At 25.4% G+C, this 72,089-nt stretch overlaps 2 protein-coding genes and 1 pseudogene across 3 annotated transcripts in view; 1 reads left to right on the top strand and 2 right to left on the bottom strand.

Annotated features, from left to right (window-relative positions):
- Positions 1 to 19,032: 19,032 nt before the first annotated feature.
- On the bottom strand, positions 19,033 to 43,679 carry LOC145843862 (CCR4-NOT transcription complex subunit 2-like). Of its 2 annotated transcripts, none has more exons than XM_082951113.1 (16): positions 43,585 to 43,679; positions 41,764 to 41,814; positions 41,084 to 41,114; positions 39,220 to 39,349; positions 38,610 to 38,726; positions 37,918 to 37,951; positions 34,441 to 34,528; positions 33,226 to 33,318; positions 29,245 to 29,349; positions 28,625 to 28,668; positions 27,988 to 28,021; positions 25,765 to 25,823; positions 25,293 to 25,462; positions 23,567 to 23,779; positions 20,647 to 20,791; positions 19,033 to 19,256 (listed from the first exon to the last, which is right to left on the bottom strand). In XM_082951113.1, exons 1-16 carry the CDS (start codon positions 43,660 to 43,662, stop codon positions 19,167 to 19,169), a joined length of 1,482 nt encoding a protein of 493 aa, XP_082807239.1. In that variant the 5' UTR covers positions 43,663 to 43,679; the 3' UTR covers positions 19,033 to 19,166. The 2 variants fall into 2 exon arrangements, with proteins under 2 accessions (XP_082807239.1, XP_082807241.1); XM_082951115.1 differs by having other exon boundaries at positions 34,441 to 34,504.
- Positions 43,680 to 44,047: 368 nt separating this feature from the next.
- Positions 44,048 to 45,067, bottom strand: LOC145844948 (cell cycle control protein 50A pseudogene; annotated as a pseudogene).
- A 22,338-nt stretch (positions 45,068 to 67,405) lies between these two features.
- LOC145843980 (uncharacterized) overlaps positions 67,406 to 72,089 on the top strand; it is a 5,924-nt gene continuing 1,240 nt past the window's right edge. The window contains exons 1-5 of the mRNA XM_082951280.1: positions 67,406 to 67,531; positions 68,516 to 68,776; positions 69,097 to 69,746; positions 69,918 to 70,109; positions 71,584 to 71,674. Of these exons, the coding sequence (XP_082807406.1) occupies positions 68,521 to 68,776; positions 69,097 to 69,746; positions 69,918 to 70,109; positions 71,584 to 71,674 (1,189 nt within the window). The 5' untranslated portion in view covers positions 67,406 to 67,531; positions 68,516 to 68,520. The remainder of the gene's footprint in view (positions 67,532 to 68,515; positions 68,777 to 69,096; positions 69,747 to 69,917; positions 70,110 to 71,583; positions 71,675 to 72,089) is intronic.

Here is a 72,089-nt window from a genome sequence, read left to right as displayed (position 1 = left end):
TTTGTGATCAGCAAACCATTGTTCAATGCATTCTTTACAAAATTCATGTTTGCAGTCGAGACGTATCACTTTTCTACCAACTTCAACATCTTGAATGCAAACTGAGCATTGACCGCCTACAGTAGACTCATCAGCTACGTAATGATGAAAACTTTCCATTCTTTCCGGAATGAGACCTTTATACATCAAGTCTTGTCTTTTGGTGTGAATTCGTTGAACTGTTGCGTCCATGTGCTGGCATAATTCACTTTTAAGTTCATCAAGTTTGTCTTTAAATGTTTTAGAATTTATGTTTCGAAATTTTCGTTTTAATTCTAAAACTTTTCGTCGGTGCAAGTTTGTACTTGAATGGTAGTTTGTTTCAATGGCGTGTAGTTGGTGAAGTTCTGTTGCGTTTTGGATTTTGTTCTCTATATCTTGGTGTTTAGCTTGAATTAAAACGTTCAATTCTGCCAAGATTTCAATTTGTTGATAAAATAACAATATATAACATAAATATAATAATAGATAAGTTTACATTAAAAGTACTAACCATAACTCCAATACTGACACGTTGCTTGCGAGGAGCTTTTCCTCCAATTGATTTGCGGTTGGTTGGTGTTTTGCGGGCCATTGTAGTTTTTGCTTGAAAATCACTTATAACTGTTACTTATATAGACAAAACCTAGACGTTACGGACGTAGACGAATGTGACCAATTTTGGAATTTTTTATTCAAAGTTTACAACATTGGTTTAAACTTTTTTTAACATAGGCTGAAAAGGTTATGAGTTAGTTTTTAAAAATACATGATTTAAAACACAATTTTAAGTGTTTTTTTAAGTGTTTGTCTACATAAAATTTTCATTAAAATGCAAAAAGTGTTTTGTTAATTTTCCAGAGGTCGGCAGGCAATTGGTGCTCGCGGGCCAAATTTCAAGTTTCCAAAATCTTCGCGGGCCGCAGTTTTAGTTTTAGTGATAGTAACAAAAAAAAATTATTCAGTTTTTTATTTTTTAAGACTTTTAGCTACATATAGAATACCTATTTAAATTATACATAACTAATGGCATACAATTTTCATAAGCTTATATACTCAAGACTTGATAACTATGTACTATCATTAAAAGTTAATAAGGTTAACTTAATACATTTTTTATTTTACTTACAACCTAACTATCTATAAAAACCAAGCTTTAAAACCATCTTTAAGAAACTTTTATATATTTTTTATATTGTCAACCACTTTTTCATATTTTTAAAATTTCAACTGTTGAAAATATTTTTTGTGTTTTAAATAATTTGCATTTAAAAAAAATTCAGTAACTAGTTAACTAAATAAATTTAATACTTATATGTTATGTAGAAAAATATAAGAATTTTTTAACATAACTAATGCTTAAACACTTTAAAAAAACACCTTATTAACAATTAATTAGTCGTTTACATGGTTCCCACTTTTAAAGCAAAAATGTCTGAATTACATAAAACCAGCCTGAGTTTATTAAAAGTTAAAAAAGCCAAAAACTTGATTTAAAAAACCAAAAGCTTAAACACTTAACTAAAGTATAATCATAAAAAAGTACAAATATTTAAAACGAAAAGTAAATTTACAATTAGTAAACTTCACTAAATCCATAAAAACTATTCTGAGAATTCAAAGATTTATTCAAAGTGTTTGAAATAAAAATTTCACACGTACACCTAAGTTTTCTAAAATGTCTTAAATAGGTTTAACCAAGTGTGAGTTTTTCTACTAGTTTGTTTGTTTGGCAGCCCTGTTTTAAATAAAACTCACGAAATATAGAAGATAATTGTAGCAATTATTTATTGCTTTATCAGCAATAAAAACATTGCTTATAAAAAAGAGTATATTAGAAAAATAAGACGATTTATAAAAATCACAAAACGTTAATTAGGAGTTGTTGCGAGAAACGAAAAAAAATAAATCGCTTAAGTTACTTTTAACAAAGCATACTATAATCTTCAGTAACTACAAACTTATCAGAAAAATTTGTCAAGGTAAGTTATAAAGAAGCAAAAATAAATACTTCAAAGGAGACACCATTTAGATTTAAATTTTTTTTTAAAGAACTTGTGTTGGTGATAGTAAAAGTTTTGTGTTAATTTCTTCAGTGACAACAAAAAGTCGCTTTTAGGCAATTTCTGATATTTCAAAGTCAAATAAATCAAATTAGGACTTTAATCGATCTATTAAGATAAAAGCAACAACAAATGCTGCTCATCTGAAAATATTTATTTGAGATATTTTTACCAACTTATTTTTTTTAAGTATTATTTAAAAATGTGGTTTAAAAATGAGCATCTCTGTACATTGATGTGCGTAGAAATAAATTAAAAACACACAGAAAACTTATAAAAAGGTTATGTCAAACAAAAATAATTGTGCTATTTTTAACTCTTAGAAAAAATGTAAACAGTTTCAGGGCTGCATAAGGTTTTTAAGAAACTTTTTCCAGGATTTCTAAATATATTCCATGTTTTTAAAAGTGCAAGTTGTTTAGTCTATTTTTAGTATAAAACTAAGTTTGAAGTAAAAAAACTTTCTAAAATAGTATAGCAAGTTAAAAAGATACTGTTAGGCGACTTTAAATGTGTTTTTTAATAAATAAAATTGTTGAGAACAAAAAACGTATTATATGATAGATCTTTTGTGTAAAGTCAAAATTTCATTAATTTACATGTAAAAATTGTTTAAAACTTATAGTTTTTTTCGAAAATTCTCAAGTTCCAGATTTTTTAGCCTAAATTGTCAAATTTCAAGTTTTTTCAAAATTCAAAGTTTTTTGGCAACAATGATTATTCACATTTATATGTAAACAATAATAAAAATTAAATTTCCAATTATAGCAGCTGCAAGACTTAAAACTTAATATATATCATGATTAAAACCAAAGCTGTGAAATGAACGAAACATACATCATAAGTTTACTTTGTTACTCTTCGAAGCAAAAATTCCTGCCTGGCTGATCGAAAAACTATCGTTACATTTTAGAATAAAAAATAAACAGTTTAATTCATAAACTGAAAAACGGCTAAACTTGCATGATATTCGAGAGGTTTATAAACTAGCCTGACTTAGCCTGAGTGTGTAACAATGTTAAGTTGTTTATTTGCTTAAATTTAAACAATTTTAATTAATAATACACAGACTAAACAAATTTATCATCCCTAAATCTAGTTTGTATTAAATAGGTATTTCCAAAAAAGATCACCCGTGTATATAAGTGTGCAATAAAATGCAAAGAAATTAACTTAAATTGTCAAAAGTTTTGTTTGTAAAATTAAAATTTATACTGAACAAAAACTAATTTACTTATGTCATTTTTATTGATTTAAATGTGTCTGTACATTCTTAGATATTGTATGTAAAAACAATTATGATCGAAAATTATGCTTAAATTGAACTTAATCTAACTTAAATAATGTTTTAAAATTGTTCTAAGAATGACCATTTCTGTACATTGGTGTGCATAGGAATTAAAATAAAGTGCACAGAAAACTTATACAACATTTTAAATATGTTAAAACCAAAATAAAACAAACCATTTTATCTTACTTTTAATGATTTTGTGTACACTTAAATATAGTGATAAAATATTTTAGGTGTAAGTTACATACTTAGAAAAATATATAAACTGTAAAGAAATGACATTTTTGTTAACTATTGTGCATTACTTTTGTACACAAGGGAAAACATTTGCATTTTATTGATTTACTTAATAGGTGTTATATAAATAACTTTTTAGTACTTTTAAAACTGTTTTTTTCAGACTATATTTTGTTATTGTAAGAAGAAAGTTATTATAAAACTAAGAAAAAAAAAACAACTCAAATGCTAATCTGTCTTTTTTACATTTTTAACACAAAGCAGTGAAGCCTTTTAATAGTTTCAAAATGTTATACAACAATTTCGAAAGAAACTAATAAAATTCAAATAAACTACAACATTTTTACCATAATATATTGAACTTAGAATATATTTTTGCTCAGCGGGCCACATTTACATGCTCACGGGCCGCAGAAATTTCTTTCACGGGCCGCATTCCATTCAAAAAAAAATCGTGCTCGCGGGCCGCAGATTGACCCTTCAAGGGCCGCAAATGGCCCGCGGGCCGCAGTTTGCCGACCCCTGTAATTTTCTAAACGCATTCAACCAAAATTCATATACTTTTCAATAACTTTAGATCTTGTTAAACCGAGTTCGTATTTAATATTTTTAAAATGTTTACCAATAAAAAAACACGAAGAAAAAGGTACTGAATTTATTAAAGCGACAAAGAAAATAAAACGTATAAAATAAAATTATACTAAGAATTTATAACACTTATAATAGAGTTAATGTTTTTATTAAAATGATTGTCTACAATTAGGACAAGTTTTGTGATCAGCAAACCATTGTTCAATGCATTCTTTACAAAATTCATGTTTGCAGTCGAGTCGACTTTTCTACCAACTTCAACATCTTGAATGCAAACTGAGCATTGACCGCCTACAGTAGACTCATCAGCTACGTAATGATGAAAACTTTCCATTCTTTCCGGAGTGAGACCTTTATACATCAAGTCTTGTCTTTTGGTGTGAATTCGTTGAACTGTTGCGTCCATGTGCTGGCATAATTCACTTTCAAGTTTATCAAGTTTGTCTTTAAATGTTTTAGAATTTATGTTTCGAAATTTTCGTTTTAATTCTAAAACTTTTCGTCGGTGCAAGTTTGTACTTGAATGGTAGTTTGTTTCAATGGCGTGTAGTTGGTGAAGTTCTGTTGCGTTTTGGATTTTGTTCTCTATATCTTGGTGTTTAGCTTGAATTAAAACGTTCAATTCTGCCAAGATTTCAATCTGTTGATAAAATAACAATATATAACATAAATATAATAATAGATAGGTTTACATTAAAAGTACTAACCATAACTCCAATACTGACACGTTGCTTGCGAGGAGCTTTTCCTCCAATTGATTTGCGGTTGGTTGGTGTTTTGCGGGCCATTGTAGTTTTTGCTTTAAAATCACTTATAACTGTTACTTATATAGACAAAACCTAGACGTTACGGACGTAGACGAATGTGACCAATTTTGGAATTTTTTATTCAAAGTTTACAACTTTAGTTTAAATTTTTTTTAACATAGGCTGAAAAAGTTATGAGTTAGTTTTTAAGGATACATGATTTATAACCTTTTTAAGTGTTTGTCTACATAAAATTTTCATTAAAATGCAAAAAGTGTTTTGTTAATTTTCTAAACGCATTCAACCAAAGTTCATATACTTTTCAATAACTTTAGATCTGGTTAAACCGAGTTCATATTTAATATTTTTAAAACGTTTACCAATAAAAAAAACGAAGAAAAAGGTACTGAATTTATTAAAGCGACAAAGAAAAAAAACGTATATAAAATACTAAGAATTTATAACACTTATAATAGAGTTAATGTTTTTATTAAAACGATTGTCTACAATTAGGACAAGTTTTGTGATCAGCAAACCATTGTTCAATGCATTCTTTACAAAATTCATGTTTGCAGTCGAGACGTATCACTTTTCGACCAACTTCAAGATCTTGAATGCAAACTGAGCATTGACCGCCTATAGTAGACTCATCAGCTACGTAATGACGAAACTTTCCATCCTTTCCGGAGTGAGACCTTTAGACATCAAGTCTTGTCTTTTGGTGTGAATTCGTTGAACTGTTGCGTCCATGTGCTGGCATAATTCACTTTCAAGTTTATCAAGTTTGTCTTTAAATGTTTTAGAATTTATGTTTCGAAATTTTCGTTTTAATTCTAAAACTTTTCGTCGGTGCGAGTTTGTACTTGAATGGTAGTTTGTTTCAATGGCGTGTAGTTGGTGAAGTTCTGTTGCGTTTTGAATTTTGTTCTCTATATCTTGGTGCTTACCTTGAATTAAAACGTCCAATTCTGCCAAGATTTCAATCTGTTGATAAAATAATGTTATGTAACATAAATATAATAATACATAAGTTTACATTAAAAGTACTAACCATAACTCCAATACTGACAAGTTGCTTGCGGGGAGCTTTTCCTCCAATTGATTTGCGGTTGGTTGGTGTTTTGCGGGCCATTGTAGTTTTTGCTTTAAAATCACTTATAACTGTTACTTATATAGACAAAACCTAGACGTTACGGACGTAGACGAATGTGACCAATTTTTGAATTTTTTATTCAAAGTTTACAACTTTAGTTTAAACTTTTTTTAACATAGGCTGAAAAAGTTATGAGTTAGTTTTTAAAAATACATGATTTTTTAAGTGTTTGTCTATATAAAATTTTCATTAAAATGCAAAAAGTGCTTTGTTAATTTTCTAAACGCACTCAACCAAAGTTCATATACTTTTCAATAATTTTAGATGTGGTTAATCCGAGTTCGTATTTAATATTTTTAAAACGTTTACCAATAAAAAAAAACGAAGAAAAAGGTACTGAATTTATTAAAGCGACAAAGAAAAAAAAACGTATATAAAATACTAAGAATTTATAACACTTAAAATAGAGTTAATGTTTTTATTAAAATGATTGTCTACAATTAGGACAAGTTTTGTGATCAGCAAACCATTGTTCAATGCAATCTTTACAAAATTCGTGTTTGCAGTCGAGACGTATCACTTTTCTACCAACTTCAACATCTTGAATGCAAACTGAGCATTGACCGCCTACAGTAGACTCATCAGCTACGTAATGATGAAAACTTTCCATTCTTTCCGGAGTGAGACCTTTATACATCAAGTCTTGTCTTTTGGTGTGAATTCGTTGAACTGTTGCGTCCATGTGCTGGCATAATTCACTTTTAAGTTTATCAAGTTTGTCTTTAAATGTTTTAGAATTTATGTTTCGAAATTTTCGTTTTAATTCTAAAACTTTTCGTCGGTGCAAGTTTGTACTTGAATGGTAGTTTGTTTCAATGGCGTGTAGTTGGTGAAGTTCTGTTGCGTTTTGGATTTTGTTCTCTATATCTTGGTGTTTAGCTTGAATTAAAACGTTCAATTCTGCCAAGATTTCAATCTGTTGATAAAATAAAAACATATAACATAAATATAATAATAGATAAGTTTACATTAAAAGTACTAACCATAACTCCAATACTGACACGTTGCTTGCGAGGAGCTTTTCCTCCAATTGAATTGCGGTTGGTTGGTGTTTTGCGGGCCATTGTAGTTTTTGCTTGAAAATCACTTATAACTGTTACTTATATGGACAAACCCTAGACGTTACGGACGTAGACGAATGTGACCAATTTTGGATTTTTTTATTCAAAGTTTACAACTTTGGTTTAAATTTTTTTTAACATAGGCTGAAAAGGTTATGAGTTAGTTTTTAAAAATACATGATTTATAGCCTTTTTAAGTGTTTGTCTACATAAAATTTTCATTAAAATGCAAAAAGTGTTTTGTTAATTTTCTAAACGCATTCAACCAAAGTTCATATACTTTTCAATAACTTTAGATCTGGTTAAACCGAGTTCGTATTTAATATTTTTAAAATGTTTAACAATAAAAAAAAACGGAGAAAAAGGTACTGAATTTATTAAAGCGACAAAGAAAATAAAACGTATAAAATAAAATTATACTAAGAATTTATAACACTTATAATAGAGTTAATTTTTTTATTAAAATGATTGTCTACAATTAGGACAAGTTTTGTGATCAGCAAACCATTGTTCAATGCATTCTTTACAAAATTCATGTTTGCAGTCGAGACGTATCACTTTTCTACCAACTTCAACATCTTGAATGCAAACTGAGCATTGACCGCCTACAGTAGACTCATCAGCTACGTAATGATGAAAACTTTCCATCCTTTCCGGAGTGAGACCTTTATACATCAAGTCTTGTCTTTTGGTGTGAATTCGTTGAACTGTTGCGTCCATGTGCTGGCATAATTCACTTTCAAGTTTATCAAGTTTGTCTTTAAATGTTTTAGAATTTATATTTCGAAATTTTCGTTTTAATTCTAAAACTTTTCGTCGGTGTAAGTTTGTACTTGAATGGTAGTTTGTTTCAATGGCGTGTAGTTGGTGAAATTCTGTTGCGTTTTGGATTTATTAAAATGCAAAAAGTGTTTTGTAAATTTTCAAATGAAAGAAAAAACTTTATGTTTATTGCATCATATTAAATAAAAAGTTTGCTCTAAACTTTTATAATAAAATTTATATTGCTAACTTTAAAGTAAAAATCAATGAGTTTTTTTACTAGAGAGGGAAATGATTATTGGTATTATTTTACTTATATAAAAAAACCATATAGACAAAATATTGTTTAGAGATCAGTATTTTGTTTAATAAGGTTGATAAAGTTGTTTAATGAAATTTTTATGTTTTGTTTTATTATTACTTAGCAAACTTTTATTAAAATTTCTATAAAAAGCAAACTTTCAGCTGTTTGTTGTTTTTGTAAAAAAATTTTGTTTAATAATACATTCTCAGTGTCTTATAAGTTAATCTTAATAAATCTCTGTACTATTTTATTGTTCATTTTGTTAAAATTTATTATCTCTTTAAAACTGGTTGTCAAAGCAACTTTCTGTTCTACTTGGTTTTTTGTATTAGGATCTCTATACATACTTCACATAATCAATTTGTTCACTTATAAGGATATAAATAAAAGCACACTGTTGTATTTTTGAGGACTTATGTTAAAGCTAGTAAATAACGTTTTAAAGCTAGTTGTTGTTATAATCCATTTTTATGGATGTATAATGTACAAAAAATATCACTGGCAATTTTAAAACATTTAAGGCATTTAACATTTTATTTAAAAAGTTTATTTTAATATGTTAATCTTTATGAGATTTAATCAATTTATTCATTCTATAAGGATATAAATAAAAGCACATTGTTGTTTTTTTGAGGACTTTTGTTAGAGCTAGTAAATAAAGTTTTAAAGCTAGTTGTTATTATACTCCATTTTTATGGATGTATAATGAACAAAAAATATCACTGGCAATTTTAAAACATTTACAGCTTAAAATCACTATGTAAAGTTTTATTTAACATGTTAATCTTTATGAGAAGGATATATGTTTAGAATAAGTTCTAAACTTAATAAGGACGTAAAAGAAAGCACATATCATGTAAACTTGATACTGTAATTGCAAAATAAATTATGACAGATTACCAATGCATGATTTACATTTCAGTAGTTGCAAATCATGTATCATTTCTTCAGTCTTGTAACTTTACAAGTAGTAAGAAATGTCATGTTATTTAACGGCGAACTTGTTAGAGTATAAAAAGTTGTGTAAGTAAGCATTCGGTTTTAAATTTTTGTTACGTCAGTAACTCTTTCAGATGCAAACTGATAATCATTAAAAAAACTCTGCTAAAAATTTGCATAAATCTCTCCATTTCGATCAAAATTCCTCTCTCTTCTTTAAATTTTGCACACAAATTCACACTTGCCACCGAACCGACGCGTATATATACGAGCTTCGGCTTAAAAAGTTTGATAAGAAAACAAGAGGCGTTCAGCATAATCCATAAAATCACAGCCTCAATCCAGTGTCGAAACGCATTGATTTCTTATGTGTCTAAAGGTACTTCTATACAAAAGAGAATATCAATAGACAATAGCGACTTAGCGACATATAACTTGATTACTACTTTGTGAATCATAAGTTTTTTTTTTATTTTAGTGGATATAAATATATACATCTTTCTAACTGCTCTTTTTTATTTTTAGTTGAAGGAGAATATGTTTCTAAAATCATAGAAAAACTTCCTTAAAACTCTCCAGGCCCAGGATAAGTTTCATTTGACTTATTTTGAATTTTTTAAAGATTCAATTGAATTTCGCATGACTTACATTAACCTTTTAAATTTTATTAAAATAAGCTGATTTTTTGTTTGTAATACATTACAATGTGTTAATTTTTATCTATAGATAAAAGTAGGAAATTTAAATAAAGTATTTGTCTCTGATTTTTTTAATTTGCATTTACAAGTTTCGTATTTGAACACGATATAAAATTGTACATCAATTACTAGTTGTTAATTTTTATTTCCTGTAAGCTGTGACTTAGAACAAAATTAAAGTAAAAAATATTCAGACTATCAATAAGTTTTCAAAGTTTTACAATAGTTAAAAAAAAATTACGTAGAAAGATACCAGTGAAATTAAAGTAATAACCTTTTCAATAATAATATTTTAAATTAAAATATTTAAAATAAGCGTTTCAATAACTAATTCATAAATTTTTTGAAACAGTGCTATTTTATAAAGTTATAGATAAACTTACCTTCAATTATTTATGTTATTTTTATTTAAAACTTTTTTAGATGTTTCAGAGCTTTCGACAAACATACATTTAATTGTTTAATTGCATTGATTTAGTAAAAATACATTAAAGATATTTTGCCTAATATTGTATCATGTACGTTTTGAGCAAACAATGGAATTACATACAAAGTAACATTTGTTAGTTGCATTTTTAAAATTTGGTTTTAATAAAATGTTAATTTCTATAACAAGTTTATGTATATTTTCACAAGTTGTACACGGTAACTATAAAATAATTTTCTTTAAATATAACAATTTACTATTTTTGTTAGTTTTTATTAGTTCCTATTATTAGGAAATAAGCTGTTTAAAATTTCAATATACAGGATTATATGTTGATTTTCTGGATATCTACTAGTGATGCTACGTAAAATGCTTTTATTTTCGTGTTAAATCTTATAATGAAAGTGTTTTTTCATTTACTAATTAATGTCAATTGTTGCTTACTAAGGTATTTTTAACTTTTTTAACAATTTTTTTTTTTAATTTTCAGAACATAGATTTTTTTTATAAATTTTAACCTAGCATTTTTGTATCAATGTAGTAGTAGAAGATAAATTGAATTATAGTTTTCTTAATAAAGATGTTGAGTTCATAAATTATAGCACTTATATTTTTCTAACAAACAACTATGTAAAATATTAACATATACAATATTGCTTTATTCATATTCAGTTTGTTTTTTCTGCTTTCAGTCAATGTATATTATTTTAACCAACTGAGTTATGTTATAAATACAAATATGCACTTTGCATAACTTATTATTAAAAGATGAAGGTGTTTTCAATAATATAAACTATGATAAGATGAACGTAAACTTATTGAATAGTGATACTTTTTGACTAATTGAACTGTTTCATTTAAATTTATTTTTTATTTGAACTATTATCAAAATATTTATCTGGACAAGAATTGTATACTCTATGTCTCGGTCTAATTTATTTTACTCTGTTCCAATGTTGACAAGGAAAACATCATCTTAGAGTTTAAAAGTTGCTATATACAAACTAACATGCTGCAATCTAAATCAGTGTGAGTGTCGGAGGAGAGAATTTTAAAGGCGTATTCAACTGCAATGACTTATAGCTATTGTAAAATGAAACCTAATCAAAACAATTTACTAAATATTTACGAAATAAAAAGTTTAATTAAGAGATTTAAGATAAAAATAGCTATAGTTATTACTAAGCCTGATAAAGGCAACGGTTGTGTTACTTTAGATAAGCATGCCTATCTGGAAGAAATGCAAGTCATCATTAATGGTAACTCGAAATTTAAACTTTTAGGTTCACTTGACAAATTTGACAACACTGATAAATAATAAAATAATATTGTCAAGTTTTTAAAACATTTAATTTTAACTAAGAAAATCAGCCATGAGATTTTTTAATTTTTTGGTTGATTCAGTTAGACCTAGGATCTATGGTCTTTAAAATATTCAAAAGAAAATAAACTTACTATGACCAATTTTATCCATGATAATAAACATAAAATTTCTATACTTTAATTTTATTATAAGTAGAACATAATTGAATTTTTTTGGCCAAACTAGTTTTTTGTTAAATTATCAGTAGAATAAGCTAATTAATATAGTGATTTTTAATGTAGAAAAACGCTTTTAAACAATTAAATTAATAAAATTAAACATTATTGTTTATTGAACGAAAAATAAAGCGTTCAAGTATTTGGTGTAAGGGCCTGGTGTACGAAAAAAGTGTTTCGCTTATCGAGTCATACACCAGGATACAGTTTAAAGTCATGTCCATGACATAATTAATAGAATACCAACCGTTTTATTTTGTTTTTAAGAATCTATGTGGTTTGCTCACTTCGGATTTTCTTTGGGTGGCTAAGGGTGAAAGAATTTTTACATAAATGTAACAGAACAAAATTAGGAGAGTACCAAAATGGTCGTTTTATTAATAACAAAATGGTCTAGAAGATATCAAGGTTGAATATGTCTTAAATGTAGAAAGATTTAAAGAAAAAACTTTAATTTAGTTTTTGTGCGAAAAAAAAAATCATGTACCCCAAAATAAGTCCTATGCACCCTACAAAAAACTTCATGTACACTAGTGTACACCGTACCGACCACTGGTGTAAATTATCAAAACTTTAAGTACTGTACCAACATGTGTAAAACATTTCTTTAAAACTTTTGTAAACGTAATTTTTAAAATAACAATAAAATATAAACAATAAAAAACCGTAGAATAAGCTTTTTTAACAAAACTTTCACAAGTTTTTACAAAAAAATGTTACAAAAACTGGTCCAGATTATAAAACTAATTAAAAACGAGCTTTAGTACCGGTTAATATTTCATATGTTCTTAACTTTTGTGATTTAAACTAAAAAACAGCATACATACAAGAGATAAATTCTTTATGAACAAGAATTAATCAAAAGTAAAGTATATACATTTAAGATCGTTTATAAGCATATAAACATAATAACCAAATAAGACATAAAGATTAGATAAGCTTTCAAATTTGTTTGATTTATAACTAATAAAGCAACAAAACAAATTACACTAAAATGTTAAAGCTTCTATTAAAAAAGAAAATAAATAAACGATTTTAACAGATGCGGGCCAGTTTTTGTCTTTAATAAAGTTTTTTTATTAACGATTGATTTTTTAAAATATTTTTTTATTTTCAAGGATTAAGATTATGTATAGTAGAGTCGATGTACGTAAATAATAACACAAAAATTGGCTTGCATCTGTTAAAACTTTTTTTTTTAGATAATAACTTTAACTTTCTGTTGTAATTTGTTCTGTTGTTTTATTAGTATTTATGTTTGTTATTCAGTTATTTATATTTGGAAGTTATCGTATTTCTCCTAGTGTTGTATTATAAAATTAAAATAACTTCTTTTACTAATTGGTTTAACTTTTAAAAATTATAAACCTACCTTTTAACAAAAAAAAACCTTTTAAAACTTAAGTTGTACAGATAATTTTTCTATAAAATTGCAAACTTTTATGTTAAAAAAGCATTTTTATTTAGTGGCTTAATAGTGAACTGTTTTTAAATTTAATTGTTTTAAGACAATGCGAATTTTTTATCAGCAGTTTACAATAAAACTACATTTTCAAAATTTTCTAGTTACGATTTTTTTCCAAACCTTCATAATAAAGGTATATGAAACAGTAGTAATAAGGATGGTAAAAATAAAAGAAAATAAAACATAACATTTGTAAATAGGGAGCATTTTATAAGTAATAGACCAAAACTACAACAAAAAGTATTTCATGGATAGATTTGTTAGAATAATTATTTTGTGGGTGCTTTTATCAAAAACTAACTAAAAAATTAAAACTAAACAATAATTAAATAAGCAATGACACTGTTTACTCATAACTTTATTTAGAAAATATTTGTAAATAGTTACTAAAACATGAACTTGTGTTTCAAAACTTAAAAAAATGAGCATTTATTTTCGTTTGGTTTAAAGCGAGTTATCTGGATCATGCCGTTTATTAAACTGCTTTGTTTTTTTGTTTTTGATAAGTCTAATGAGCTTACTTTCTTTACTGATAAAAAAAAAATCTTTTTTGTTTTAAATTGTTGTAAGTTATATTTGTAAATAGATAATGATAGTGCTTTTAGTGTAAACAAAAGTGTGCTATAAATTCTTAAAGGTAGATGTACAAGTTTACTGTTTCAAGTACTACATGATTTATTAATAGTTTTAACAGCTTTCATGGTATTATAGTTTTTTAGATCTGCAAAACTATGATGTCATTTAAAACTGCTGTACTGCCGCCTACATCTAATAAAGAAAAAAACTTAGTTAATGAGTTATACTTACTAGAATAGGACTTATCAGACGTTATGTTTTAGATCAAAACAGCGCCTTAAAAACATAGAACATAAGAAACAATAATTTTAAATACAAAATATTTCTAAAACGTAAGCAACTTTTTAGCAAGCTTAAAATTTTTTTTATAATTTCATTTTCAAATTGAAAACGTTTATTTTATTAAAATACTGTTTTAATAAAAACCAACTACTGTGTTACCAACTGTAATTTATGCTTAAAATAATTTTACTAGTAAAAAACTTTTCGTATAACAGTCTTTATATATCAATCAGCTTTATCTTTGTCAAGGCTGGCACGTTTTTTATAACCTTGTTTGCTTTTTCTGTCAAAAACTTTTGATGATGTTGAATAAGTTTAAGGATTTTTTTATCCATTATTGAACTGTGTCTGGTAAAAGTGTTTTTTGTTGAAGAGTAAACCAAAAATAAATACCTTTTCTATTTGAAATAAGTTTGTACAAACTTTATATTTTTTTTATAAACTTTTAATTGTAATGTTAACTAGACTTATGGAAATGTAGCTTAAGTAATTAAATAAAAATATACTGTAATATTTACTAGATTTTATTTTTATCTAATTACTTAAAAAATATTTTGCTACATTTCCTTACCAAAAGCTATAATCTAAAAATTTGTGTAAAAAACTAAAACACTATGAAAAAATTCAACTGCTACATAAACTCCTAAACATTTTCATTTATTTTTATAAAATAATGCAGCTAATCATTTGCTGTTGGTCTTAGCTTTAAGTTTTATTTTTAAGTAGACCACTAAACTAAGTATCACATAATCGTTTTTAAAACCCTATTGCTGTCATTTTAAAAATATTGTTTATTGAAAGATGATAATAAAAAAGCGCTAAAAAAGTTTAGTCCAAGGACCTAGTGTCGAAAACACCATAATAACATTAAAAAACTTAAGTTGAAATGTTTATTTCAATAGTGATTCAATTATGTTAATAATGTTTGAAGCAGACCATAATACTAAATAATAAATTTATTAGCATGGTCAATGGTGTATTAAATCTTGTTTAGTAAAGTTGATATTGTTGTTGCTAAAAAAAAGTTGTTACAGTTTATTGTACAAGAAATGTTAACAAGACTTTGGTGTTTTAATGTTTAATTTTCTATGTTACATATAGTTTTAAGTTAGATTTTGTTTACTGAATATATTTGAAAAAAATAGTTCATTAAACAATGTAATCTTGCTTACGCTCAAGTTGCAGTGTTTAAAAAATAATACATTTTGGTACTTTTAAAACTTTTCGAATATATTTTTTACACAATGTTTTAAATAAATTTACTTTATAAGTTAAATAAAAAATTTTGGGAATTTTTCTACATCTTAAAAAAAGTAGTAAACGATGCCGGATTTTTCCTTGATTCTAACAAAACAAAACTATTTTTTATATTTTTGTTGCTATAAATATAGGAATTTTTTATCGTACAACTTGTATAGTCCCTTAAAAAGTAACTATATTATTAGTTTCTAATAACAGTAACATGCAGTGTAATTTCACAATCAAAAAAATTGAGTTTTTCAGAAATAATGTTGTAATAAGCGTTAATAAATTGTTTATTTGTTAGACTAAAACTTGAATAAAGTTATTTACAAATTTTTATTATGTTAAAAAAAACATTATTAAAACTAAATAATTGATATTTTTCGACTAAAATAAAATTCCTTGTGAATTTATAACTGGATAATGTTGTAATGAAATATTTCATAGTATTCATTTTTACTGAAATCTTTTACTAAAGTTTGATATGAAGTAAATAACAGAGGCCAAAGTCCATTGAAAATAGTTTTATAATCCAAAACTACCGTATAATTTTGAATTTTCTCCTAAGTTTAAACTATTGAATTGTGCGACAGGTAACTCTAAGAAGTTAGTGACCTACATATACTTAATCAATTTAGTTTTTAACAAGTAGATAACAGGGTGGCAAGGTTTCTAAGTAATTTCTTGAAGATTTTTTAATTAAAAATTTTCTTTTCCTATTCTAGTATAAAATAAAACTTACTAAGAAATTAATTTATATGATCACTAAGAAATATTGGAGTTCTACTTTAAATTCGTTCTAAAATAAATAATACTTTAAATAGTATATATCAAATGTACCAAAAAAAGATTAAATTTATTCTGGGTTTTCTGATTTTCTGAGCATTCAAGTTTTTTCTTTATAGTTTTAGTATAAAACTATATTTATAAGGATTACAAAATATTTTTGTTCGAGTTTTCTAAACTTCTTACGGGTTTTTGAAAATAAAACGAATTGTTTTTTATAGTAGAGGTTGGACAGCTTTGAACATTGTGATCTACATGTAATAAAGTTGATTTAAAAACCATATAGAAAAACTGTCTCATTCTTTTAAAAAAACAAAATATATTTCATTTACTATACAAACATTTTCAATGCTGTTAAGTACTAAATAGCTTTTAGATATAATTAATAAATGCAATAAATAAATACTTTTTATATGTGATCTACAAGTAACAAATTTAGTTGAAAAAATCATAGAAAAAACATCTTTTTAGTACAAAATTTCATTTAAAGTGATCTTAAATGGGAAACAAATATTAAAAAGATGTTGCAACCCAACAAACTTTAAACGTGTTTTATAATTTAAAAAATTAAGCAATACAAAATACTTTTTTTTGTATACTTTAGAGTTTTTGTATGTATTCTAAACTTTACATGCAAAAATTATAAAAAAAATTCTAGGTTTTTCAGTTACTTTTGTTCATAGTTCTAGGTTTTTTATAAAGTTTCTCAACTTAAGGTTTTTTGCCAATCCTGATAAGCTAAAAAAAACTGTCTTAAATAGTACAAAAATATACTGTAATGCTACTTTAAATATTTTTTATAATAAAATTGTGAATGGTACAAAAATTATTCTACATAATAGGTTTTTCGTATCTATTCTAACCATAATTGTATCATGTAAAAATTGTTTAAAATTTCAGTTTTTATTCAAAACTTCTCAAACTATTGTTATTTTTTTAATTCTTAAACTACAAGTTCTTTTTTCCTAAATTGTCAAGTTTCAGGATTTATGGCAACCCTGATATTTTTTGTATATACTAGTTATGTCTTACACGACCTAAATTTTATAATCTTATATATAAATCTTTAAAAATTTAAAGTTTATTCTGCCAAAATTTCCAAGTTCCAGGTAATGTCGTTAATGAGTTAATTAATATAACAAAGAAAAAAACTATTTTTCTTTTAAAATAAAATGTTTATTGAAAACTAAACTAATAACATGCACAATTTTAGAGTTTTTTAGCTTACAATTATGTTTGAAATTAAAAAAAAACTTTATTTGGTGTTAACATTGTTAAACTTGAAAATATTATAAAACTAATGTTTTGATAAAAAAAAACTTTTTTTCGAACTTAAATGGTTAAAACCTTTGTATAGAGTTCCTACTCGTTTTTTAATTATAAAGTTTTTTCTTGTGCTTTATAAAGTTTTTAACTTGAAGAACTTTTCTTAATTATTCATTTTAATATTTTTGTGGCCGCATAAGTTTTTGTAAAGTACAACAAGCTTCGCTTGTTCATAGAAAATAGAAAGTTTACGACAAGTCTTTGTATAATTAGCGTCGCCACTCATTAGGACGAAAAATGTCCCGAGTGATCTTTAATTGTCCTGATTTATTCCAAATCCTTTAAAACAAAACTTTCAAAAATGAATAAAAATTAAGTTCTTGAACAAAACTGGATATAAAATAACAAAATATTGCAACTAATTTTTATTCTAAATCTATAAAAAACTGCCCTGAGATTTTTAAATAATCTTAAAACTATACTGAGGTTTAAAACAATTATCCAAACTCAGCCAGAGTTAAAAAAAATCGAATTATCTTGAGTGCGTGGTAACCCTGATATATATATAAAATGATAGAGCTTTCATTAACAGTCATTAGTTTGTTGAAATATATTTTTTTAATTGTTACATTCAACTTTACAGTTACAATAACAAGCACTTTTTTTGCCTATCATATCTAATAATCCTAGCTGAAAATATATGAGAAAAGTAATAATTTTTTCGTGGACCTTATATTTGAAAGGTGTTATTCAAGTGTTTGTTTTTAACCATTTTAAAACATTTTTTACTTATTTAAATCAAAAGCTATGTACTTAATGAATGATAAATCTTTTTATATTTTCTATTCAATTCTCTTAATCTTAAATTAAACAAAAAAACTTACAATTAATTTAAATACCAAATAAAAAAGTGAGATAAGTAAAATTGAAACCAGCTTTCAAATCATGTTTATTACTTTTGTGCTGGAATTAGTGCTTCTCAAAAGATAGTGAAGTTTAAAAAGTGGTGTGAAGAACAAAACTCCAAAGTTAAACAACTGGTTTGAATAAAATTTCTTATTTATGTAGTATATCGCAACAACTTACTTTGACACCATAAAATAAATTTCATAGAGTTGTAAATACTTGAATTACTAATGTATTTCTGTCAGGATTAAAAAAAACAAAAACTAAGATTTTATACGTTTATTAGAGCTTGAACAATAATCATTGCCAGCTACAATACACATTGAAAACTTGTAATAATAATAATTTTTCCTGAAAAACTTTTTAGCTGAACACCGCTTATTTTGGTCTATAATAACTATATATAAGCTAACCGTTGATATACCATATGAGCTAAACTTTTAAAAGAAAAAAAAAGAATAATAAAATAAAAATGATTATTCATAAACAATTTGTATTCAAACTCAGCATAGGGTATATGCCACGACAAAGCTAGCATAAAAATATTTTTTTTAACAATATTTTAAAAATTATATCTGTAGCTATGTAAAGAACTGTAATAAGTACGGGTGTTTCAGGTATGTATGCGTCGTTTTCAGTTTAATAAAAAAGCTTGTCAGCCAGCCAGGAATTGCGCGGGAAACGTCGTTGCTGGTCGCACGACGCCCGCGCAAACACATAAACACGTAGCATATGAATGAGAGACGGGGGAAAAGCCGCAATCGATACACACACCTGATGAGGGGTGTTGTTTTGACCCTGGTGACTGTCATATTCATCCGTGCTGGTTTGGGTTGTAGTGTAAGGCGGACATGTTGGGCAGGACGGGCCGTTGCTCCAACATCGAGTACTCCAAAATGAAGTCCTGATTAAAAATGAATTATTTAATGTAGAATTAATTATTACCCACTAAAAACCTTAAATAATCTCGAACATTTAAACTCCTAATAACAAAAAAAAACTTGAACTTTTACCAACATGTTCTGTAAAATAGCTTAACAGATTTTTGAAAGTGTGAAACAACTTTAAAGTTATTTTTTATTATAAACTTTAACTTAAAATATTTATAAATCCTCAAATCAAGATGACACAACTTGTGATTTTCCAAATCAACCCACACTCATTAAATTTAAGACAGGGACTGAACCCATGTGCAACTGAGGACTACAAAGTGTATTAAAACGTCTATTTGTGCTTACAAAATAGTAAAAACTAAGTTATTTACTATTCAGTAAATACTGTTCCTAATGGAAAAACCTTCTTTTTATGTCAACTATGGTCTGCCCTATTTTCTTACAAATTAAAACATTTTTTTTGTGAAATTAGCTTTAGTAATTTCCTCACGGATATAAGTCGATAAAAATTTGTTGGTTCAGGAATTCATGTAGAGAATAACTAATTTATATAAAAACACTTACTTTGGTTGTTTTTGTCCACATTTTGTAGTCGAAAAAAATGTAATTAAATATTTAAATAATATTGCATTAATTATTTTATTTACTTTGGTTGTTTTTGTCCACACGTTTTGTAGTCGAAGAAAATATACTTAAATGTTTAAATAATATTGTATTAATTATTTTATTTACTTTGGTTGTTTTCGTCCACGTTTTGTAGTCGAAGAAAATGTAATTAAATATTTAAATAAAATCGTATAAATTATTTTATTTACTTTGGTTGTTTTCGTCCACGTTTTGTAGTCGAAGAAAAAATGTAATTAAATATTTAAATAATATTGTATTAATTATTTTATTTACTTTGGTTGTTTTTGTCCACGTTTTGTAGTCGAAGAAAATGTAATTAAATATTTAAATAATATTGTATGTATTAATTATTTTATTTATTTTGGTTGTTTTTGTCCACGTTTTGTAGTCGAAGAAAATTTAATTAAATATTTAAATAATATTGTATTAATTATTTTATTTACTTTGGTTGTTTTCGTCCACGTTTTGTAGTCGAAGAAAATGTACTTAAATATTTGAATAATATTGTATTAATTATTTTATTTACTTTGGTTGTTTTCGTCCACGTTTTGTAGTCGAAGATATGTAATTAAATATTTAAATAATATTGTATTAATTATTTTATTTACTTTGGTTGTTTTCGTCCACGTTTTGTAGTCGAAGAAAATGTAATTAAATATTTAAATAATATCGTATTAATTATTTTATTTACTTTGGTTGTTTTCGTCCACGTTTTGTAGTCGAAGAAAATGTACTTAAATATTTGAATAATATCGTATTAATTATTTAATTTACTTTGGTTGTTTTCGTCCACGTTTTGTAGTCGAAGAAAATGTACTTCCCCTCTTCCCTCGTGTCCGTCTTCACCCTCGCCTCGGTCCCCGGAGCTCTCGTGATCCACAACCCCTGCTCCTTGTGGAACCTCCAATCCCGGTTGTACCTGTGATAATTATGAGAAGCTTGTCAATATTATTTAAGTGTGTATGATTAATATACTTTATAATGAAAGCAGTAAAATTAATAGCTCTTTTGTTTTGTTGATGGAAAAATGTTTTCATACTATAATATTGTTGCTCTAGTTTGTACTGTAATTTTCTAACGTGTAAAATATACAAGTGCGAATAATTTAACAAATTGAAAGCTATTCAGCAAATGAAGTTTCTACTGTTAAGATGTTTTTTTTTTTTTTGCTTTTCAAATGTTGACCAAGCAAATATATAAAAACGAGATTCGTAGAAAAATCACTGATTTCAAACAATTTTTTCTGACAATTATATAGAAGTCTGTTCTTTCTAGTGTTACCCTTTTATCATGCTTTTAAAAACAGTACTCTGAAGGTCCACAAGCCAAAATTTAATTTGTTTTTTTATCTCGTTTGGAATTTCGTTAAGACGAGTATAATCAAAAATATTTCAACTTTGAATTGAAAACAACGTATCCATAAAACTTCGAATTTACAGAAAAATACTTATTAGTCTGAGATGGTATTTAAAAATATTTATAACCGGCCTAAATTCTTTAGACATGAACAACTTTAAAATATCATAAACTGTTTACTTAAAATGTCAATTATAATTGAAACAATTTTAATTAACAAAACTAATGAAGTTAAATAGTAAATGGTAGGTGACAGAAAAAATTTACGAAAATCAGCAATCATCATGCCTGTAAACCTTGTATACACACAGATTTAGGAAATAAATAGTAAATTTAGTAACAAAAACATCTTTAAAATCGAAAAGTTATATTTATTTAAATATTATTTACTGAACTGGTTATTTAAAACATAAGCTTCGATGTTTTTTTTCTGATGTACATTATTGATTAAAAACTACAAATTTTTCAATACATCTTAATTAATTTTAAATTTATGAGTCAAGGCAATATTGTACTGTCCATTGCAATATATTCAATTTATGTAGCTACATTCGTGTTTTGTAAATTTTAAAAATAAAAAAGAAAGTCTGCCAGTTGATAGAAAATACAAAACAGAAAATTTTACATAAAAAATTAAAAACTGTTTAAAAGTATTCATCAACACTCACAGACCGATTTACCAAACACATTTTTGAAACCAGAAAACCATTAACAAATGTTATATTTTATTTAAAGCGAAAAGTTACAAAATTGTAGTTTGTTTGAAAAAAAACACTTTTTTTTGAGAAAAAATAAATGAAATGTTGAGTTGAATAATGGATAACATATCGTGTGATTGTGATAAAATAAAATACTTGTTTTTTTTTATATAGTATTAATTTATAAATACTTATTTACATACAAAAAATAATTTAAATTGATTGACTTAGCTTTTAACTTGTACATATTTATAAAATAGAAACTTTGATTACTACTAACAAAGGGATCATGTTATAAACAAAAGAATATAAATAATAAATGTATTGTCAATAGTACATTTACACCTGACAGGGTAACTAGTGCAATTAGTTTAACGCACAAAATACTCCTAAAAATTAATACTTTAACATTAAACAAATGAGAAAAATAAAACAAATAAATAAATCTTTTGAAAAGTCTTTTAACCTTAAATCAAATCATAATTCAGCTATGAAGTTATAATAACAAAGAAAAACAATTATTTTTACCTAATTTACTATAAACATTTTCTTTTGTGTGGTTTGGATTTAAAAATAAACTCATCTTAAAATATAATTACTTCAATCAAGTTTAAAGTAATATTAAAATTTATGTAAGATGTATTAAAATTTTATTAAATATGTGAAAGTTTTTTAGTGATTTTTATATATACTCAATAATTTTTTTTTAACATACAATTTATTGAAATTCTTTTTATATTTATTACAAGTTTAGCAAAGTTGAATATTGGATAGAACAAACTAAACTATTTGCTTTTATTGAAACTTATTTATAACAATTGAATACTAATCATAAACATTTGTAAAAAAATACAAAAGCTGCCAGCTTTAAGTTAACAATTTATATAAATTTTATTTTATTAAATACACATTCTTTTGTATAATTTTAATTTAATCACATAACTTAAAAACTCGCATGTTTTAAAATTTACAGAAAAAAGTAAAAACACGTTTATTTTTTACATATGATATATTTATGATTTTCAGTAGTTCTTTTTATAAATACTTATTTGTATAAAGTGTTATGCACCTAATGTACTAGATGCTCGCTTATATACTGAGATATTTTAAATTCAAAAATAACGTATATTTTATTATACTTTTTATATATTATACATTTATCTACTTGATAGATTTTATACAAAAAAAACGTTTTTTTTTATTTTATTCTTCATAAATGGCTTATATTTTGATGTTAGTGTTAAACGCTGCACAACAAACTACAAAATAATAACAATCATTTGTTAAACAGTTTTTCAAAAATACTAAATTCTGAACTTAACAACTTGCAAAAATTTACGCATATTTATACTTGATAAAACAAAAAAGCAAATCATTTTTTATAGATAACACCAACAGTTCAACAGCAACAAAAAATATTCTATGAACCCTTGAAGTGATTAAATACTTTTTTATGTCAAAAGAAAATCTAAAATGCTTACAATACAAAAAAAAAAAACACAACTAACATCTCATCAGCGGCTAAAGAACCTCAATAAGAACATTAACAACATTTAATGATTAACAACTTTTATGTTCATTAAAACATAGTGCAAAACAATTAAGTACGACAAAAACATATAAATCAATAAAACACTAACAGCTCGACAGCGGCGGCGAACTGCATGATGTCTCCCGGGTAGGAGTAGAATACGAAGAAGAGCAGGTCGTCGCCGTACTTGGTCAGCTTGATGGGGGCCAGCTTCTCCCTCAGCTGCGCGTTCGTCTTGTACTCGGCCGGCACGAAGCAGTCCAGGTCCTGCAGCCGGCACATCTGCCGCGAGAACGGCGACCGGTACCGCGGGTGTAGGTTGCTGTGAAAATTGTGTTGTGACCTTGCGTATAATTTATTTATTTAATACTAATATTTTAAAATAAGGTTTTGACTTGTTTTCAACAGTCACAAAGTTTGAGTATTATCTAAAACAATATCTTATAAAACTTAAATTTAGTAATTGTCAAAACTAGTTAATATGAAAAGTTTTAGTGTTTTTAAACACACTTACAAAATGAACTTGTTTCTTATTATAAACATTGTAAGAAAAGTTTAATGTTTTTAGCTATAAGTAAAGTCTGTATTTTTATTTAAAGAAACCAAAAATTGCATGTACAACTTATTTTTTTAAATCTCAATTGTCGAACTGACATTCCAGAAATGTTCCTCAACAAAACTTACACTAAAATAAATTTAAATAGAAAACCTTAAAGAAGTATTATTCAACAAAAAATTAAATCCTCAACGTTTATTAAATGTTTTTGATATTAGTTATATGGGAAATCGCACATTTAGCTATAAACACTTTATTTTTCTAACTAAGAAACAAAACCAAGTAAGAGGCAAAGCAACTTTTATGAGAAAAAAAGTTTTACTAGTATCTAAGTACGTATTTTAGTCGGTGATTATAGTAAAAAACACTATTTAGCACAAATAACTATTCACATTTTTTCTTATTCAGTTAAAAATTTTGAATGACTTCCAAAAAAAAAGTCGTTTTCTTCGAAAATGTCTTAATAAACGACGAAAGTTTTGGACAACATTGTTTGGTACAAATACTAAGACGGTTTGATTTAAAGCTATAGACTATTTTTATAAACTTATCTTTTTAATAACAGGGCGGTCACTAATTTTTGAGAAAAGGTTTTCGAAAGTATACGTTTTTAGGTCTATTTTTACTCTAAAGTTAAATTTAAGGTAAGAAACTGTGTTAATTAGTATAACAAGTAGTATAAAATATTGAAAAGATACTGCAAAACTTCTACTTTAAATGTGTTTTTAAATAAAAAAATCTTTGATGATGATAAAAAATTTTCATCAACATAATAGGTTTTTTGCTTCAAACCAAAATTTTACTACTTTTCAGGTAAATACTGTTAAAATTCCAGGTTTTTCCAGGCTTTGTGACCACCCTGTAATAAGTCAAATACATTAATTTTTATTGTTTAGTGTTTTACAAACCGTATGACCAACCTAAATACGAAAACGTGATAAACACTTATGAAAAATAAACTGTACTTTTCCTTCTTAAACTTTTAATTCAATAAAAAAAAATCCATTTAACCCCTAATTAACTTTTTTGATATTAGAAACTTATATCTCAACTTGAGACTCAAGAAAGTTTTATGTAATTCAATAAATGATTTAATAAAAAATTTAAACAAACACGATTTTTTTTTCAAAAAAAAGGTTCAAACATGCAATACATACACTCCGTATGGCAACCCTGTTATTTATATATCTTAAATTGGATATGATAATCCAAAAATATGGAAATTTGATAACTTTGTTGTAATAAACTTGTGCGTTAACATAAAACTTTAAAATCGTACCTCTGGGAGTTAAGGTTGAGGCCGAGGGTGGTGAGATCGGTGCCCAGGGCCAGATGAGTCAGCTGAGGTTTCTGTTCAGCCGTTTTAATGAAGGCCAACAGCCCCACCATCCCGTACTGATCTCTCAGCATCGACGATGGAATGTTCTGCACTGTGTCGTTCGCTGTTATCTGCATGAATGACTGTGTTATTCGAGGTTAAAACTTTTTTTTTGACTCTCAGTTTAGAAAGAGTAAAACTATTAAACGCTTGGTACAAGTAAGTTTGTTAAGTTTACTAGTGAGCACATAAGTATACATGAAAAAAAAATAAAAAATAAATAGTCATACATGACTTTTTAATATTAATGTTTATTTTTAATAAAAGGAAAAGCTTCTAAACTTATTTTCTGCAAATATTTTCAATACTAAAAATATATAACAAATTGTAAATAGTAAAAATACATGTTTATACTAAAACGGTTAAAACTAACTTGTATTCCTCTCGATTGGTTGTTGCTTGAAGTAGATAATAACCTTTTTGATTTTTCAACTGAAATAAATCATATTGTGATCACTTGAGACATTTATTGGAAAATAAAATTGCTTTGATTTAAAATACTCAACAAATGATTAACCTATATTATTTAACATACAATAAAATAATTACAATCAAACTCATACTTATGTTAAAAAACAAATTTTCAAATAAATTATTGAAATATATTTTCAACTGATTTTGCATAGCAACAAATTACATAAAAATAACTAAAAATTTAACACTTAAAAATTTAAAAAATATTCATAAAATATAACAGTTATCAAATCTAAAAAAAGCAACTGTTGTATACCTTACATATTTTATGCACAAAAGTTTTAACTTTTAAATACGTCTTTATATGAATAATATAAAAACCTTATCATGGCCCATAAAAAAGGGGTCCAACAATATTTTTTTACAAAAATTAACATCAACCTTTATTCAAAAGCTTCAGTATATATACCATGTTATAGAGCATTAAATTTTAATTAAATTTCGAGATATAGTCAGTTTTGTAAAAAATTTCCGATACAAATGTATGGAGAAGAAAAGTATAAAATCTGGGACGGGTCAAATATACATTAAAGGTCATTTTTGCATGAGAGCAAAAAATTTAAGTTAAATTTAAAAAAATAATAAAATTAATTAAATAATTACCGACCAAGGGGTAACAGTGATAGTAAAAAAATTAAAAATAAGAAAAAACTGAATACAAAAAATAATAATAACAAGAAAAAAAAAACCGACAAAAGGTAAAGAGCAACAGTGTTAGTGAAAAAATAAAAATTAAATACGTAATTAAAAACAAGAAGAAAATAGCAATCAAGGGTATTAGGTAACAGTGGTAGTAAAAAAAATCCAACACGTGCAAAAGTGCCCCTTCGTGCATACTTGACACCTACCCACATCTTGAAGCTTTAAATATTTATGAGAAATCTGTTTTATCTTACGATTTTAGACAATTTACCATAAATTTTCAAGTAATATTCTACGCTAAATTAAGAACCATTTTATAAACTAGTGTAAAAAATTTTTATTAAAATAGTAAGAAAAATTTTTTCAATTAAAATTGGATTCTTTTTATAAAGATTAGACTGTGAAAACGTTTTGATGGCTGCTCAAAAAACTTTAGAAGGAGATATATTTCTAATGAAAGTCTTTATTCTTCTTTTTATTATTCAGCGCTTTTTATAAGGAGTCTCAAACATTTATTACTTAAATCTCATAAGTTTTTTTTTAATCGTAAAAATTAATTGCTTAACTATGCAAAACATCAGACTAATTTTAACTAATAAATGTTTTCGAAAAAAAAAAACTACCCTTCTAACTTTAGTAGTACACAATCTATTAACTATATGCAACGAAAACCTTAAACTGTTGATAGTTTAATGTAATAAACACACTCAACCACAACACCGACCAAAAATTTACTGATTTGCTTATGAGTATATTTAAAACAACTTTAAATTTAATAAAAGCATTGAGGTAAACTTAAAAATGTGAAAACAGGTCTACTTATAAACAGTTGGTGTTTACTTCATGTTTTTTTATTTACAAAATTCTGCAACTAGAAACCCTTGTAAAAATAGTGTAGAAATTTCACAGGTGATAATTTTGCTCGAATTAATATTCCGATCAGGTTAAAAAACTAAAAGTAAACGATGTAAAAATTAGTGTTAAACAAATTATAAAAAACAATAAGTGCAACTTTAAATCATTTATATTGCACACAATCAGTAAAATTTGGTTGAAGTTTCTATAATGTTTGTGCTTACTTAGTAGATTTTACATCGATTTAGCTAAATACACAAAATGGTGAGTATCATGCTACAAATAAAAGAACATAGGTATCAATAAGTAAATTCAAAAAGCTTGTAAATAAATCATTTTAAAAACTTTTATTTTTAAATTATTTTTTTATTGTCTTGCAAGATTTATAACAGCTGAATACGAGTGTATGAATAAAAATAAATATACTCTACCTTATAAAAATGTTGTTTTTTTATTGAGTTAGCTGAGAAAAATATTAGAACAAAAAGAGCTTTGAATGCGGAAGTTAATTGTGAAGTTAAAATACAAATACTTATAATTTACACTTTTAAATATACAACAAAGCAGCTCACACATTACAACTTATAAAATTATATTTTTAAACTTAAAAAAAAATTAAACTAACTTCCTTGAACACCGATCTGTACTCCTAATGGATTCTGAAATTTATATTTTACGTTAAAAAAAATAGAAAAAAAAACTTTTTAATTAATGAAAATTACAAACAAAATCATAACTTTATAACAAGCTAGACAAAAAAATTGAATGCTGTGTTATAAACTTTATTAGACAAAAGTACCAAAACCAAACCATTGTTTAAAGCTTTTATACAAACTGCTGCAACTAAAGTAATGGCAGAATAGTCTCGAAAATAAAATTTTTAACTTAGCCCACACAACAGTCGCATAAACAAAAAAATACATAAAAATATAAAAGTACTTTGCTGACCTTTTACAGAAGGTTTTTAATTATTTTAAATATTTTTTTAGAATTTTATGGTAGACAAATCCTTTTTTTCAATTGGTAGTATTTGCTTTTTGGTTTTTATAAAGTGTAATAAAATTCATTACAAAGTTAATTGATTATAAGCTTAAAAAATACGACAACATGGAAAGCAACTGTAAATGAATTTTTACAGTTATACATTTTCTGTGCACAGTATAACAATTTTTGAGCGCAGCTACACAAACCCAGGTTTACACAATCTCACAAAAATACTTTTAATAGCTAATTAACTTTATTTAATTTATTAAAAAACTGACCGATTTATGATTTGATTCGTCTCCTCGACCATCTTGATCCGGAACTGAAAAAATTAAAAATCTGCTTTTTTAATTTAACTTTGTTTGTGGTAAAAGGTTACGAAAAAAATATTTTCTACGAAACAAAATTAAAGTAGCTTAAAAATGGTGGTTTTTGACCGAACACTACTGAATTGAAGTAAATAAACTGAAAATTCTGGTCTGGCTAAACTGCCGCAGAAACTACCACATAGCGGCGTAAAAACCAACAAATTATCATTTGATTAATTTGTTATCGAATGTGTATTTTATAATACTATATTTAATTGAAGATTTCTGTTACCGTATGCGGAAAAGTTTTTCAATTTTCATCACACAACAAATTATTTTATAAAACAAACATTCTACTATTAAAAGTTCATCAAAAGCTTACAGAATTTATTTGGTATCGTTAAAAAAAATACTAAAAAAAGATGTAAGAATGAAGCTTTTATTATACTTTTATAAAACAAATTATAAGTTCTCATAATAACTAAAAAAATAAAAACTGACAGACGGAGTTCATATGATTGGAAACTTGGTTGGTTGAGGTAGCGGGAAATAAAATAATAAATAAAATAAATAATAAAATAAATACTGACAGACGGAGTTCATATGATTGGAAACTTGATTGGTTGAGGTAGCGGGAAGAGCGGGAAAATCTTCGCTCTGCATCGTGAACTCCGTGTTCTCAGCCTTGTTCATCACTGTGAAAAATAATAAAATTAAAATAAAACACACATACGTGAAAAAATAAAAAAATACAAAATATACTTTTCAAACATCACTACTGTGATATAGATTAGTTATAACTTTTTGTTCAATATGTGAAATTATAGTTTTAAAATTTTTAGTTATTCTAATATTTTCGGCAATTTTTCTGCAGGTTTTTAAAAGTACACATTTTTGGGTCTATTTTTAGTTTTAAGTTAAGTTTAAGGTAAGAAAATGTGTTAAATAGTATAACAGCATTGAAAAGATACTGTAAAGCTACTTTAAACTTGTTTTTTTATAAAAAAACTTTTTGATGATGACAATTTTTTTCAATCTATACAATAGATTTTTTGTGTCAAATCGAAAATTTACTACTGAACATGTTAAAATTGTTAAAAATTCCAATTTTTTTTGGTGATTTTTGTTCAAAATTCCAGGTTTTTTGGCAACCCTAAATTAATAAGAGTTTTCTTACTAAATTTCGACACTGTGTTGTATATCAGCTGTAGGATATTTATATATTTTATTTGTCTTGTTCATTACTGTGTTTAGAATGCAATATTGTTGAAAAGAAGTATAACTGTTAATTGCAAACATAAATGGAAAAACTATTTAAATATAACTGTAAATTTATTTGCATCTGAAATCCTGTGTTCTCACCGTTACTCATTTATGTGTAAAATAGTATAAAACTTACGAACTAATTTAATTGATAATGAAACGTAATAATTTAATTATATTGACATTGATATAGCTCATTGCCTAAATACTAAACAGTATCTAAATTTTGATCAAACAATCTAAAGTTATAAATGGTTGATGATCATTGTAATAATACTGATTAAAACACCTTGTTTTTTTATGATAAAAAAAGGAATAAAAAATTCAATGAGCAAAATAAGTGTAAATGAACACAAACTGTTTAAAAAAAATTAAGGATAATACAATTACAAATTGCATTAGTTTTTGTTAATCAATATAATATTTAAGTTGTTAAAAGTCATGTGTTATACTAATAAGTATTAATCGAAAATTATTTAGAAAATAATTACAAAGTGGTTATTTTATTAAGCTGTGTTAAACTTATAGACTAAGTTTACTGATGAAGACGGTGATTGAAAAACGTGCTAAAAAAGTATTCAAAAAATTAATTTAAATAACTTCTTGTAAATATTAAAGTTGGAGTTAAAAATATGCCGACGAATATTTATTTCTAATGTTCAACAAACTAATAAAACTAAAAGTTTTGAAAGGATATTTTTTTGATAAAAAATATATTTGATTTATGCACACGAGTTTGTTATTGAAAATTCACACAAAATTAAAATCAATAACTTCAGTGTAAATTTTAAATAAAATATTGCAATTAAATTAACTACGACTTTTATTCAGCAGTGAAGATAAAAATAGTATTAAGTTGTATACTATTAAAAAATAATTCAAAACCAGTTTAATTGAATTAGCTTGAAAATATAAAAACAATAAACACGAAAAAAAGCTGAAAACAAAACAAATGAACGATATTGCAATAAAAGTCAGTGATACACATACGCATTTACTTGAAAACGGCTATTTTTAATAGATGTAAAAATACAACTCGCAATTTAAACATTCCTAAATGTATACTAACACGACCATATGTTATATTACAAATCACTCATTTCCTTTTGACAATTTTTTGGTATAATTTCAATCTCTACTTGTTTTTTTTAATGAAAATAACTTTAGCGTCACGTGAAATTTAGTTTGTTGTTAATATACCAGTTAAAAAATATCAGAATTAAATACAGCATAGTACGAAATCATGATCAATTGACTACACTTTTTAGAAATAAGTTTTGAAAATAATATTAAATTGATTGCTTTAAAAATAGTTGTATTTTAAACATTAAAAGCTTTTGTGGCAACTAACCATGAAAGTTTTATAAATTAGAACTAGATAATACGAGAAGGTTTATCAGAATTTGCGGTTTTAAAATGAATAAACCGAAAATTAAAAACAATTATCGGAAACTATCAATTAGAAGTCAAAACACTCATCAGTTGGGTCGTATAAACATAATACAAACTGTTTAAACATTAATCATAAAACAAAAAACAAATTATTAATTTCGAACACTCATCAGTTAAATCAAAGCGTAATACAAACTGTTTAAAATATTAACAAAAAACAAATTATTAAATTGTAGGTGATAGAGAACGTATAATAATGCGATTAAAAAGTTGAATAACAAACAACGAACAAAAAAATACTGTTTTAGAAACTAATTAGTTTTTATTAATTTTAAAAGTTAGTTTCTTTTTTACTATATATTTGATTTTTTAAGGTAATCTTTTAAAGCTTAGAAATTATAGTCTTTATTTACTTTTTTATAGTATAACATTAAAAAATAAAATAAAGATTAACTATTATATGTTAAAGTTTTGTAATAAATCTGGTTAAAATAAAGCTTTGGATAATAAACAACTATTTTTTTATAACTTTAAATGTTTAACTTTTTAAATAATATGATTTTTTTTAAACTTCTCTTTTGGAGGTAATTGTGATGATATAATACAGTTCATAATAACACGAAATTAAATCAACAAAAATCTAATAAACTCCAAAAAACATAAGTTTAATTACTGTAACCGTATAGTCATTCACCAAATTATCTATTTAATAACAAAAAATATTTAGTTGTTAAAAACTTTGATCGATTTAATTTTGATGGCAATGGTACACTAATTTGTTAATATAAGTTTTGAACAAATGTTTTTTTTTTTTTTTCAATTTTAAGTATTATTTAGAAAATAAAAACAGACAAAATTAATATTCTTCTTTCTAAAGATTTAAACAAATACAAATTACAGATTTTTTATTAAAAATTTATTAGACATGAGTTTTATAAAAGTTAATTCTAACTTGTATTTAATGGCATTTATTTCAGTTCTTTTATTTTTGCCATTTATTATTATTAATCAACTAATTAGAAACTTAATTGCCTCTAAAATTTATAAAATGAAACAATTATATTAATTATTTTAATCATTAAGTTTGTACTAATCATTAGCTATATTATAAAAATATTAATTGACTTCTAAAACATTATAAAGTTACAGTTAAAACCTTTGGTTTTATAAATTAAATTTTATAGTTAATATTTTACACTTCGTTTTTACTCTACTAAGTATAAGTACTAAAATAATTCTATTTTCAAACTTTTTAAAACAGTTTTAAAACTAACATATTCTATTATATTTTCTATTCAATTATTTATACTAAAAAAATCAAAACTTAGTTTTTGTAAAAGCTTTCATATTATTCAGCATAAACAAAGAATTACAGTAATCCGTAAACACAAAATAAACGTTAGAAACGTGTGAGCCATGCTTTTAAAACGATTTACTGTAAAAACGATTCAATGACTGTTTACATTATTTCTCGTGCTGAACAAATAAGCTGTTCTGTGCGCTAATACGCATCCTACAATGTACTTGAAGCATATCATTGTTTCGATACTTTTAAATATATTCTAACGTTATTTTTAAAACTTATTTATAAATTAAAATTTTTAACTGTGAAAGACGAAAACCTCATATAAACATTTTGAAACTAATGTTCAAATAATGTTTATTTTACACAAGTTTAGACAAACCGTTCAAGTTGCATTGGTTTATAAGCAAGTATTTTTTTAATAAAAAAGTACAAAAATTACTTTAAAAAACGTCAATCTATCTCCTATAGTTTAACAACAAACTATATAGCTAAAACTAACATATATTATTAATACATTACCTTATCATATTACCCGCCAGCGCAACAAAACATTGCGAAGCTTTTTATATTCGAATACACCATTTATTACTACTTATATAAATTATCTCACCGTAACTGGACTTGATGTTGGTGGAGGGGCCGCTGATGACTCCTGGAGGGTGACTCACTCCTTTTAACGGGGGATACTCGTCCTGGTAACTCGCTGTATAAAACATAAATATTAAACTTTCTACAGTTACAAAGTGTATGTGGTTCATATTGGTAAACCACTGCTGAATATCGATGTTCAATTACTAAATATGTATTAATAATCTGTTACCTTGTCATTTATAAATGTTATGCTACACGGCTCTAGTAACTTTCTGTATTTAATACAAATAACAAATCTATTTTTTTCGGAGTTTAATGAAAAAGTTTGTCAATCCATACTAGTAATTTTTTATTGAACTTTATTGCGTAAATTACAAAATAAGAATATTAAAAGTTTTTGTAATATAAGAATTTGTTCATAACAAACAAAGAATTCAAAGTTTTATATCTTATTTAAATAAATTTAAATACGCTTAAATGTTGTTAATTATCACGGGCTCAAGTGTAGTTTGGGATTTTTACAGAACAAAAGTTGATACATATAAAGCTAATATGTATCTAAAGTAAGTGTTTTCTAACTCAAGTGACTATTATAGTGTGCAAAAACAACTTAGTTTATTTTGTAGATGGAGAAAGCTTTTCAACTAAAACTTTTTCTTATTAGAAATTCTAAAAAAAATTGAAAAAAAAAGTCTAATTGGACCAGGTGAAAAGTTAATTTAAGCTGTGAGCTTATTAAAATTGAAAGTAATCACTACTAAACTATTTTTGAAACCTATAAATTCAAACTTAAATGCATTTACACATAAAATAAATATAACTTTGGTTAAAACAAACTCACGTATTTTCAAAGCGTTAAGAATTACTGATAAAATAAACATTATTTAATCCTTCGAATACCTTGAGTTGAAAAATACTTGTAAAGCTGTTTTAAATTTCATATCAAACAAAATTAATAAAACTACAAAAACGCGAAACTTGGTTTTTACAATTAATTCCCAAGCAAAATTTACATTAAAATTAAATAAACAGGTCAAATTTCACATGGCGCACAAATGAAAAAGATGAGTCACTTTGAAAAAAGCGCTTTGCTGAAAAAAAAAGTATAAAAACTATGCTTTTTCAACAATCCAACTTTCCCAGTTTAGTTTTTAAAACTTATTCACAAAACTTCGCTCAGTTTTCAAAAAAATCGTCAAACTTTCACGGTGGCGCGCAACATGAGTCAACAAACCGTTCTGGTTCTGCTGAATATCCTGCTGAAGCTGTTGGGAGTTGCCCATCACCCCGTTGCTCCTCTGAAAATGTTGGTCGTTCATGTGCTGTTCGGATAATAAATAACAGAAATAACAAAACAGTGCACGTTTGTAGTACTAGATTTATGCTTACACTAGTAATATAATAGTATAAAATAATATAATACTATAATTTTTGGCATAAATATTTCAACTTAAAATTTTTAAAGCAAATTTTTTGTTTTTTAGTACCAAATAATATTTGTATGTTTTTTGGTTGTGTAGTCCGAATAAATTTTAGAATTATAGAAGTTTAAGTTTATAAATAATAATAACCATTTAATGCATTGGAATCATAAAGTAGAACATTTTTTGTCCTAACTTTAAATTTTTTCATTATAAGTTTTAAAGGTTTTTATTAGTTTTAAAATAATATTTAGGTTTTTTTATTGTTTGTGATTTATTGAAATGATTGTGACTTAACTTCTAGGAACAACATAAAACCACAAATTAAAAATAGTAATAGTTTCTATAAAAAGTTATTTTTTAATTCAAAACGATGGAAACATAATAGACTTTTATTAAGAAAATAGATAATTAAGATAAAAAAAAACATAGTTAAAACTAATTATACTCTTTAATTAATACAAACATAAAATATACTGACAAAAGAGGCAGAGACTAAAGTAATTTTTTTATTTTTGATAAATCAATTACTTTTAATTAGAATGATAGTTTTATTATAACATTTTGTTTGCTTGTAGAAACGCTGTGAATTAATCAATTAAAATATTAAAAATATAATTTTTTTTTTAATTATTTGTTGAAATTAGAGACTAAAGGCATGACTAATATAAAACGTTTCATTGATTAGGTTGTTTGAGTTTAATTGATATTGATTTTGATAAATAAGCATGTTATTAATCTTCTAATTAACGTTCAAAATAATTACTTATTTTTAGATTAAAAAATATATTTTAAGGTGAAATTTATTTGTCAATTAAGTACAAAATACCATTTCCGTAATAAGATAAAACATACTTTTTAGTTTTACATAATTTCTTTTCAAGAATAAAATTTAAAAAATATTTTAACATAAATTAGCTTTCTACAAATTTCTAACAAACTTTTTAGTGATAAAACATGTGATTAATCCAAACAAAAGAATCAATTAAACTTTCATTAAACAAAAGCTTTGTTTCTCTTTGACAAAAGTTATATTTTATTATTATTATTACTATTATTATGATGACTAAAAAAGTTAAATGATTTGAGCTCTGAATAAGTTTGTTAGTGAACAAGCTAACAAATAATAAAATATAACTTTAACAAAACATTTCAAGGATAATCGTATTTAAAAGAACAAAAGTTTATCAAATGAGTAAAATTCATAAATGAGTAAATAAAATTTTATAAGCTTTATTAAAATCATTTTTATTTTACATCACAAATCTAAATTTTTGTTCAATTGTAGTAGTTTGTCATCCGAAATCAAACTAAATTATATATTAAAAATAAGTTTATTAATTATTTTAAAATTAACTTAAACAAAACAACTATAAAAACAATAAAATTATAAGTAAGTTTTTTTTAACTACTTAATTTTAAAACCAGTTTTCAATGTAAACTTTATGCCAAATAAAATTGAAATTCAATAATTTATTATAAGACCTCTAATAAACATACAATAAAATTATTATTTGGTAGACTTTGGTTTTAAAAGTAAGGTAAATCGAAAAAAAATGTTTAAGTTTTAAATTAAGTACATACCACATAACATTTACATACAAGGTTATTTAAACTTGATTAATGTTTCAAGTTTACATAAATAAAAAAGCTTTAAACTATTTTAAGATATATAAAACAAACTTGTATAAACTACACAGAAATTCTTTGTATTATCAAACAAGTTTTAAGTTACTAACCCTAGGAACAAAATTTTAGAAATATAAAAATTAATTAAGCTCAATAAATAAATATAAACTTGTTTATATTTGCTATGACAAAATTATTAAAATATACTTTTAAGTACATAAATAAATATATTTGTTACTTCAAAATCATACTGATTAGTAGAATAAATTTTTCATAAGTTTACAAAAACTTAACTTTCAATATTATCATCTTTTTCTCAAGTTTAAAAATTAAAAAAAAAATAACTAAACAATATTTCAAAGGTTTATAGAAATATTTTTTGCAAGAATATGGATTTAAATAGTTTATTTAAGTTACACGTACACAATGTGTTTATTATAATTTAAACAAGTGCATCTCAAAAGTTTAAAGCCTTAGTAATCATGATATGATATGAAAGTCCAAACAACAACGAAATAGTATAAATAAGTTTTACACTGTTATAAAGTTTTGACAAAACAGTATTACCACGACAGTAATTAAAAACTACTTTATAATACTGTTTTAAATATTTTATTATAAAAAGTTTACCTATTAGTACAAGCTGAGCACAAAAGTTTGTTTTTGTCGTAGTTTTGTTTACATTTTATAAAACTTTTGTTGCACTTTATCAAAGCTGTATTTATATATATATATATATACATATAACAAAAATACTTTGTTGACCTAACCATTGATTTTAACGTTGAAAAAGTACAACAAATAAAAATATGTTGAAATCTTGGGAGAGCTTTATTGTTTTTAGTATTTTAAGATTACAACGTCACTTTGTATAAAAACTTAAGTATTACTTTAAAGCAACTCAAAACTACCACTATAAAAATTAATTACAAATAAAAATATTTTTCATTTAACTTAATTTACATTATAATTACTGTCATTATTTTTATATTAACATATATGAACTCTAACATAATAAGCCCTTAATTTTTCGGCTAGATGCAGACTTATAAAGTTAGAAATAGCTGGTTTTTATATGAGTACGCTAAAATTTGAAGTTTTTTATTGTTGGTACATTTAAAGTACACAATAAAAGTTTAAATAAAAAACTCCCTCAAACCAGTCCAATTATTACAAACATCACACATTACTGCAAGTGTTTACAAACAGAATAATGAAAAGCCTTAAAAGTAAAATTACAACTTTTTAAATGACAACTATTGGTAAAAAATATTTTGGTTTAAATTTGAAAAAGTAAATTTAAGATATAGATTAAAGTTAAACTATATTTAAATTTGAAAAAAAAATCAATCTACATTATCTTATATTATGAAATTGTGCAAAACACCTTATAAATACTTGGAGTTTCATAAGTTTGTAAAATTTCCTGGGCTAAAAGGACGTATTAAATAAAGGTATACATACAATTTTATTATTAATTCTCTCTGGAAAAACCTTTAAAAACTTATTTTATACTTGTTTTCCTACAACAACAACTTAAAATTTTTCAAGAACACAATTGTACTTCTAAAACTACTTTTATGCTATAAATAAAATATTTTACATAACTATAATGCTGGTATACAATCACGACAAAAAATAAAAACATTTATAGAACTCACTGATTGCGTATGGAAGTTTGACATTTGACTGGGCCTGAAAAAACATTAATAATTTTAATAATTGTGAGATCTCATGAAACAAATAGAAACTGACTGGTTGTTGAAAAAACATTTTAAGTTATAAAAATAAAGATTTCTTCAGGGTTGCCACTCTTTGAGTCATAAAATCTTCCCTGAGTGACCAGAAACTTCCCTGTGTAACCTTAAACTTCCCTGAGTTTTTTTTCAAATCTTTAAAAAACATTTTATTTATTAAAAAATTACCATGTTAATTCTAAGTTTATTGAAGAACTTGCCGCAAGGTTAAAAAATTTATAAATTAGCACTTAAAAATGAATAAAATTTACTTTTTTGAACAAAATATTCAAACTGGATCAACTAAACCTCATTCTAGATCTAGAAAAAATTTCCCTGAGATTTTTTTAAAAATCTTAAAATTTCCCTGAAAATTTTAGATAAAACCAAAACTGCCCTGAGTTTCCCTGAGTTAAAAAATAGAATCAAAATTCCCTGAGATTTTCTACAACTTGAAAATTCCCTGAGTTCCCTGAGTGTGTGGCAACCCTGTTTTTTATAGTTAAAATATACAAACCGATTGAAACATTGTCATTGAAACAGGTTGTTGGATCTGGTCATTGATTTAAATACATCAAAAAAATGAAAATTGAACTTATTTTTAAAACAAAACTGACCGATTGTTGGGGGGCATGCGGTTGTTGAGAATCATCTCGGGAGAGGACATACTCAGGTGGGTGGGCGATTGAATTTGATTTTGTAAATTTCCGTTCCTGAACAGACCCCCCGTCACTCTGAGTATTTGGAAATTTAAAATTATGTATTATGACTCAAGTAAGTATGTTAACAAGTACTAAAAAACCTCTGTTCGAAGAAATACAATTGAAAACTTAAGACTTTCAAGTTAAAACACTACTTGTTCAGATTTAAACAACTTGAACACGTAAACTTTTATGAAACTTAAATATAATTAGATAAAGTATTTTGTAAGATAGTATCATTAAAATATTTCAAATAAGAAAGTTGATTACATGATCAAAACTTATGAAAAAAGAGGTTTTAAATAAAGTTCAAAAATAATCGAAGTCTAATAAATCTTTCATATCGTCCAGTCTTTTGCAGATAATAAACAATAAATTGGCGAAAGATATATAACTTGACATTATAAAAACTTTATGTTGGGCAATTTAAACATACAACTTTTAGGACATATTTTTAAATAACTACTTAAATTTTATTTATATAATAACAGTTTACTGTTTTTTTTTACATTTATTTACAGCAAACCTATTTTGCCCTGATAAAAGGCTGTTTTCATTGTTAGGAGTCGTCTGCAACAGATTTGGACCTCCGTTTGAAAACATTGAATTGTTGTTAGTTTGTAACTGGCCTATAGTGCTTGGCCTTACTCCATTTACTGTTTGTTTAATATTTATTTTTATTGAAAAGTTTTTTAGAAATACATAGTTAAAAGTATGCATTACATGTTCTCATGACAATGTAACTTTAACTCTTGTATTGAAAACTAAATAACAATTTTGTAAAATCTTTTTTGTTCAAACTACTGCAACTCAAATATCTCATTGTTTTGATATATGCCTTTGCTTATTCGGCTGTCAGGTAGCTTGGATTATTATTTAATGGTTATCACGAACTTGTTGGTAAAAGTAATTTGTAGTACTATATTATTATTGCTCGTTTGTTTAGAGCACTCAATCATTTGTTAGTATATCGTCACTAAAAAGATGTAACTTTTTAACAAAAAATGTTTTTGATAGAGCAACTAGTTTTAATATTATTATCCTTTTCAGGTGGCTAACTTTGAAATTTTGAGAACTACTTACAATATTTAGTTACTTTAAATTAATAAATATATACCAAGTCATTTATGTTTAATAACAAAATAAGTATGTAGTTAGCATAAGATTTTCGGACACTTAAAAATATTGTATTTAACCTTTATTTAATTTTTCTTAGTTTTGCACTAAACGAGAATTGTATCAAACACTTGTGTTCAAAAATAAAAAAAAACATTAAACCAAGATGAAATAAATTAGCAATGAAGGTAAAACCTAGTGCTTCTTTTAATAAAAAGATTATCATTACAATGAAATACTTGGAATAAAAAGTAGCAGTTTTGTCAGTTAAAATTGGTCTGAGACTACTTACAACATATAAGTTTCAAAATAAATATTTTTGAGCACTAATCTGTTTAAAACCAATAAGATATGATTACAATTTTTTTATATATAACATTTACAACTTTTTTTAATATCTTGACTGTAATTCTATATTTTCCCAGCTTGGTATAGAATTTAGTTTTTACCGGCTTATTTTATTTCTAGGAATATAAAACTTCTATATAACATTTCAAAACACTTTGCATAAATGATACATATATTTAAAACCAAAAACAAAATACTATACAATTGAAATAATTTAATACATGTTTAAGTTGAAAATCAAGTTCATATAAACAGGGTTGGTTGCCAAATTTTTTTAGCAAATTTTCTCCAGCTTATTAAAATTTCCTCCACGTTTTTTTAAGTACACATTTTTGGTCTATCTTTAGTTTTAATTTAAGTTTAAGGTAAGAGACTGTGTTTAATAGTATGAAAGATTGAGAAGATACAGTAAAGCTACCTTAAATGTGTTTTTTAATATAAACATTTTTGATGGTCGAAAAAATTTTTTTTATATATATGATAGATTTTTTGAGTCAAATCGAAATTTTACTACTGAACATGTTAAATTGTTAAAAATTCCATGTCTATTTTCAAAATTTATTAAATTCCAGGTTTTCACAAGTTGTTTAGCCTAAATTGTCAAACTTCAGGTTTTTTGGCAACCCTGTATAATTTCAAAAATATTATTTTTCTATAAACTAGTGTAGTATTTTTACGAATATATTACAAGAATAGATAAATTAGCTTAAACAACGAAGTTGCAATAGAAGTTCTTCATGGACTAATTGTGTTAATTAAAAAAGTAAAATTCAGATGTTTTTGTTAAAAATTAAAGCAGATTTTATAAAATAAAAACTAGGTATTGAACATTTGATGAATTCAGCTAATTTTATGCATAAAAAAATGTTAGTGATAAACAAATGCAATTTTTTAATTAATAACAAAATTAAAAGTTATAAACTTACCTCCTAATGTATAATGAGGGTTTCTATGCATCTGGAAAATTATTAGTTTTTATTTTAGAAAAGAAAACTATATATTTTGTAAACAAAACTAATTAATTATGATTTCTAAACCTATCTAGACTTTTTATTTGGATAGACATTTTAGGTTATAACTTAAGTTTCTAATCTATGTCAAACTATTGATAATTGAATAATTTTTATGTAGTACATAAATGTTTCTATTTGATAATCTTTTTTCAAACTTAATTCAAATAAAATGTTGATTACACTTTTATAATATAACCTATGTTTTAAAAAACTTTCTAATCAAAATTAAACATACAGTCTAACTAAAAGTATATAATGTTTTATGCAAAAAGATGTCATTGTAATATTTTATTAGTTAAAAAATTGTTTGTAAAAAAATCTGGCTAACAGGAAATGTTGTGCAAGAGTCTGTCTTTTGACCAATTACATTACACATTTTATTATACTTTTAAATAAGATTTAGTTTTTCATAGGAATGAACTTAAAATAGCTAAACAGTATTTTTGATAGATAATAGATAACTTTTTTTTTTGGTTTTAACTATTATAACTATTTTTCATTGTGAAGTTAAATTAATCTATAATCTATTATGAAGTATACAATTGTTCCAAATATTTTGTTTTAAAAGTTAAATTTCATCTTCAAAAACTTACTTCAGAATTACTAAATTGCATGTCGAATCTTGCAATATCATCGTCCAAGGGCTAAAAAACAAAATAAAAACATTTTAAGTACATTACATTGATATTTAGTTCACTTATGTTAGTAGCAAATTAAAAGCTCAAGTATAATAAGGCATATAATATTTAACTAGGTAGTAGGTATAAATTTATAACTGTACAAAACACCTAAAAGCTGTTTTTTGAGAACAAAACTTTAAATTAAGTTTTTATTAAATTCTACAAATTGCACGAACTTGACTAATAATGTCAAAATTTAGTCTTATCAACTAAACAAGTAATTTAAAAATACTTAAAAAAAAAATTAATTGAAAATATAACCAGAACATAATATATAAACTTGAAGTAAATAGTAAACAAGAGCTCCGCAGTCTTATACAACATTTAGATTCGTTAGAGAAAGTCATAGGAAAGTAAATTGTTCTAGTACGAAATTGTTTGGGCTAACATTATTTAAAAAACTGTACTAAACAAAGTTAGATAAATGTTCTACATAAAAAAATGTATTGAAATTATATTTAAATTAACTATACTATTTAGTCAAAATTAAAATTGAAACAAACTTGAAAATATTTTTATTTAAAAATCTTAAGTTTGTATATTCTAAACATGTTCTTTTCAAGCTAAAATATACATTGTGGGCCACAATCCTATTTTCCAATCCTAGGAGTAAACTTAAAATTTTATATACGTTTCAGGAGATAGACTTACTTTATTTATTTTTTTAAATACTTTATGCATACTAATATATGCTTTAATTTAATAAAGCTAACTTAATTTATAAAAAAAACAAGGAGAGAAAAGAAGTTTAAAGCTTTATAAGTAAGCTTTTTTAGTAATAGAAAAATTATTTACAAAAAAAAATCTTAGTTCATATAAAATTTCCTCTTACTTAATGAAATAAATTTTTCAATTTGATTTATTTTCAATAGATACAAAGTCTTAAACTATAAGTGAAAAATATGATTGATAAAACTTTTATAATATATTTTTGTGATCAACCCTTCAAAGTTTGTAGAACTTTTTGGTTGTTATCAGATAAAACATATAGTCTTATTTTGAGAAAGAAGATTTTACTAAACTTAAATCAAAGGTTTTACCTATACCAATTTTACAACTTATAACAAAATCTAAAATTTAGAAGTTTATTTAGTTAAATTTCAAAAATATTTTTAACCAGAAGGTAAAACTAAATTCTGGTAGGATAAATTTATAACATTTTAACTAAAAACATCTAAAATTAACAAAATAATACTTCTTTTTATATTTTTTTAAATTCTACTCTGTATAATGTTTGATTTAGTAGAGTATTTCATTTATAAGTTTATTAGTTATATAATTATTCATCTATAATGGACTTTTGCAACTTTTGCACCAACTTCAAAGCTTGAACAAAAAATAATGGTTAATAGAAACTAAGTTTATTATTAAAAGTTTAAAAACAAAATATTGTGTTAATTTCTAAATTTTCAAAACTTCTAAAATTATAGCTTGATCCTATTATGTTTGTTATTATTACTAATTCGTTCAACAAAACGAATAACAAGTATGTGACATATATTGAATATATTTTATAATGCACAAACAACATTGCCTCAAACACTTGTTTTATATGTAACTATCTAATTTTAAGCCTGCTTGATTAAGTTTTTAATATTTACTTTCAAGTTATTAGTAAAAAAGTTACCAAACTTTTTTTTTCATATCTAACAATCTATAAAAATTAACTTTTTCTAACCATAACTATTTATGAAAAAAATTAAAAAAGATGTTTTGTATAACAAACAGTTTTACCTTCTTTTTTTGAAAGTTATTGCTGTACATTATTTGCGAATTGGCAAAGTTGTTACTTCTTTCTGCGTCATTTACCATTAGATATTTACGTACAAATACCTGAATCAACAAAAAAGTTGTAATTAGGTTATTTACATTCAGTTGTCAGTTTAAAAATTTGTCAAAGTGTGTAATGATATAAAAACTTAAGAAAATTTGGTGGCAGTTACTACAGTTACACATAAACTAAAGCTTGAATTTTTATTTTTTTATAATATGAATAAAACAGCTCAAGAAACTCTCTAGAAAAATATTATCTATCTGTAGGAAAAAAATCATAACATACAAAAAACAAAAGGCTGTACTACAAATATATTACTGTTAAAAACACATTGGAAAAAAAACTGTGAAAAAAAAAGGTTTTAGACAAGTTACTAAAAAAAAACTTAAATAAACTGAACAAATTTAGTTTGTTTATATACCACTACAATGGTTTTGAAGTTCTGTTCTTATTAACAATAAGCAGCCAAAAGCCAGTGAAAACCATAAAAACCCCAGTAATAAGGTAAGTTTGACCAATCAAGTTGTTTTTACCACCAAAAAAGTTTATGGTTGAAAAAACTAAACGCTTTTTACCTCCAAAATCAACCACAGGAAAATTGTAGCTGACATTCATGTCATAACTTCCTTGCTTCAACCCCTTGTCTATGGTGCCATAGAGCTTTCTGAAGTTTGCAAAAGCAGCAGTTTCCATCCAAACAATGAGGGCTTCGTTCTCATAACCATTATTTTTAATGTCATCAGGATCAAGCTGGTCAACTGAAACTTTCCAGCTTGGAGGCTTTGAGTTGCTTTCAAATGCCTTTTTCAAGTCATTTTTCGGCTCAGGGTTCCGGTAGTTGCCACCCTTGTTGGAGGACCATGCAATGTTCTTTCTCAAAATTACCAAGTCTTCATCTGGAACACTGTTTCCTGACAGCACAATTGTGTCATTGAACAGACTGTTTGCAATCGCCCCACAGGGAGCAACAGGTTTTCCGTCAAGTTCTTTAAATGGCTCGCAAACACCGTTTAGAGGAGTGTTGTAACCAAACAGCTGATAGAAGTCTTTTGACCGCGCATAGAGCCTGTGATTTTGGTAAAAGTTTTCAAGGCCGTAGTAAACAAACACTTTCTGGTCAATATTTTGATTTACGTTCAACGTAATGTTGCAGTAGCAAGGTGTCTCTGGAACTATGGTGCTGCATGAAATACCTTTGGCGTTTGTGCAAGCAGTGTAGTCATAATTTATTTCCCAAAGGCTTCTTGATGACAGCAGGAAAGTAAGGCCAAGGGGTAAGAAAATCAATCCAGAGATGATGAATATGGGTACGAAAAACCTGGGCTTGTATGTAGGCTGGTAAGCTGGGTACCTTTGCTGGAAAAAAGCAGTGTCTTTTGGCTTGTTTTGAAGTTTTGTAGTACTATTTTCACTGCTCATAACTTTTCTTTGTACAAAAACCATTTATAAAACAAAATATGTGAGAACTTTTTAATAACAAAAAAAAATTCTATTAAATCAAGAAAGAACTTATTTCTTACAAGTACTCAATATTGAGGTTCTGTAAAAAACAAACTATTCTCAAACTTTTAATCAAAAACTATACTATTGATTTTCTAGTTTTGTGATTGGCGGTGTAAAATAGTAGCTTAGTATAAACAATATATACTGTAAACAAACTAAAACATTTATTCCTATTCTAGTACTAGAGAATTTAAAATAATTTGGTTAAAATTATTTGATTAAATATCAAAAAAACTATATTGAAAAAAAAATTGAAAGAGTAACTATAAGTAGCTGCTTTTTTGTTGAGATACAAGTTAACAAACATTTTAGAAACGTTTAGAATAGTAATTAAAAAAATTTAATTACGTAAAATACCCCAAAAATGTTCAAACTAGTCTGAATTTGCTCAGAATTTTTATATTAAAGTGAATTGTAACTATGAATCACTAAGAATATTTCAATATTTTTTTTGGTAGTATGTATTTTATTTCAAAAACTTGAACTTTTCTGATTTTTATTTGTTTGTTACACTTGAGCTAAAAACTTCCTTAAACAGAGTAACAAAGTTTGTATATTTTGATATAACTTTAAATTATTAAAAGAAAAATATAAAAATACTTGAATTTTTTTCAAACACTTTCCAAATAATGAACTCATATATTCATAAACTAATTGTACTTAAACTTTTGCTGCCAAAACTAAAACAACTAAAATATGTTATTAAGTGAATTAAAGCTAGAGGGAACAATTTTTTACATATTGGTTATGAATTGCAGAATTTTGACCAAACTACCAACTTAATTTTTAAAGTTTATCAAATTAAAATTAATTTTTGAAATACCTAGACCAGGTCAAAAGGCCCCCTAAACAGAAATTAAAAAATCTATGGCCCCCTCAAACAAGATTACTCAAAAAACTACCATTAAAAACTACTGAGACTTTTTTGTTTTTGCTCTTCATCATCAACTCAAGAATATCTAGTTTAAGTTTCATGATTAGGACCTCATGGCCCCTTTACTCCTCATGGCCCCCTAAATTTCTGCCATGGCTCCCAAGGGGGCCACTTGGCCCACTTTGGAAAACCCTGACCTAGATCAAGAGCTGGTTCACATAGAAGGAAAACACTTAGGATTTTTTTTTCAGTTTTTAAACTTTCTCATTCAAGTACCAAATCTTCATTATTTATATGATGAAAATGACTTGCTTATTAGAGGTAAAAAATACTTTATACAAAAAAATCATTAAAAGAAATAAATTATCTTATAATATAATCACAAATTTATAAGTATGAAGACATATTTTCAATGCTTTTTAAGTCTCTACGCAGTGGGCTTAATTTTATTGGGCAAGATATAGTAATTAACTAATTTTAATTATTTCAAAAATTTATATTTGTATACTTTAAAAAAAAAAAGATAATATAACCTAAAGTATTGTATTTTGGTTTTCAAAAACTTTTATTTTAGAAGAGAAGTTGTCAGATTTCAAATAATAGCTCTCAAATATGTTTTTTTAATTAAAATGGTTTTTAAAGACTAAGTAAACTAAAATTAATTTCTTTTAAATTATCAGTTTGTAGATGTATAGTACATCAAAAATAAAAAAATTAAAAGTATCTTATTTAATTTATAAAAGATACTGGTTAAAAAAAACTATATATAAAATAAAAGCAACTTATTCAAAAAGTGGAATGAATCATTATCTGCTAAATTCATAAGAATTTTTAAAAATCAATTACGTAGTTGTTGTAACATATCTAATACATCATACAATGATAGAATAAAGAAAATGGGAATTTGATTTATTTTTGCTTTATAAAATTATTAATGGCAAATATAAGATTTTTTTCAGTCAATCTTTTCCATAATTAATATCAGTTAAGAGGACTAAAAGAAAAACAAAATGTAAACATAATTTTAAAAGTATACTATCAAAATCCACCCGCTTTCAAAATCCACCAATTTTTATTTTCTTTATTTATTAATTAATTTTATACATTTTTTTATTTATTTAACTATTTTTCACTATTACTGTTACCCCTAACCCTCGATTGATAATTGGTTCTCGAATGTGACTGGGAGGATTTTGAACGTGTCCCAATTTTAACAACAGTCAGTGGCAAGGTTCATTTTTTCACAGAGCAAAGACTATGTGGAACAAGTTACAACAGGATGTGGTAATGTGTTAGTGGGTAGAAAATTTTAGTATATAACTAAAAAGATTGAATTTAAACAGCATAAATATCAGTAAAATTCAGTTATCTTCCACAAAAACAATAGAGAAATATAAACAAATAAATTCTATTTAATATTTATCACATCTAAATTAAATATTGATTTCTTCATTTTTCTATTTGTAATATTAATTTATTTTATTTTCCTACACCTCCCCTAACAGACTATTAGTTTACTTTTATTAATTTTGTATTAGTGTGTTTGTATGTACTAAGTTATTGCTTTTGATATCAAGCAAATAAGTTTAAACTTATTACAAGTTTTTTGTAATTTTAACTTTGTTTAATGTTTTGTTTATGTTTATTTTTTGTTAAATATAAATTTATTTTATTTTCATTTTATTTTTTCATTGTGTGTCCTGTTTAATTGCCTTAGGTTTTGATGCCTGAGTCCAACATTGCACAACAAACAATATTATATAATAATAATTAAGTTTTATTTTATTGTTTATAAATATTATCTCATATGTGCTGTTTTTTTTAGTCTTTGAAGATTTTACAGATTACAGACCAAAAAAGGTGCATAAAGTACACAGTATCAAAAATTAAAATTTAACAACGGAAAATTTTTTGACTTTAATAATATATTTGCTTAGTAAACAAAACTTTTAAAAACTTTAGAAACTCTACAAATGATGAAAAATTGTATCTATACTTATAGGTACTTTTTAATTACATTTTTTTATTTAAAATTTTAAAGTATCAAATTTTTATTCAAGCAAAAATCTTTTAAATTACATTGTGTCAACTGGCAAAATTTTAAGTGCAAATGGAGTATTTTTTATTTAATTTTTTTTTACCCACTGTGCTTTAAGTTAAAAAACAATAAAAACAACAATTTTATAACTTTTTTTTAATTTAAAAAAAAATCAAATGAAATCTTTAACTTTTCTTGGCTTATCAAGATGTTTTATTTTAAATATAAATTGAATTTAGTAATTTAGAGATTTTACTCAAAGTACATTTTTAAGGCGTAAAGTGTGTAAATTATACTGTTTTTTTTTTTGTAACTAAACCTTTATTTTATATACTTACTGCTTATATAACAAGTTAAATAAATTTTAATAATTGTGTAAAAAGTTGTGTCTCTACTTGTACCAAAAAAAGTCAACGTATAAAACCAAATAAAAGCATTGTAAAATAAAAATAAACTGGTTTTACTAAAAAAAGGTGCTAGCTATAAAGTAAAATATTCAAAAAGAGCAAAATTTAAAATAAATTTACCCTAAAGCAAAAGTTGAAAAAACAGTTTAAGAAAAACAAAATGTGTTAATTAAAAAATTACTGACAATTAAATTTATTTTTAAATACTTGTTGAGATATATAGGATCAAAAATGTTAAGTTTGATAAGTTCCATATGAAAGATAAAAAATAATTGTGAAAAAAAATTAACTCATAAACATCTTTTTTTTTTTCTTAACCAATCATATCTTAACTTTTTAACTAACCAACTAAAAGTAAAATTGTTTACTTAAAATTTTAGAACTATAAACAGGTTTTTTTATAATTTTGCAAAATTAGTTAATTTTATTTTAATTGATTTTTTGGAAATGTTTGTTTTTTTTAAAGCTCAAGATTAAATTTTTTATACTATTTAAAAAATAACTTCTAAAAAAGAAACTTTTGTGAATTTTTAAATTTCTAGAAAAAATTACAGATAAACTTGCATTGAAGAAACTTGTATAGAAGCTTTTAAAAATACTTACTAAAACTAAAAATTAATAATCAACTTAATTGATAATTATACTTTCTAAAATAAGTTTTAGTTCATTCTTTAAAATTTTTTAAAGATTAATTGTTAAAATTTGTTACAAAATGGCATTTCCAACCTCATACGGTCCTATATCTACACTCTTGTTGCTTATAATACCTTAGTGAATTCTACTGACCATATTTTCTTAAAATGTTCAAATTTAAGGTCATAATGGGTCCAACTACTTTTTTACTTAACTCAACATTGGTTTTTATATTAAAGCTTAAAGTATATAATTTAAGTCATTTTTTATAAAACATTAAAATTTTAATTAGTTTTTGAAATAAAAACATTTTTTTTTAAGTTTCCTATACAAACCTATGGGTAAAAATTTGTTCACTTTTAATTTCTATAAATTTATCTTCACCTTCATATTATAAACTAGATACCACAAATTTTCAGAAAATGTTTTATTATAGTTTTAAAGACTTTGTAAATTGCAATTTCAAAAATGTAAAACAATATATTAAAAAAAAAAATTAAGTCTTCATTTTTATAATAAAACTTTCTTTTTTCGAAATATAAAAATCCCTGCATAATCGATTTAAACATAAGTAATACACTTTCTGTGAAAATTTAAAGATTGGTTAAAAAAATATAAAAAAGATAGATTTTTGGTGAAATAGTCTTTATTTGTGTTTTTGGTTTGGGCATTCCATTAGAACCATATTGAGCACACCTACTTTAGTCGCTTATATCTCAAAAGTTAGTTTGAATTTTTTAAGAGGTTGAAAATGTCTGATAGCTCAAATAAAACTTTTTTTTCTTAGTAGTCACAATGAATTTTTAAAAATCAAAATAATTGTATTAAGTTTTGCAATAAACTATAAATTTTGAGTAATTTTTATTCATTTGTTATATTCCATCTTAGTTTTACTTTAGTAAATAATAATTAAACAAAAAAAAAATTTCTACTTTAGAAAATTAACAAGAAGATATTAATACTAATCATTCTACTTATGGTATAATAAAGTGAAAAAAACACTCAAATACTAAATCTTAAATACTATATTTTATTAATGTTTTAAGTTGTTAAATGCTTCCAGTACAAATAAAATTTTACACAAGCAACAAAAATTTCAAATATAAAGTAAGATATAAAACTAAAAGACTAATAAAAGATAAAAACTAATAGAGGTAGTATTTATAAAAAATTGGTATAAATAATAATATTTAACAATTAATTAATAACAAAATAATTAAAATAATTTTAGAGAACAAACTAAACTAGAATCAATTTTATTTTAAATTCTGTTTAATATTATATAACCAGACATCAATTTTTGATAAAATATGTGTAAAAATTCAAATGATCTTGTGACAGAAGTTATATTGAATCTTAGTATCAGTAAGTGTCAATATAGTTGAAAGTATGCACCATTTAACTTCAGGTGAGAAAAAACAGGTTTAGAACAACAACTTTTTTCAATGCAAGAAAAATTATCATATTGTAGAAAAATTAGTCAACAAATTTAAACTGTACCATAAAATGTAAAATAACTTGATTCAAAGTATTGAACTAATGTTATACTATAAGTTATCTAGCTAAATTAAAATAAATTGCAATATTTTAAAATAGGCCTGAACTTTATCAACCAAATTAAGTAGTTTTATTAAGTTATTATGCAATTATGTTATTTTAAGGGCATAGTGGGTGAGAGAACTTCCTTTGAAAAAAATAACATTAGCTTTCCTATGAAAGCTTAAAGTACTAACTATAATTCAATTTCTATAGAGTATCAACTTCTGAGACATAATCATTTATAATTATTCATATTAAAAGTTACTGATGCAAACTTATGGACCAAATTTTTTTCATTGTCAACTTTATCAGAAACTTAAAAATTACAAAATCTATCTTCTTTTTGTTTTTTGAGCTAAAGACATCAAATTTTTAGTAAGTTTTCCTTTTAAGGGCATAGGGGGGTCCAACTTTTATTTTACTTAAAATAACATTGTATCTTATATGAAAGCTTGAAGTACAAACTCTGAGCCAGTTTTTATAGAATTAAAAATTCTTATTCAACTTTTGAGATATTGTAATTTTTATAAAAAGTTTCCAATACAAACATATGGACTGCAAATTTTTCAACGTCAATTTTCAAGGAAATTTTAAAAATCACTAAAAACCTATCTTCTCCTTCATTTTTTGAGCTAGTGACCACAAACTTTTAGGAAATGTTCCTTTTGTAATTTAGAAGACTTTAAATGTTTGAATTATGAAAATATTTAAAAAAAAAAATTTAGAGAAAAAAAAACAAAAAAATAAGTGGTTTTTTTTAATAGAAATTTTATTTTTCAAAATTAAAAAAATTCCTGCATTCAATCTTTTTAAAATTTAATAATACACTTTCTGTGTAAATTTGAATAAGATTGCTTAAAAAATGAAGGAGGAGATAGATTTTTTGTGAAATGGTCTTTTTTCGTATGTCTAGTTTGCGCCTCCCATTAAGAACCTATTGAGGTCACCGACTTTGATCGCTCATATGTCAAAAAATACTTTAAATTTTTTCAAACGGTTAAAAATGTCTGATAGCTCAGATAAAACTCTACAAAATAAGATCAACTTGTGAAAATCAAGGTGCCCCCCCCCCTATGCCCTTAATACTTAAAAACATGTCAAAATAAAACTTTTAAAAAATAAAAATAAATAAATTTTACCGCATAATTATTAAAAAAAAACAGACCAAGAAAGGTATAAAATAAGTAGTAATCAGAAAAAGTAGGAAAAAATGAATTTAAAGTTTTTTTAAACGTTTTATTTTGTGTCTATTTTACCTCTGCTAATTTTAAAAATTAATTTTAAATTTTAATAAACAGTAAAAAGTACGGATAGACTTATTAATGCAACAAGTCAGACTGATAAAAGTAATTTACTCCACATGCCATAAATTTTTTTTTAGATAGTTACTATGTTCTTAAGTTTCTTGATTCATCTTCATTTGATTACTTTTCTTTTTAAACACTTAGAATACTTTACATAACTATTTTATATTTTTATACTTGACTTTCAAACTATTATCAAAAGTAGCTACTTGACAAAGGTTAAAAGTATAATTCAAAAAAATAAAAACCTGAAGACTTTTTTTGGTTTTAGTCATTAAGTGTACTAAAACTCAGGTAAGTTTAAATGATTGCATTCTTATAAACTGGTTTTTCTTTTTTGATAAAAAAGCAATAAACCCTGTCAATTAGGGCAATGTTGGTTTGGGCAAAAAGGGAATGATTAATTTATAAATAATTGGACAATTACAAAAATAAGTTTAGGAAACCTTGCATTAGACTTTGATCAAAAGCAAAAAACTTGTAGTATCTAAGTTAATCAAATTTTAGTTTATCTCAGCTAACAAAAATAATATATGTTTTACTTTATACCCTAATTTATAAACTTACTTTGTTTAACCCAGTAAAAACTTAAAGTTAGTTCAATTTATTAGCTTACTTACACATTTTAGTCAATTGTTTTTATAGCTACTTAAACCTTGAAAGTCACAAAAAAGTGTCAAACTTTATTCATTTTCAATTTTTTTTAGGCCACTAAAATTTTTTTTTTTATTCATTCAAATGGCAATCATGGTTAAATTAAACAAAAACTAAATGATGAAAACTAAATAAATTTGAGTATTTATCAAAATTTGAATTGCAGTCTAATATAAAAAAAATCACATGTATTTTAAAACTCTTAATACTACTCTGAATTTAGAAAATAAAACTATATGAAACTGAATAATATATTTATAAAATTAAACTTGGAGGTGTTTAAGGTCATTTTATTCAAGGGGCAAAGCACATTATTACATGTTGATCTTATTTAAAGATTTTTTAACTTAGCTAACAGTTGCTGTTTACCATTATGTAGAATTCAAATTAATTTTGGAATAAGGATACAAAGTCAGTAAGTTAAATATTTTTTTTTATGAAAGGACCAAGGTAAAAATTTAAAAGAAAATATAAAAATTTTATCTCTCTTACAGTGGTTAAGTAATTTTTCTCAAAATTTGAAAATTAAATTTTAATTCAAAAACAAATGATCAGATTGTTGAAACATCCTTAACTTTGATTACAATTTATTATAACAATAAAAAGTTATATACTTATTTTTGGTCATAAATATCTAACTTTGTTATACTTTATAAATTCTTGCAGCAGAATTTTTCCTTTTCTTGCATGGAATATTTAATAATAACTTGACTTAATAGCTTAAAATATGGATGAGGAAATAAATCAATTTCAGTACATATTTTAAATATCCAGTGAAATTGTTTTTCTTCTCTAACATTTGAATCTGAAACTTTATACATAAATGATTATATATCAAAAGTTAATTAATTTTCTCATTCTGTAAAAAGTATGTCATACATGGTTGCCACTGATCAAGCTGAGAAAAATTTCCTGACTTTTCCTGACTTTTTACCAAAATTTTCCTGACTTTTCTTACTCAAACTCTTAAATTAAACTTATTCTAAAATACATAATCTAACACTTCAAATTATATAAAGCTTTCAATCTAACTTTAATACAGGTTAAAAACAACAAAATTTGCTGAATTCTATCATAAAACTTCCAGTACATCTATTAAACCATCTGTGTATGATTGATGTTTGTAATAAACAGCTCTATCAGCAAAATACTTGTATCATTACCTTATAAACACAGCTTGTCTGAAAAAAGACACAATTTTTTAGCATTTCCTAGCATAAATGTATTTAGATAAACAAACGACATATAAGGAACTTTTACAATTAAAACCTTGAACTAATAACAAATTTTCACAACTCAAACCTTTAAACAATAACGAACTTTCACAGTAAAACATTAAAACAATAGAGAACTTAATCAAATACTGTTTTTTTAAATGTATGTACTAAAATTTATTTTCTCCGTTTTTTATTAGCACTTCAACCTCTTCAACTAATGAAGATATGGTTTCCTTCATCTGGTCTGCATTCCGCTTCAGTATACACATTAACTTGTTACATAAAATACTAAACTAACTGCTTAGTTTTAAAGAACTCAATTATTTACTTAAACATAAAACACTTTGATTTTAAAATTATGCTAGATAAACTTTTGTGTATATATCACAGTTTCACTATGGAAGTGTCCTTGCTACAGATAATCAATACTAAAAAGCTTACAAAATCTGCTTGTTCAAGTAGGATACTTGTCTAATATGTTAATAGAAAATTATTGCAGTTTTATAAAGGATATTTTACTAATTTGTACCGATGAAGGCATTGGAAATAAAATTAAATATTTTTGTAAATTTCTAGGAAAATTTGGTAATTTTTTTCTGACTTTAAAGGACTTTTAATTAATTTTTACCATTTGAAGGCTTTGTAAAACAAGGAATTATGTAAATTTAAACTGACAAAATCTGACTTTTTTTTTTATCAAATTTCCTGACTTTTCCTGACTTTTTTTCAAAACCCCCCATTTTTTCCTGACTTTTCCTGACTTTTGTCATTTTTTTAAATTTTTCCTGACTTTTCCTGATTTCCTGACTTTTCCTGACCGAGTGGCAACCCTGGTCATAGTACATAGTTTGAGTTTATATGTTAGAGCCAATGATATATTTGTAGAGAAATAAGTTGGATATGTGTTTTTTTTTTCTAATGTATTATTACTTTAATAGCTCAACCTTCTAATAAAAATGTAACCTTTTACTGCTTTGACTCATTTTGAATTTATAAAAGTTTGCTATGAGATTTTTATTTTTCATGTATTTTCAACTTGCCTGAGGTTATTAGGCATTGTTCTAAAAAAAAACTAATAAAACTAAAATTTTTAGAAAATAAAACTAATAAAAGAATCATAAAAAAATGTCACAATTTGAATCAGAGCTTTGTTAAATTAATTCAAGAACTTTACCGTTCAGTTAGGTTGGTAAATTAAGTTTGCTCTAATGGTGTTAATTGCTCTAAATTAGCCTTGTCATCCTGTGTTTCGCTAAAAAAAAAGTCTAAGTAAAAAAAACTTTACAACAATACTTTTGATGAAATCCTGATATCAAAATATATAAAACAAAAATTGTATGGATTCAGGAAAGAGTTGAGTAAAAGGAGATAACTTTAACAACTCAAAATTGCTTCATTTACACAAAAAGAGATAAAATTTGCACATAATTAATATTCAAAACTAGTAGGTATAGATAAAATTCTGTTGAAGTTCTGTTGAGTTCTGTACTTTATTGAAAACAACAACTTAAGTGGTAAATTAAATGCATTTATTTTTGTAAAATATAGCAAGTCTATTGTTTATATTTTGCAAACTCAGTCTCAAGAAAATCAAAGTAGAGCACATAAAATGGCCATTAAACATTGATGCACTCAGTGTTTATTTCTAAGAGCTTGGTTTACACAACAATATATATATGTACAAAACATATTTTCAAAAAGTAGTAAAAAAGTCAAAATTATTTTTTTTATATAAAAAAAACTATAGTGTATGTAAACAGGCTCAAAATCTTTTTCCTTTTATATTTTTATATGTAATTTACGCATTTTGTTTAAAACGATACATCAAAAGTTTTTTGCAGACAAAAGTTTCATACGTTTTACTTTGCTTTTCATAAACAACTTATCTACCCTTAGATTATGTTATTGAATTAAAGTATCACATTTTTTTCTTTCAATGTTGTCATACTGTTTATACTTTATATGAACTTATAAAAATGTATTAAATATTTAAAGTTGGTATTATACACGACAAACATACCGTATATAAGATATTACATCATAGTTGAAAAAATTTGAGTATTGTGTAAACGCTAAAAATCCTTATACTGATTATGTTATTTACATTTTAGGGTAAAAAAATAGAGTTTTTACAAGAGCTAGATTTAATAAAACTTAATTTATAACTGCTATGCTTTTAAAAAAATGCTAGTGAATATTAAAAAACAATTTAAAAAATTTTGCTTTGGTAAATATGCACTACGTTACCACGTTTGCAAGTAGTTAAAAAACCTTTTTTAATGTTTTCTTTTTTATTGCGCAAGTAAAATAAGTAACTAATTTTGTTTCGTATATAACTGTGCCAGATTTAAACGAGCTTAGAAGCAACACGTATTAAAACAAACAAAAGTTTGGCGCAGCAAGATCTAGCAACTTTGCTTGATAATATCCTTTTAATTGTAAGACTTAAATTTTAGACACTAATGCTTTTTAAATGCTTTTCAGCCTATAATTTACAACTCTTATTTGTTGACAAAGCATGCACAAAACAAAATTTATTTTTGTATACTGTAAGGAAGACATTAAATTGTTTCTCTAAAATTGTTGTTTCAATTTTTACTGATTAATAAAGGTATTATAAGATTTAAGTCTATTGTACAATGAAAAACTTATGTATTTTAATTTATGAAAAATTTATACAATAAATTCTAATAGTTAATAAATAATAATGTTGAATAAAAAGTTAAGTTACAAAAAAATTATTTTACATTTAAAAGTTTTTCTATCCTTTTTTAAAACTTTAAGCCAAAAATAATTTAAGAAGAACTTCATTTTTTGTTAATAAAAAATAATAAGGTTATAAGTAAAAATATTATTATAAACTGTTTTAGTTTTACAATCAAGGTGTTAAAACTGTTTAAGTACATTTTAAATGAAAACATATGTCATTTAACATTTTAGTAAGTTTATAGCAACAAAAGTAATAAAGATTAGCTTATGTAATTTTATTCAATGTAAAATATGAGAAAAAAAAATTAGCTATATTTTGTTACTTTAGCTTTCTGATTACTATAGCAATAAAACAGCTGTAATTAGTGGTTTTCACATTTTACCATGCCTACCAGGTCCTTAGATCAAACAATTTAAACCATTTTTTCAATAAACAACAATATTTCGTTTCATAGTCAATTCACATAAACCACGTCTTTTTTATTTATCAACATAATATTATTGCAATTTCTTTTAGATAAAAATTAAGTTTTTTAAGCTGTATTTGTTTTTAAATATGCTAAAACTTTTAATATTAACAATAATTAATTCAATAATCAATTTGAAACTTCCGGTGCTGAATCGAAACTAATTGAGAAGAAAATAGTGGACATAGCAAGTAAAACATATCATGCGGTGAATCCTAGGGTTCTATTCATGTCCAAACCAATACTTCAACGTTCGGGAAAAGACCTAATGACACCTGAGAAAAAAGTCTTGTAGTTTACAAGTTTAAATACTGCTGTGACAGCAGCTACATTGGTCAAACTTCTCGACACCTCACAACTAGAATAAAGGAACATGTTCCCAAGTGTATCACTTCGTATATTAAAGACAAAAAAGACGAAAAGAGTGTTGCAGTCAAAAATGCAATAAAAAAATCTGCGATAGCAGAACATTGTGAATAATCCAAGTTGTGGAAAAAAGTTTGCATTATCTAATTTCAGTGTAATGTGACAATGTTCAAATGCATTGGAATTAATTAGACTTGAAGCCATTTTACTACATTTAAATAAACCAAATTTATGTAAAAATAAAGAATTTGACTACACTTTAGCCTTATTTAGTTAAGACCATTTTGTGTTTATTTTCAAAGTTTTTGTTGATTATATTTTTGTTGTTTACATTTACGTTTACTCAATCGATTAGTTAATTATTTTGTAAAGTTCTTATATATATACTTGTTGTGTTTTATTGTATTGTTTCAATTGTAATTTCCCTATAGAGAGACTGACGAAATGTATTATTATTCTGTTTTAATTTAATACTTCTACAATTCTACTTTTGTTTCTTACTAAAATCATCATTTAACTTTATTATTTTACTGTTGGTAAACGACTAAAACCCTACCGTCATCTGATTTGAACAAGATCAAAATAAAATTAATTTCTTGTGAGTATAATTAAAATGTATTATTTTTTTAGTTATGTTTACTTCCTGATAAGAAATTATTTTGTTTTTGTAAATAAAAAAAGTTATTGATTTAAGTGGTGATAACTTTAACTGCGGTTAAAGTTTTCTGAAATGTTGTTCAATAAAATTATGTTTTTTTTATTAATTTGCGAGTGTTTTTTAGAGTTTTTATTTTATACCAATTCTTTAACTTTTAAGGTTTCAACTTTTTATAGAAAACTTTCTTTTAAACAGTTTACAAAAAAAAACAAAGTTTATTTTAATCAAATATTATATCTTTAATCTTGGCAATCAAGTTCATAACTATAAACTCTTTTAACAATAAAAAAAAAAAACTATTAAGCCTATGAAAATTAAAGTTTGTATGTAAATAACAACTAAAAAAAAAAATAAAGTCAATTATTTTTTAAACGAGTTTACAAAACGTATAGTTTATTTTTAACAAAGTTTCAAAGATATTGATTAGTTGAACTTTGTTTAACGAAATAAAAGTTTAAACAGCAATCTAAAAATAATTAAAACTGATCCAAAAGTGCGATTACAATACATGTAAAACTCTATACGTGTTTGCAAATTATTTCTAAACTGTTTTTTGTAAACAAGTTTATTTTAAAACTAAAACATTTAAACAATCAAAAACCACAACCAATGTAAAACATGTGAAATATATAATATCATTAAAGTTATGATAAAATTTAAACAGTTTTTAGTAAATCTACATTTACTTTAAATATTCTGACAACTTTATTTATTCGGAAGTACATACTTACACTGTTCACTAAGTTCTAAAGTTCTACTAAGTAAAATAAAAACTAAAACAAAAAAAGTATTTAACTAGTATTTTATAATGTAAGTGAACTTGTCTCAAAATTTATCAGTTTAGTTGTGGATAGTTTGTAATTTCACATAGCTTTGGCCAAGTAGAAATTCCAAGTTAAAATTTATTATCTAGCTTTTTATTACAAAAACCTTTAAGTTAAGTTATGTTGATTTAAAAATATCATTTAATTTAAAAACATTTAACAGGTGACTAATTGTAGAAAACTATAACACAAAAGAATGAAATAGCATGAAAAATAAACTTCAACTTTTTCAGGCTCATATTAAAAATTTGTTTTTGTTTTCTCATATTTTTTTAATGTTTGAAACCATTAAAATACTTATTTAACACAAAAAAAAAACCTTCGTCAATGAAAGTAATTAAAAAATAAAAGTTTATTTTTGTTTATAAAAACTTTTATATTACAAGCAATAAGGTTTAACAATAGTCATTTAAAAAATATACATTTGCATTCTAAGATGTATTGACACTAAAATTATTTAGTTTGTGTAAATTAGTTTCATACCTTACTAACCTTATTCTTTTGCTCTATCTATATACAACCTATAATATATTATAGGTTCATTTCCAATACATTTTACGGCTCAAATTAATAATCTAACTCAACAAATGAATTTAAAAAACTTATAAAGAGTCGTATACACAAGACTATAAAAACAAAACAACTTTAAAAAATACTTCCCTTTTAATGTTTAAAGTGTCTTAAAGTATAAATAACGAGTAAAGAAATATAAACTTATTTTATAATTTGCTTATTGTGATAGAAAATAAGAAAACAAAGGTCAATTGGAAACATTTAAATGCTTTGCAAAATTTTAAGCATACAGTAAAATAACTTTTATATACACCACTGAACTAAACAATAAGAGTCATTTACGAGTTACATTAAAACTATAAAAATAATTTTAACCGATAAGAAGTTTGATATTTTTTTAAACATATTGCAGCTTAACTTTAAATAAAATAAGAAGGTAAAATGTACACTAAAACACGAACACTTTAAAACGTTCTAGCTTTTAACAACACTGTTAAAATAAAGTAGAATTGGAAAAAAAAAAGGTTAAACCAAAAAGTAGTGGTAATTCATTTGTTTTTAACTGCAATACCATAGAAATCGTGTTGTTTTAATATATCTAATTAAAAAACACTTTTCACGAATAACTTTACTTTTTTTTCACAATTATATGAATTTTTTTCAAAAACTAAAAATTTTATATTGTAAAGTTGTAATCAAATGTTGTTCAAAAACTGGCGAAAATTAAACTGCACTTATGTTTTATAAAAGCTCATGATCAAAAAAAATTCTTACAATAAAGGCATATCTATTTTCAACATACAAACCAAATATAAACAACCTGCAAGAAATTTAAAAATACTTTTAAGTCGATTAATAAGTATAATCATTTGCCCGCTTAAAGTGAATTGAGTAAGCAAAATATAATCAGAATAATCAATCATTAAAATAATTACCTCAAGTTCACTACACAAGCCTATGTTTGTTACCTCAGGTTTTGATGATTGTATCTAAACATTACATGGATTATTTACAAAATGCAGTACAAAACGTTTTAATCCTTTAAAATAAATAAATGGATTAACTTTACAAATAAAGTTAATCTCAACTTTAAGTTTTACACAAAAAGCATGGTTGCTTATGACAATAAGATTTGAAAGAAAAGTATTTCATTCTCACAATAATTATTTTGGACTTTACCCACAAACGGTCGCTTTAGTGCATATGCACTTAAGCCCGCTTGATTAAGATCACAACAGCGGTTTCTCGCGATTATGCCTGCCTGACAAGTCCTAAATACGATGAAACCGGTCGTAGGTTGTCTCGGATGCTGTTGTTGTTGGTCGTGCGGTGAAGCACATTGTTTATTCTCGCAATAACAAATTGTAATCTCTTTAAAAAAGCAAAACTTTAAATATCATGCTATTATATATAAGTTCAATAATTTTTTTATAAAGTGCCTATTTTAAGAACAATTAAAATGCTGAACGACACCGTAAAACTTTTTATGAAAATTTAACTTATCATAGTAAAAGCAGTAAGTTTTAAAACTATTAAATGAGAGTTTTTGTTTAATCGTTATACTTTTTAATTAAAAAAAAAAGGTATTACTATTTGTTATGTAAAGTAGAACTACTTTTTATATTTTTCTACAATTTAAGGTATGTTTTACTTATAAAATTGTAAAAAAGTTAAGCTAAATAAACTTTTATTGAGCTGAATAAGCGCTACAGATAACGTTTTTGATCGAAAGGTACATTACAACAGAATTTCAAACAGCTCTTTACTAAACCTAAATTAGTAATAAAAGATAGTTCCCTACAAAAGTATTAAAGTTTTTGAAAGCAATTTTACAATCTGCTATATATAAAATAATATTTTAAGTTTGATACCTGCTTCTCTTTTATTGTCTCGTATAAGCTGTTTTTACTCATAGTTTTTAATTATGCAACAAACTTTGTACCAGAAAAAAAAAACAATACAAATAAAGTAATTTTTCTCGAAAACAGAAGTTAGATATTTTCATTTGTGTACGGCAATGCTATAAATAAACAATATCTTATGTACTAACTATAAAGTATCTTAATGAACAAAAATATAACAGATACACTCTCGCTTTCTTTATACTAAATTAAATATTTAAGAACAAATCTAGTCGAAGAATTTTTCTAAAGAAAAAACTTTATGAACTGAGTTTTAAATGATTAGGTTTAACTACAAGCATGTTAGATTTTTAGTAGACTAGTAGACTATTTCGGCTAACTTAAGTAAAGTTGGGATTTTTCACGCCATCTTTCAATAAACATTGAACTCGGCCATCAACAACAGTCCATGTGACAATCTGCGACTTAGCTTCTACCTTAACATAAACACATCCGCAAAAACATTTTTGTTTATCAAAGATGTTAACAGAAGTGTTTAAGATGCACGAGCTGTATATACTATCTCTAAAAGAATTAAGCTATTTTGTTAAAATACAAATGTTTACATTAAGTTATATTACATAGGTTAATATCAATAAATTAAATTTTAAAGCTCGTTTTTTATCAATAAAAATCAACTCATAAACTTTCACATAAAAAAAATTTAATAAAATGCAATAATATACAACGCTGCTCAAAAAATAGACAGCTGTAAAGTATTCATATTATCATTAGTTATTGGCTTTGTTTCGCATTTTAAAACAACAAATTAGTTTAAAAAATTCAAATTGTTATATAATTGTAGATTAAGAAGCGTTAGCTGATAAAAATACTTAATTAATAAGAATAAAGTAAAATAATCTTTTGATAGTAATGCATAATTTTCAAATTCAAGAGAATATTAAAATTTATCTGAATGAGCTGATGTAAACTTTACAACATATTTTTTTGTTGAGGAAAAATAGTCCCTGAAACCGCGTTAAAATAATTTGAACTACGGTATTTATATTTTTAAATGAGGTTGTTGATTCTATAAAAAGAGCGTTTAGATTAAAGAGATTATGCTTTTGTTATATGAGTTAAATATTTTATACTTTTGAGTTTAAAACTAACTTTACGAACTCATTTTAAATTCACTTTAGGTAAATACATTTTGAAAGATAAAGTTTATAAAACATTATAAATAAATTGTAAATTCAATAAATATATAATTATCATTTGTACTACATTCTAATATTTTAAGTCAACTATACTGATTGTTTTTAATTTATTTTGTTCAATAATTCGCTCGAAAAAGTATAGTTTATATAGTTTATAAAAGATTTTACTGCAATAAACTTAAATGTTTTTTTAATGTTTTAAAGCAAAAATAGTATTATTAACACTTTTTACGCATTTATGTAAAAATGGAACTATATCGTTTTGTTGTTTTCAACTTTTGCAAAAAATTATCGAAACTATATTTCAAAATAAAGAGTGTATTAGGATATGATTTTTCAGCATTGGCTAAGTCTTAAAAACTTAATAAAAAGTACTAACAAAAAAAAAAGAAACAGGATAAAGTAATTAAAATCAACAAAAATACTTTAAATTTATACGACTAGTTTGGGTGTTATAAATTTTTGTTTTCAATAACTTTTACGGCCTTTTATCTCCGCAAAAAAGCAACTCTCTTGGGCAAACTGAACCGTAAAAGTTAAAAAGCAGTTGTTGCCTTTAAAGTTCATTTTGTTTTACGGCAATATTTCTTTTGATTTCGAGCGAAATATTTGTAGCTGCTTTTTAATCGCCGGCCAGATACTATGACTCGAACTTTTAAGTGCGCGTCAAGAGACGTTTTTCGAGATTAAAAGAAAAATGGGTGTTAATCAGAGGATTATGTAAACTGTTAACAGTTTTTTGATTTGTCAACATTGATGTTTGAGTCAAAAAGTTATAAAGTCTTAGTTAGATAGTCTGGAATATTAATTATTGAAGTGAACTTTGCTCTTTGATGCTTCACACTGTAATTTATGTACTTCAAAAAATCTAATTAGTTTGTTGACAGTTACACTTTTTTCTGTTAACAAAAACGGTTTAAACTTTAAACCTTTTCCATTGAAAATTATGTTAATATTGTGAATACCTTGTAAGTAGCTTAAAAGCGTTGAAATTAACATTAAAAAAAAGTAAATATAGCTTGTACAATAAAATAAAGAAAATTTATTAATATCTGACAACTTTAGATGTGTTTATATTTATTTTAAGTTAAATCAGTATTCAAAATCACCGAAACATTGCAAACCACGACTAAATTTAAAAACAATATTACAATTAATAATTGTATAAACAAAATATTATGTGTGTAGCTTAATGACCATATTTAATTTTTGCATCAGCTCAATGAAATATTCTTTAACGCCGATTACTTTATCGTATTTAACAAACTAGTAATTATATGCGTAAAACGATAAAACTAAGTGCTTTCAAAGTTCTTAGACCTGCATGTAGTTATTCATTTTATGATGTAATAATCTTACTTGTTAGAAGTCGTTTCTATTTTGAATGGAAGGTCGAAAAGATTTAAATTTTAACAAACAATAACTACTATTAGAGATAAGCATTGAATATTTTTTTTTGCAAAAACTGAATTTTAACTTGATTTAATTTTTGCAGCAATAAATATTGAAAAAAAATTTCCAACGCAAAATAGTGCATAAACTAATCAAATATTTTTTGTTTCAAGAAACTTTTAAGCAATAAATTTAAATTTACAATTACACAATAAATTTTTGTGGTTGCATAAGTTTAATCTCAAAGCGGTTTATTTTAGAAATAAAAGCATTTATTGGTAACAGAAATCAAAATAAATGTGTTAATTTTATTTTTTTTTTACCGCAATCGCCAACGCCAAGGGACACCCGAATATTAACTGGGATTTCCGGAAGCAATCAGTTTCCTTTGCTAATTAATATGACGTCACATTGCAGCGAAAAGACGGCAAAAAGCTTCGGCCGAAACTAGTGACCTTTCGGTAATTGATGCTGGAAAGTTATTAATTGAGAATTCTTCTTTTTCAGTGTTATGTAATAAAATATACAAGGGTAGTTTATTACTCAATTTCAGATGAATATGTTTCATTCGAATGAAATTTTACGTAGTAATACTGTACCAAAGTTTTAATTCATATATAAGCAAATAACAAAACGTTTTTTTATCGCAAGTATGAGGTTTAAAGTATTTTCAAAATAACAAAATAAGTTGATGCGCGGTAGAATAAAACTAAGTTGTAAAACAGAAATAAATTTAACTACCTGAAACTTACCGTTCTTAAAAAGTTTTAAACATTATGAATCAAAAATCTTTTTTGCAGTTAGCAAACTTTAATAGTTTCTAATGAAAACATATTAAACGTTTACTACTTTTAGAGCTAAATAAAATTAGTACATATTTAATATTTAAGTGTTAGCATTTTCATACACACGTAGAAGACTTGACATTTGTTCAGATTGCTTTTTAACACAATTGGCTTTGTACGCTTCACATTGAACTAAGCCGTCTAAATCTCTTTATTACTTTTCTTCTTGTGCAAATCTATGTTTAGATGTTTTATTAATGTTCTAAACTGGCACACATAAATGTTGTTGAATGAATGTTTTTTGTCGTTTTTAAATTGAAACTACATAGCAGTGCAACAAAGTTTTATAAAAAGTGATAACTGCATTAAAACTGCGTTTAAAAATTTAAGTTGTTAATAAAACATTAAATTACAATATACTACAATAGTGAAACTAAATTAGTCAAAACACAAAAATAAAATTTTTAGCGTTGGTAGTTTTTACATTTGGATAAAACAAAAACTATTTTCTGCTAAGTTTCGACTTTTTGGTAAAGTTTGAAATACGTTAAAAGTATATATTTGTCATCTTTAGCAGCTACTTAATTTAGTTTACTGTTTAATGATACATTTGCAAACCTTTTGTAATAGTTATAAATATTCATAAAACTATAAAAACTAAAATTAAAAACCACTAAAAAGTTACGTGTAAGCTTAAAACTTTACTTCTAAACAAGAGAACGTTTGATGATTTCTTAGTGATAAAAAAATTTTAAAAAAGTTAATTGATTACTGTTTCAAGACAAACTTGTTTTTTAAATATAAAAATTTTTTTAAACGGTTTTGTTAGAAATAAAAACTAATACTATTTACTTAAAAAAAGTTTAAATTGCCTTGACTAGTCCGTGAACACTCAACAACATTAATATAAATTATAAAACAAAACAAATTTCTAAAATTAAAAATGTTCACTTCTAAAAACGAAAAACATAGATAACTTAATAATGATTAAACAGCTTTTAAGTATAAAAGTTATAAACTTTTGAGTAAATATTTGATTGTTTTGTGACATAATTATTTTTAAATATAAAAAAACCGAATAAAATTGGTTTATCTAAGACTAAAATTAATTTACTGTTTTAAAAGCTTTAAAAAGTTTGAAACAACTCGCTTTGACATTTTAACACTACAAGCACAATGAACATCAATTCAAGCGTGATTCGTTTTGCATAGTAGACTCTTTCTAACAGGTAAGCTCCTTAATCAACTACGTGCATCACCGCGGGGAATTGGAAGTGATTCGAGAATAACTGCATATAAATAGCACTCCTAAGTGCTATCAAACGGCAAGCTATTTATACTGGTGGGATGGGCAGCAACATTTAGATTGGTAATTAGTCATTTCAAGTTGAGTGGAACAAGTTACCCAATCAAAATCGTTAAGAGTTACAGTTTAATATCCTACTGCTGAAAATATTTTTGCGATATTTAAAATTGGGAGCTTGAGAATAATATTTTAATTAGTTAAAATTAAGAAAAGAACGCAATCAGTACCTGTTGACCTTTTGCTTAAAATTAAGTTTATAAATTTATTTACTGTTTAACAATACTTACTTTATATTTTCGTGCTCAACTAAGTTTTTAGAAAAAATATTTTAGCTACCGATATTATAGGTTGTCATTGTTTTTAAAGTTTAACTTATATCTTTAAACTTAGTTGACAAAAATTATGATATTTATTAAGAAATTTTAGTACCAACAAAAAGTTTAAAAAAAGTTTTTTTTGTTATCGATGTTAGATTTTCGTTTTTACACTGATTAGTTACAATTAAATAAATCTGAAACAATTATTATTTTTTGTTTATGAAAACACTAGTTGTTATTAACTCTTATAACTAGTTTTAGTTACAGCGTTTAAAAACTTATATTAAATGCTTTAGAATAAAGTAAAGTTATGTTTATATGGTTTTTAGATTTCAACAATCCAGTTTAAAAGCAGTAGAAAATAATTTACAATAAAATTTTTGGTAGGCTTTTTTATATACGGGTCTGTATTTTACAAGAATCAAGTGTTCTTACTAAAATATATTATATATACTAAACTCAAAAACTGATTACAAAGCCAAACTTTTTGATAATAATTTTTTATTTTGTATATTGCTTAAAATAGTAAATTTTTATGTGTAAAAGTATACAATATTAGATGTTAAAATTTTTCATAAACTTTAAAATATTAATGATATTTTATTTATAAAATTGTGTTATTTTATTGTTACGAAAGTTATAGTTTTTTACAAGCTTTCCGTTTTTGACTACACAAACGCTTAGTTATATAAGATACACAACATAACTCATATAAAAAGTAGTTTAAATAAATTGTTTTTTATACTTATAAGGCACTAAATTTTTATTTAAAAAGTTTTACGAATACGTTGCAGTAAATTTCAAATCTTAAAATTAAGTCTAGGTAAAACTAATAGTATTAGAACGGTTTTACGACTATAAAATTAAAAAAAAAATTAAAACTTTTTTTTTAGCTAATTTAATCGAAAAAAAAAGGTAAAACAAGCTCTTGTGTGTGTCACTTAATTCAAATTAAAAAAAAAAGATTAGTAAAATTAACTTTTAAACAGCTCATGCTTATTTTTAGATTGAGTTATAAATGTTTTAAAAATAAAGGGTCACAAACCACGCAAAACTTAAAAAAAAAAGCCTAACAGAAGTCAGCTACGCAATAGGAGAGCTTCTAGCGCTTCATAACTTACAGAAGAAGAATGGCACTTAATTGATCACTGATTTCCCCCGGGACTCTTCGTGGCCATCGCAGAAGCAAGATAGAAGGAGAAGAAGTAGTCAGCGTGGCACAGGGGTTGATGTATAAAAAGGACTTCACTTCTGTGATTACATTTCATCGAGAGGACTGCAACTGGATCTTCCAACTACATTCCGACATTCGCGAGTAGGAAACATACTTTGTAGGAAAAGTGAGTGTTTTTGTTTTCGCCACCTTTTTACTTTTGGTATTTAATGTAACACTGTAACACTATAACTTGCGTTATAATTATAAGTCAGTTTAAAAGAATAAATTATTTTATTTTTCTGAGTTATATAAAATTAATCAATAATAATCAATAATAAAAGTTTATATGTAAAAGCTATCAAGAAATGAAAATCTAACTTATTGTTTAGAGTTGAAAAAAAAGTAATTTTTCTTATCGTCTTACTACCTTTTTGCTTAAGTAAAGAATTTTTTAGTTAATAAAATGGATTAAGATATCAACAAATTCAGAAAAGTAAGTTAGTTTTTAGGGAATCGAAAAAATAATATAGTTATAAAACGTTTTAAACTTTAAAAAATATTTATCATACAGTTTTACTTTACGACAGTCATAAAATAGTTGTAAGTTATGTAACCTATAGTTTGAAAATTAGAAAACTGAGGATAAATACGTCTCTTATTATAGTTAGTGTTTTAATGAAACCTAATTTTTCTTTGTTTTCTTAAACTAAATTCATAAGTTTTATGGTAGTTTTAGTATTTATTTAGTTTGTAAATCGCATTCAGTTTATAAAAAATACATTTCTTTATTTACCTTAAAAGATTTCGTAGAATAACTGCTCTTTTTACGTAACTTATGAAATAAAAAAATTATGTGTGAGACATATAAAGATATTTTGTACAGTTTTCTTAACAAAATCTAAGCTTTAGTCAAACGGAGAGTATACACAAACATATCAAAGTTTTTACTGAAAAATAATTTATTTTATTTTACTTATCCAACCATAAATGCAAATCAATAAGAGTGAATAACCATAAAATGTAGATCAATTCAATTAACTGCAATAAAAAGAAATTATCATTATTGAGAAAAAACTTCAGTCACAAACAGTTTTTAAGTTTATTGCGATCAATATTATAAAAATTTTTTTTTGGTGCAATTAAAAATCTATTCCTGATTTTTTTTCAGGAAAAATGACGGCATCATACATGAAAATGGACGACGTTCATCCGCAACAAAGGGGAAAGTACCTTAAGAACAACTTCCAGGTGTCAAGGACGGACGCCTTGTTGTCGCAAACAGTAGCCGTCGGCTCGCCCCAGTTCGATTCTCCCCACTCGGTTACGAACCCGTTCGAAGTTTCGATGTTTTCTAAAGAGGGGAATCCCAACCAGCTGATGAGGTTGAACATCAGCGCGAGTGATTTCGACGACTGCAAAAATTACCAAGGTAAGAAATATATTTTTAAATAACTTTATATTTGTGGTCGTAGCAGTTTAAAGCAACAGAGACTAAATGAAAAACGTAGTTTTATTTAAAAATTAAAAATAAACCTTTAATGTATTTTTTTAATTGCATATTAGAAGGCTTAAAGAAAACATTGGTGAGAGTTTGCTAATAATCAAACCTTTATGCAAACTTTAAGAAGCTTAATTCAAATTTTTGTATTGTTGTTGTTTCAATATAAGTTTGCTTTTATTCCTTTTTTTTTGTTTGACAGTATGTTTTAGATACTAAACTAGCTATTAATATTAATATTTAAATTTTAGAGAGCGGTTCAAGCGACATAATCTTGATGGGCGACGAGTTCAACCCAATTATGACGTCACACAAGAAGAACACTTCTCCCTTCACTTCACCCCAAGACGACTTCACCCCATCAACGAAATCCTACTTGCAGCCCAGCAACCGGCAGCAGCTAGAAGTGAAGCGGGAAGCCTTCCCTGGTTACGACCCCGTCACCCTTAACGACGGTTACCAGGAAGCGGCGGACATTGCCACCCTTGAACCCAGCATCACCTTCAACCTGCAGGCGAATGAGGCGTTGAAGGCGATGATGCGGAACGACCACAAAACCGCTCAGGCGGAACGGAACCTGCCCAACGTGGAACATTTACTGAACGTCGGAGGCAAGAAGAAGAAATATTCGACATTCAACTCTTCGGAAATTTTCAGGAAATCGGGGAACTTGCAGCCCGGCGACAAGGCGATATCGCGGTCGGGAAAGTACCAAATGGACAACCAGTGCGCATCGAAAAGGGGGGATCCCCACACCTCGCACCCCAACGGTCACGAGTGCCTGCAGTGGGCGTGCAAGGCGTGCAAGAGGAGGACGGGTCCGAACGACAGGAGGAAGGCGGCCACGTTGAGGGAGAGGAGGCGGCTGAAGCGGGTGAACCAGGCGTACGAGAGTTTGAAGGTTTGAGATATTTTGTGTGTAGAATGCAAACCACTTTACAATGTAAAATAAACTTGTAAATTGAACATAATAGTTTGAAATACTTTTAATTTAACAGTACACATAATTAACATACAATTTAAAAATAAAAATACTAAACTTTGAAAAAAAAATTACATTGTTTTTTAACAGAAATGCTCGTGTGTCAATCCGAACCAGCGCCTTCCCAAAGTAGAAATACTGAGGAACGCGATTGCGTACATCTGCAACCTTCAGAGGTTGCTGTACGAAGACAGGAACGGGGATATTCAGGAGGGCAAGGTCGAGGTTGATGGTGAGGAGGTGTCTATTGTGAAGTCACAACAACAAGAATACAACACGAAGGTTTTTTAGATATATTTTCTTCATATATTTGATTATTGTTTCGAGTGAATTTGTTTTTAAAGCTAAACGAATAATTTGTAAGAAAATCGTTTTGAAAGGTATATGTAATATTTTAAAACATTTTTTTAAACAAGTTTGTGTATTTTAGGTAGGAATTTTTCACAACTTTTGTTTTAGATTTTTACGGTCAAAAAAAAGCGTTTAGTTTTGTGTTTACTTAAAAAACGTAGATAAAGAGATATCAAAACCTCAAGTTAAATAAATTGTATTTATTCGAAAAATGTAGGAAATTAGAACGTTTTCAAAACTTCATAGCTCACTACTTCTAAACTCTAATCAAAGTTTTACTAGAAAACCACAACGCGGCGTATAGGTGAAAAATAAAACGGCTTCTCATCTCCATCAATATATAAAACTGACCTTTGAGCGGCTTTCAAATAAAAAGCTAATCTTCAATGGCGCTTGCTTCGTCTGGAAAAGTTTGCCAATTAATATTTACACTCCTGGTAGCAGCTTGCTAATTGATACTTTTCGGAACATTTGTTGTTGATTATAAATATTTTCAACAGTGGTAATTCGATAAGCTGTTGTTGTTTTATCCAATTAAAACTTTTCGAACATTTGGTGTTTTGTCGATCAGCTGTTTTTCGTTTGATGAGAACTGCTTCCTTATTTTGTTTATTCAATTAAAATTATTAAGAAGCTATTTTTTTTATTTAAAAATAGCCAACCTGAACGTTTTTAAGTAATTTTGTGTTATAGTTTTAAGTTTAAACCCAAAGCTTGCTATTAAACTAGCAGTACAATAAGCTGTTAAAGCTGTGCCATATAAAAAAGTAAGACATTTAATAAAAGTTCGTTATTAAGTTGATTTTTTTGTGCAATGCTTTGCTGTTATAAAGTATTGCCTTTCATCATACAAACAATAAAGCTGTAACAAATTGCAGGTAAGTCGTAAAACCGCAATCATTAATTTAGAACCTCTATGCAGCTGAACAATATTAAGTTGTCATGACAACAGCTTAGCGCCGTGATATCAAATCGCACATTTAAAACTCAACGGATGACACAAAGGTTAATAAAGGTGTTCAAAAGAATAAAGAAACAATTTAATATGTTTATAAGCGTATATTAAATAACTTGGAGAGTCAAGGATTTTGTACTGTTGAGGGAATTGAATAAAATTTTAATTCGTGTCAATTTGCGCATGGTGACTTTTCGTTGTACTTGTGTGGTACATGTTATAAGATTGACAGTTTAATTGTCAGTTTGCTTTTCCGCTAATTTAAACTAAGTTTTGTCTCAGTAAAAATTTATACTTTAGTTTTTGTTGAAGAACTACAATTTTGTATGTTTTTACAACTTTCGCGTAAAAAAAGACAAAATAAATGTTTTTTTTTTATCTTTTTGTATTCTTTTTTTTTTAGCAGAATGATTTTTTTCTACCTGATTTTATACAATTTTTTTTCACCAGAACTTTCAAATACAATACATCCACAAAGAAGACGACGTCATCAATTTAATTTCTCCCGAGCCTGTTGAGTCTACATCGCCTGTTATCACCGGTGAGCTTAATAACGATTTAAGAATTTTTCTTGTGTAGTTGCATTGTTAAAAGTACATCGAACTTGTTTATGAAAATGATAATAGAAATATTTTTTATCTTTGTTATATAGATTTTAACTAAAAACTAATAATTAAAATAATAGATAATAATAACTTTCCTTGAAAATTGTTAATTGTAAGTGTCACTAAGTTTGAAAAAAAAACTTTGGTTTTTAAAATCTTCAACTGTAGAAAGTTTTAAAACAACTATAACGCGCAGTAACTCCAATACCAAACTTATATATAAGTGTTTTATTAAAAAACTTTTAATATTTGTCATATAAGCCAGTTTCTTAACACGTAATTAATATGACGTCATTCAAAGTCGTCAAATTTCGTGTTGAGAGATCTTGATAAATTAACTTGGTTCCACTT

Source organism: Thalia democratica, chromosome 9 (genome assembly GCF_965202585.1).
Source record: "Thalia democratica chromosome 9, ktThaDemo2.hap1.1, whole genome shotgun sequence".
Classification (NCBI taxonomy): domain Eukaryota; kingdom Metazoa; phylum Chordata; class Thaliacea; order Salpida; family Salpidae; genus Thalia; species Thalia democratica.
This window is presented reverse-complemented; position numbering and strand designations above follow the sequence as displayed.

Bases quoted from the DNA above. Each gene is read 5' to 3' on its own strand.
- LOC145843862 (XM_082951113.1), bottom strand. From the start codon at position 43,662: ATGGTAAATGACGCAGAAAGAAGTAACAACTTTGCCAATTCGCAAATA. The intron at 34,529-37,917 runs GTGAGTTCTATA...TTATCCGAACAG, and splicing joins CAAACTTCCATACGCAATCA to CACATGAACGACCAACATTT. The intron at 29,350-33,225 runs GTGAGATAATTT...TATTTTTCACAG, and splicing joins CAACATCAAGTCCAGTTACG to TGATGAACAAGGCTGAGAAC.